This window comes from Gouania willdenowi, chromosome 20, assembly GCF_900634775.1.
Source record: "Gouania willdenowi chromosome 20, fGouWil2.1, whole genome shotgun sequence".
In the NCBI taxonomy this organism is placed as follows: Eukaryota; Metazoa; Chordata; class Actinopteri; order Blenniiformes; family Gobiesocidae; genus Gouania; species Gouania willdenowi.
Genome location: NC_041063.1, coordinates 13,864,912 through 13,920,541, shown reverse-complemented (window position 1 = coordinate 13,920,541; position 55,630 = coordinate 13,864,912). Strand labels below are relative to the sequence as shown.

The following is a 55,630-nucleotide window of genomic DNA, read 5'->3' as shown; positions in this document are numbered from 1 at the left end:
GTGTTGTATGTTTATCAAGGAGATAAAGAGCAGAACAGGTGCATGTAACCATGCTGATGTTGCATCGCTCATCTCGTCAACACAACACCTCCAAATTCATAACGGATGCCATACCCAAGAGAGGAGGCAGGTTAGCCAGTTCCAAACTTGGCATGTTTTACTTTTGACAAAAACAAAAGATATATAATTATTATTATTTTGTTTTAAATCAAATAATGAAGGAAAGGACCGCATGTTCTTGACAGCACAGAGGCCGATTGAAAGCAGCATCAGCGTGACGCTTAACTGAAACCTCTGTGAAAAACAAGATAAACCCACCGTAGCGCATTAGAAGTTGTTCTTTCATTAAAGCCCAGGAACACTTTGAAATTCAGCTCAAACGAGCATCACCTAAATAAAAATAGAAATTCTTTGATCATTTCAGGATGCGTGTTGTGCCAAGAATGCTCAAAAAGCATCAAAACGTCTTGTTTATCATCCAATCAAAAAGTGGAAATTTGTGCTTAAAACACTTGCACAGAAAAACACTTATCTATAAGCGTGTGTTCTTATATTAAAAATTAACGCCAACCAAAATGAGAAATGAAAAGTACACATTTAAAAACATGGTAAATGTTTATTCTTTATTATACATACATATAAATATATAAAAAAAGAGTAAAATACTGACAGCACATGGTGATAAAGTTCAGTCATTGACACGGAGTGAGCAGTTATTTGTAAGCGTGCCCTCTTTTGAAATGTCTGCTTGTTCTTCTAAAGGTGTCAGAGTGAAAAAGCTTGTGTGCTGAAACTTGAGCACCTCGTTGCCCCAGCTCGTCCAACCCGGCTGAAGATTGCGTGAAAAAAGCTCAAGGCATTTGGCTTCACCTCCAACGTATGGCTTCAAGACCTCTGAAAACACACAAAGACACCTCTAATATTACAATTTATTGAACACTTATTGGACCAACTGACAGCACTGCAAGTGAAAATGAATTTTATTAATGAGCACTTAACACATTTGTGTCAAACTCAAGGCCGGGGGAAAATTCTGGCCCTTTAGAGCATCCAAATATTAATTATTGTGTAAATTACCAAATAATTCAGTTGTAGATATCGCAAATTCACTATTTTAGTGAAACTCCACAATATTTTTAGGGGCTTGCAGTTTTTCCATGCTCATGTCACAGGAATGCAGTCGTTTTTAATTGCACATTGTGAAAAGAACTCTAAAGCTTTCCATAAATCTTGCAATTTCTCAATAACAATTCCACAAAATTCCTCTAAATTAGACAAAAATTGGTTACAAAATTAAGAAGTTCTGAAGTGAATATTCTGCAGGACACAAAAATGATGTAAAAATTGCTCTTTCTTCCCCCCACCTAAAATCTGCAGCCCACTTGAGATCAAACTGGTCCATATTTGGTCCCTGAACTAATATTAGTTTGACACTCCGGACTAGGGCTAAACTAATTGCGATTTTTGTTTCAAATCTGTTTCATAATAAACAATTTCAGATTATTTAAACTTTAAATAAATATAAAATATACATTTTAAAACACAGATTACAACAATAAAGCAAACAAGTCTGTGGCTTTACCTCTTCAACATATCTAACTAACTTCACATTTCATGAAACATGTGGACTGCACTTCTTATACACTCTCTGAACTTAACAGGACAATACAAGACAGGACAAGAAAAACAATAAAAAATTAAAAAAAAAAAAAAAGCAGCCTTTGCGATTAAAAAAAATCACGTTTTATGATATCAAGATAATATCGCAAATGCAATTAATCATTCAACCTTACACCTGACTTAACAGAACAAAACTCAAACCTTTTGTTGTCGTTTTTAAAAAAAATCTTCCTTCATTTGTTTTGGTGTAATAAATACTTGATCTCATAAGTGAATTTTTGTGGCACTTTTTCAAAGAGAATTATAGCCATTGTAAATACGCGAGTGCTTAGGAATGAAAGCTCTGATGCACTAAGTGCGTGTTACTCTGTCAGCAGACAGTGCTTGGCAGCTGCCCAGCTCTTTCACACCATGCAGAGATCTTTCAGTGTGGATGCTGGAAGTGACCTTGACACTGTAAGTGATGATATTCCATGAGAGACACACCTACTCTGTCTCTTCCCTCCATGCGTGCCCAAGTCCCCCTGGCACAGGCCTCAGCTAACACTCATGGAGTTAATGAGCCCGATTCCTCAAAGCGCTCCAACATGTTCTCTCTCTTTCCACATTTTCTCTCCTCCGATGAGCGTCACACAGACAGTGTCGACATGTGGAAAGGCCAAACATGCATCCCTTGACTAATTTGGTCCTGAATGGTGACTCAGCCCTCAAAGTTCAATACAGAATAAAAAGGTCTAGTTGTCTTTTTAACTTTGAAATGGGACAGCGTATAAAACTCTTGCCAGGAAAACCCAAAGAGCTGCTTAAGTGCTCTGTCAACAAGACATCTATTAAGACCCTCTGCCCAACCGGCTGCTTCCAAACCAAGCAAGAACTAACTAAGTATACTTCATCATTTAGAACACATTACAAGCCCTTTAGTGGACTAACAGTGCTGAGAAAAGTGTTAGTTATCCATTGTACTAGAGGGTAAAAGATCTGGAAACACATTTCGCACCAAAACATTGTACTTAAAGTGGTGTGTTTATGGACTGGCAGAGAGTGGATGGAGCCAAATCACCACAGCAGACACTTTTAAGGCCAAATACTTCATAAAATAATCAATAATTTTGTATTAATTAGTGATAAAGTTTAGCATCCTCACTGTTGTTTTCTATGGACAGTGTTAGGACTACTAGAGTATAACATTTCCATCTCTGATAACTCGTCCCCCAGAATTTCAGTCATATTTTACTGACCTGGGTACCCAGACGTACACAATACTAAGGACAAACCTGCTTTCTTTTGGTGGTTTTTTGTAAGTTTATCAGTTATGATTAATTGGCAAAACTAAATAAAAATGTTCCTGTTTAAATCTATTGCAACAGTGAACTCAGAGCCCCATGTTGTTAGTCACTATAATACAGTTTACTGTATTCATAATACTGACTCTGAGGGGTTCAGCTTATGCATCTTCACTTGCATTTTCTCTGGGAAATGCAGTTTGTCTAGTTTATGATTTGAAACAATTACTTTTTTTTGATTAAAAACATTGTTATGTGGTAAAACCTGCAGCAAGCCTCTTACTGTACAATATATTTATAATAAAGAATCTTCAAAGGGCATATTATGAGATATGTGCAATATCAGCTGTAAAATTCTATAATGTGTTGGCACAATGAAAGACAAATTAGTGTTTATTCTATTCTGTATTTAAGACAGCAACTCTGCTTACTTGTACCTTTTTGCACGATAATAATAGAACCACAGTAAGATGGTTCCTCATTAGCTTCCATTTCAGCAAGGTAGTGACCCCGATGCTGTTTAGTTCAATCTGGTAACAGACTTCACTCTGTTGAAGAGTTCAAATAAATGAAAACCTCTCTTGTTTTGGCTCAATTTTAATTTTTGCACACTTCCCATTGACATTCTGTGAATATGTAACTCTTCATGGGAAAATGTGCAAACTACTGTCAAACGTATGTGTGTGTTGTGTAGCAGGTTTAAATGACAGAACTGCTTTCATTTTTTGCTTTATTTTTTTATATATACAGGATTGGGATATTGTTATACTAATAAGCTCCCAGAAATTTAAATTATGAGGGTTTCCTGTTTATTAAAAGGAGGATTCTAGGGGATAAATAAGCTTTGATGGGCCAATGTAACCAAGTGCATATTGTCCATTTCTGAACTACACTTAATAATCAACACTTAATTTACTCAAAAAATGTGATTAATATTCAAAAATGGTTTAAATTTGTTTTTGAAAGCAATAAATCAGAAATTTGAATAATTAGTCACACTAGCAGGAGGATGTGAGGGAAAATTGAGTTGCTCGTTATCACTTTGCAAAAAATAAAATAAAACAATACATGCAAATATTGCTCTGTAAGGTACAGAACAGCAGCAAAAATGTAAAGATTTCTTAAGATACGATACTGCATTTAAAAAAAATCTCAATCTTTCCTATTCCTCATTATAACTAGATGTTATAAGCATCTGCTGGTGTCATTTTGCTCAGTCTACTCAACAGCACAAAGTAAAAAAGATATAAAAACCTTGATAAAACTTCAATAAAACGCTTGTAGGTCTTTGTTAAAGCACGTTTCTTGTTCTTCTCTGCATGATTTTCCTTTTTGCAAACATTTTCTGTCCCCGATATATGGTGCTTTTTTTCTTTTGATCTCCAAAGCAAAAATAAAAAAGTGACAGGAGGACATGAGCCCTTTCTGAGACATGGGAATGAGAGGGTTCAGATTTCACGACGAGCTCCAGGACTGTCGCTTCACGCTGTTGTGGCTGCCCACTGGCTTGAGAACACCTGACATGTTCTGTGCAAAAATAAAAAAAGGGAAAACATGCAACACACTGGAGATGATGGCTTCATGTGAGAGATAGGAGAGCAGGGTGGAGCATTGGAGACCGTTAGAAAATGTTGGAACAAGAAATTTCCATCTACTGCATAATGCATCAATTACCCAACCTGCAGCAGGAAAAGCTCTTTTTAATTTGAAACTAAGAAAAAAATGTGCCCTCTTATTACAAATAATATGTTGTATCTTGTGTTCTGTCAAAAGCGTCAAATATTTTACACCGACAGATCAGAGACACACCCATTTAGTACGCAGAGTTACTCTCTATTGCTGCCTGTGTAATTGTCTTGGCTTTTGCCGTGAAAACTACATATGTGAAAATAAGCAGTCCAACTAATATACCCTGAACAACAGACCACACAATAAGGATCCTAATCCGCTTCTTAATCTCTACGGTATCACACCTCCACAATAGCATTATTATAGGTTTCTGAGCTCCTGAACGGGCACCATCAAACACTGGCTATGTTTTCTCCACTCCATACTGCACAATAAATCACACACCCCTGAGGGAGTGAAATGACGTCAAGCCTGGCTTTTGCTCAGTCGCTGCATATTCATTGTCAAGGTCTTACTTTGGTTTTAAGTGGCAGAGTGGATGTTGTAGCAAAGGATAGCTGAAGTGTAATTACAGCAAACAAAGTGAGTTTGACAACTGGATAGGTTGATTTACTAAGTTTAACTTGACTTCTAGTTATGTGTAGTAACTGTTAGGAATAATGAAGACAATGCATACAGTAGTTATTTGAACATTTGCATGTTATTAAAATGTTTGATTAACGATGGAAAATAAGCTTAAAGGCCATTTAAATGTGTACATGAAAACTGACAGTTTGAATGAAATCAGGAAGTTATGCCTCAGAAATCCTAAAGATGTGATTGAAAAAAATAATAATAATAATCACCTGGAACCAGGCTTTTTACGGCCGTGATGGCTGGAAATAATACTGTGGATTCATCACATGAGCACTATCACAGCTATTGCAGCACTGCTCTCTAGTGGCCCCAATAAAACCATGTGCTACCTGACAGTGAAGGCTTCTGCGAGTGCAGGGACGGGACGCTGACGATCAGACGCTGATCTTCCACTAATACCTCAGACATCTCTGGAGCTCTGGGCGGAGACAAATAGAAACATTGATGGAAGGTTTATGATTATAGTTGCTGTGAACAATTGAAACTCACTCTGATGTGACGTTAGCTGGACGATATCGACCCAACACCAGGACTTCATATGGTTTCTTATGCTGTGAATCTAAAGGAAACACAAACTCCCCAGATGTGGTGACCTGACAGAAGCAAAGAAAAACCTTTTTAAAAAAAAGGTCATTACATGACGTGCGGTGAGGTAGGGGGGGGGCACACATTTATGAACCCAATAGAAGCTTATATGCATTATTTATTTTTTTAGTATACTTTCATATTTGTAAATGGGGAGCGGTTATTTCATTGTACTGTTACTATTATTCTACTTTATTCTGATTTTCTGATATTCTTGCATGTATTGTATGTTCTTGCACTGAAAGGGTACAAGGTTGAATATAATTTACAATAAAAAATCTGATTACATTTCAATTTTTAACCTTAATTTAAAAAAAAAAAAAAAAAACACTTTAAAATCTTTTGATTAACCCTCTTTTAATAAATAAAAATGGAAGCCATTAATGATCTCAACTTGAAGTTTAGGGTTAAGGGTCTTGTTTAAGGACTAATGGTGAGGAATATGAATAAAACAAAATGTATGTATTTTAGAAATGGACCAAATAATGCTGAAATTATAATCTTGGCGGACGGTATAGGCATTACACGAGTAAATTCAATTAGATTTTAAGGTGTTATTATGGACAATCAAATTAATTGGAAATGTTAAGTACAAGCAAAAAAAAATGTTTTTAAAAGTGTTGCAGTCCTCAGTAGAACAAAACTGGTTTTAGATCAAAGATCACTTTACTGTTCCCTGTTACTGCCATATCTCACATATTAAGCAGAAATTTGGGGAAATAATTATAAAACAAATTTACAATAAATAGTTACACTTCAAAAGAGAGCAATACGCTATATACATAACGCCAGATATTTGGATCATTTACCAACCCATTGATCCACAAGTCAAAGTTAATCAAATTTGCAGATTCAGTTGTTTTTTGAGCTATTCAAGTTATATTTAAGGCCAAGAATAAATTATTAACAGAAAACATTCAAAAGCTCTTAATTGAAAGGAAAGGAGCTCATACAAACTGAGAAATAAAAAGTATTTTAGGTCTGTGAGTGTGCGGACAACAAGGAAAAGCTTTTGTGTATCAGTATGTGGAATGAGATTCTGGAACAGTTTAAATTAAATTAAAGAGCGTACAAATATCAAGGAATTTAATAGAAAATATATTTATGTTGTATAACAATTTTTAAAGTGTGTAATATGTTTCTTTGTGTGTGCATTTTAATCAAAATAATTTAAAGATGAGACAAAATTAATTTAACTGCAGCAATGGTTGTAAAACAGGATGCTGAAAATGTATTCTTTGTTATTGTAATGTAGGAAAAGGGGTGGGATTAATAAGTTTATACTTCTACCCACAATCCCTTTCATCAAATATTTTGTTTATTGTAATATCTTGTATTATTGCATTTGTTTTAAAGAAAACAGTATACAATTTCACTGAGCATTTATAGACGACACAGTCGACCAAAAAGACTCAAATATGTCACACGAAATTAGGAATGTAACGATTCACTCAACTCCCGATACGATTTGATTCCCGATACGATTCTCTCACAATTTATTTTACAAAATGGGACTGTCGACAAATGATGATTGAAAAATAATACTTTATTTTTTGGGGGAAAAAAACTAGAAAATACTGTATTATTTTCCTTTTATTTTTCATTGTCAAAAGAATCCGTTGATAAACTATTCAAAACAATGCAATTTAACTAAAAATAAATCTTGAATGAAATAAATAAAGGAATAATACAAATGAAGAAGAAGCCTATTAATTTAAATTCTGGTTCTATAGTAAACGTAATAGTTCTTTTTCTTTTTAAAAGTGCAACTGAAAATGTATTTTGTGCCTTAACAATTGGACTTTAAAAAAAAAAAAAAAAAAAAAACAGTCTGCATTGTATTTACATCAGATATTTGTTTGGACCAGTTGAGGGCGCTGGTAACCGTTTGGGATGCAGCTATTCTGTGCAGTGAAGAAGAAATGCTACGCTAGCAGACAGAGCTAATAGAAAAACGTGACTTTTACAGATATTCACGTAATATTACAGATATTCTTTCCGTGCTAAAGGGGTAAGGAATCATTTATGAACATGTTTAAGAGTAGAAGGTGGCCAGAAACAAAGTAGTAGCAGGTTCTGCCCGTGGCCTTAGCATTTGGACAAGGGAAGTATAAATATATGTTTAAAAAAAGTACTGCGATTCAATTTTCAGAGAATCGATGTGAAACGTGATACCTATTAATCGATTTTTAACTGCCTTACGATTAATCTTTACATCCCTACACGCAATCATTAACTATATTAGACAGACTGTGGAATATTAGCATGTGCAGTAAATGAGTAATCAAACATGTATTTGGGAGTATAAAGAGAGCAGAGTGGAGAACGTTAGAACATGTTGGAACAAGAAATTAATCTTTACATCCCTACACGCAATCACTAAATATATTAGACAGACTGTTGAATATTAGCATGTGCAGTAAATGAGTAATCAAACATGTATTTGGGAGTATAAAGAGAGCAGAGTGGAGAACGTTAGAACATGCTGGAACAAGAAATTTCCATTTGTTGCATAATGCATCAATTACCCAACCTGCAGCAGGAAAAGCTTTTTATAATTTTAAACAACAAAAAAAGGTGTGCCCTCTTATTGCAAATAATAAAACTGTTCTTAAACGTAAACTGTGTTCTGTCAAAAGTTTCAAATATTTTAGTGACAGATTGGAGACACACCCAAACATGCAATTTAGGACATCGAGTCACTGCTGCTCTCCCTCTTTTTCAATAGATTTGAAAAGGGAAATGCATTAATTCACCGATTTTGACTATATAAATGTTGAGATCATAAAAATATATATAGAGCAGTCAAATGTACAAATTAATAAATTATCATTGTTAGTATTTTACATGCCATCTGCACATCACTATTCAAGTCATTTACCTTCACCCAGAACCACTCTGCCAAAACTTGGACCCCCCAATGAGGATATAACTCGTTGCGGACGAAGCGCAGGTGACTCGGCCTGTTTGTCACCCAGGTGACCACTAAACAGTTAAAGGATGCCAGGAGCGGCACAGGGAGCAGCTTCAGCTGAGACGAGGGCAAAGAACTGTATCTGCAATGGAAAAATGTATTTCTTAATAACTACGTCAGCACTATTTCTCTTAATAAATGTCCATTAACAACTAATGTGATATTTCTAACTGATATGAACTTTTAAGTTGTAACTGTTGGGACCAGAAAGGCACGAGGCAGCTTTCAGACTAACAGTACATATAACAATCCCTAAAAAAGGTACCAGAAATTAATCATGGCAATAAAACAACAAGAGATAATCAGGATTTATCACAGTAATGTATTATTTTTTCGCAGTTGTAACAATCAGTCAAGTATGCCAATCATACAACAGCTGTAGTTCCATTTTTTCATCGTCATATTCTCTCTACCAATTTCTGTAGTGCTTGAATTGAGAATTACCTGCGACTTCTTTTCACAGACCGGTTTTCCCAAGGAGGATCCAAAACTATCAGGTCATATTTTGCTCCATCTGGTTGGAAAACAAGCAGTTTAATAGGAAAACTATGATTTTCTTCAAGACTTTTGGAAGATAATGCCACTACTAGAATGGGGTAATGAAATCCATTTCTCCTCTACTCCCTGAAAACGTGTTTTAACACGACGTCATTCACTCACATTGGACCAGTGGCTGCATTCTTGTGAAATCAGACAGCAAGAAAGTGGCATGAGGAGGTATTATATAATCCTCTCCCATCAGTTGAACCACTGTGGCCCAATCTGCTCTGCTCTCTGCCACCTGCGAGAACAGATCAACGTGTGATGTCCAGCCTTCTTCATCAACAAGCAGCTGAGCACCAGCGTCCACTAGAGGAAGCTCTTTGGCCATTTCACAAAGAGCTGCAAGTCTGCACTCATGTGAAGGAAGAGGCGCTTTGTCAGCATTTCTTAATCCGTTCAGGTATCCAAGAGACCTCGCTGAATCCACCAAAGCCCTGGTCCCTTCAAATATAACAGGCCTGATCTGAATGACACAATAGAGGAGTACGTGTAGGCTTGTTAGAGAGTCCATTATTATTGATTTAAAAAAAAGGAAAAAGAGAGAGAGAAATTGATCAAAGTTGACAAGTAAAAAATTAAACCCACCTTCTCATGAAATATCAGTGAATCTATTTCTCCCTGGTTGAGTTCACTGCGTTTCCGTTTTCTTTTCTGAAAAAATAACATTAAAAATTTAAATGAGGATTTGTAACTTTATTTCCCCAAGTATAAAGTAAAGTCACAAAGTTTGTTCTATGCACAAGTTTTGTGTTTGTTTTTGGTTATTTTTCTTCTATTGAGAGTGAGTGAGTGAGTGAGTGAGTGAGTGAATTTCAGCAAAACACAACCTAAAAATTAAAAAGAAAAAGTACAATGCATGAGTTAAAAAGACTAGTTGGTAATTAATTTAACCACTAATCAAAAATGATTTTTCATTTTCACACATGCACGTTTTTATTTTATTTATTTGTTTATTTATTTATGAAAATTACAATCATTTATCATCTACTGGAGCCTGTAAAGGTCATATTTCCATGTGTGCAATGGAACCAAGAGATTAGGCAAGGTAAACTAACCACACAGTGGTATTACAGATATTGATGCATTTGATACTAACAAACTGTTTAAAAAACTGTTTGGAACAATAAAACATGGATTTAGTAAGGTTAAAAGTATTAGAGATTTTATTCAGAGTAAGAAATAAATGCCTTCCTTTGGGTATTATATCACTTTTTAAACAAAACAAAGGAAAATATAATTTAAGAGGGCTCATATTTTTGAACAAAGTAAATTTAGAACAAATGGTAAAAAAAAGATGCATTTGTTTACAGTGTTAAAGTTTGGAATGATCTTGAGGATCACTTTAAGTTTATCAGTTCACTGTCTATGTTCAAAAAATATTTAAAAAACAAAATGTTTTGCACCTATTGAAACATAAGTTGATGGAATGTTATTGAGTTGTTTCTACTGTTTTTTTTTTTATAATGTTTGGGGATGGGCTCCGATAAGCAGTTACTGCTTCAGCCCATTCCATTTTTGGTTTTAAAATGAATGTTTATTCTTTGTATTGCATTATTGTATATGTTGGAAAACAGTCAAGAACAAAAAATAAATAAAATAATAAAAATGCTGCCAAATAGGCACATTTATGAATAGTGTAAATTGTAGAATGAGTTCAAATAATGTAATATTGTAAACACAGAGACAGAAAATTACAATTACGCTCTTATAGGTATTTTGGACTGTGGATTTAAATTAAAATGCCTGGAGAAAATCCCTTTGACAGGGTTTATTTATGAGGATGAATGATAGACAGACTAGTAGTTAAGTAACTGGTCCAATTCCTGGGGGTGAAATTCCCTTGGTTAGTCCGTAACGTAGTTAAGGGTTAGATTCTACGTATTAATAGCACACAGAAGAGTACTTGCCAATGAGGGGTGCTCACATGACCTAAACTAGCCAATGAGAGGCGCTCACATGACCTAAACTAGCCAATGAGAGGCGCTACGTACGGATAGCCACTAACTTCAGTAATAGACAGCCTCACACAGAGTACAGCTACTGTTAGCAGTGTTTACCTTACAACCTGTGTGTGTTGTCTTCGTGTCCGTGTGTCCTGCGTTCACAGAAGCAGTGTCGCTCACACCGTGATGACTCGTTGAAACCTGAAAACACTCTTTCTTGAAGTGACATTTGAAGTGAGACGTTTCATTTCCCGTGTAGCACGAGCATCGTGTGTATCCTCGGTCAGTGAGCTGGAATGCGTCCACAACCCAGCCACGACTGTCCCCAAATATAACAGACATGTCGGTGCGGGGTTTAGGGACTGTTTCAATTCTTGAACGAGCAAGTTACGACATTCTCACGGATGGGGTAACCCGGGGGTTCATGACTACGTACGCAGGGATCGCTCTCGTGCTCAGCGGGGCAAGGCGGAAGCAGATGACGTAGTTCTTGCGTCAAAGCTTCAGCAGCTGTACGCGCACTAACAAACGGCATTTGTAGCGTCTCGGCCCGTTGAACGCCGAATAAACTATTGGCTTTACTCCATGAACCACAATGCAGAGGCAAAGTTTTAGCTCTGGGAGCCCAGGTGCTCTTCAAGCCTCCGGACTGCGAGTTGCAAACAGCCGGACGGTCCGCGTCTACGACTGCCTCCACGAAGGAGAAGTACCGCCTAAACTGCTGGAAACCAAGGGCTTGGACATCAATGACTTTCTCCAACTCCTCCGCAAGGCAATGTCTACTTTACATACTTTTCTACATGAATCACAACGTGTGTTTACAGCTGCAGTCTTTCATAATGCTTGTTTGAAACCTTAAGGACATGCACAATATTATGACTAGTAGTATCGCTTTTTTTTTTTCCCCCTCCTTCGACATAGTTTGAAATAAGTCTTGTGTGTTATCGCCACAATGTACGTCCTTGCCAGTTACAACTTCCTCCTCAAACGTACTTCATCATAGACTGTGATTGAGCCATTGTATCATAGCTGACACAGGTGAAGTAAATATTACTAATTAGTTCTATAAAGCTTAATAGGTGGGGCATAATATGCAGTTTCACAACATAAAATGACTTCTTATCTTATCTTTTTTTATTATGTTGTTAAAGCTATTGTGTGAGGATAATTATAATGGGAACACTTAAGGTCATACTCAAAAATGAAACCATGAAGGAACCTAAAAGCAAGAGAAAATAATGTATTGCGGGGCTATTTTTTTTTTTTTAACAGTTTGTTAATCTGGTATGTTTTTTTTCCTTAGGCTTCTAATAAATGTATTCTCATAATACAAGATTCATTTTTGTACAACAATGTAGTTTTAGTTTAGTCAGTCTCCAAGTCAATTTTTTGTGCCATGTAAACTACTTTACTTCCCTTACACATGTATTTTTTCAGTATGATGCTTTGGGAATATTGTTTCCTGCAAGGCGTGGTCAATATATCTCGATTGAAGATATATCAAGTTTTCTATTTTTGAGATATAGAAAATTACAATATCGCCTATATCAATATATTTTTATTTTATAGCTTATTTTGTATTAAAATAGTGGTTTTTAAATTGCCAAATTTATTCCAGAATTATCTTTCTGATAAGACTTTATAAATTTCAAAGCATATCAACATTTTGAGAAGAAATATTGAGATATGAGTTTCAGTCCATATCGCGCAGCCCTATTTCCTGCAATACAATAGATGTAGGCATTGATGCAAATCACATATTTTATTGCAACTCACATTCCATGATGGCAGATAGCAATTATCCCTGTCGTAAATCACTTTGTCGGGATAGGGTTTGAAGAACACTAGTAGAATGTGTTAGACATTTCTCATTAGTGACCGCCATAAAAAAGCAGTGTTTTTGTTAGGGCTGAACGATTTTGGAATGTAATCTATTGGCATTTTGTTCCCCCTCAATATTTCGAATGCGATTATTTTTTCAAGGGCCTCTTGTCATGTATTTTTCAATGAACACAAGCAATAAATCAATCTGTTTCATAATAAACGATTTCAGATTTATTTAAACTTTAAATAAATATAAAATATACATTTTAAAACACAGATTGCGACAATAAAGCAAACAGCAAAAAATAAATAAAAACGATGAATGAATGAGGAGGTGCAGAGGAGGACGAGGAGAAAGAAAATGAGAGACAAATATTTTGTTTTGGCGTTTTGTGGTGCCGATTTGCTTTTAAACACAGACCATTTATGATATAAACCTTATTCAAGCTTTGACCAGAATCCGACAAAGCAAAAGTGAAACCTACAGGTCCGACAGACATTAGGTATTTGTATCCGTACCCAACCTGAAACTGACAAATAAAACCTGTTTTTCCTCATACAAATGACATATTTACATTTGTATTGGTGGTAAGCCTGCTTTTATATAAACAATGTCAACATCAGATCAGCGCACAGGGAAACGAATGCACTTCAAACACGGATGTACAGTCTCCCCCGCGGCGCCAGACGGCAGTGGATCTATTTACATGCTTGTTTTATGCCTGTATTAATTTGTTCCCGCTCTGATCTGGTCTGCTCTGAGGACAGTACACTGACAGCTGAAGTGCAGCACGCACTTACACAGAGCTGTTACTGGACATAAAATCATGTTTCGGCATTAAATACATTATATATTGATATTTAATCCTTATCACCTATATAAGTGCATTGCATTTTTTTTTAATGGTATTGAAACTGATAACATTGCTGGTCGACCAATGAAAATCTTGGTCAATCATGACGGCATCGACCAATTGGTCGACTAAACAACCAAAGTTGGCAGTTCTACTTTTTAAACACTCTTTGAACTTAACAAGACAGGACAAGAAAAGAAAAAAAAAAATTACAGCCTCAGCGATTAGAAAATTGAATTTGATATTGCGATAATATCGCAAATGCAATTAATCGTTCAGCTCTAAATATTGTGTCAATAGAGGATGACCTGCAAAATTAATGTCATTCCACCCAAACTGGAAAAAAGTGAACTGCCACACTTGTAACATCTCAACTGCAGTAAATACCAGTTTATTTATTTATTTATTTTTTTGAGACATTTTCTGAGTTGCAAATGCTGTTTTAGAAGTTATCATAAATTCCATAATACCTAGTAGGCCTTTATTAGTTTTATTGTTGTTAGTGTTGTGTACAAGTTTTCCCTAGTTTGCATTATAATTGTCTCCTGTCCAAAAAGCAGTCATAGATGGCCTTGAAAACAGACTAAAATTTAGATTTCGATTGACCCCATATGATCCCACTGGTTGTTTCAGGCTAAAACCATGAACCATGAGTGTAACATAATTTAAGATGGAATAATAAATGCAACTTTCCATAATCACTAACTTTTTTTTTCTTCTTACCAACAGGAATTTAAGTGCCTTCCAAAAGAGACATTTGTGTTGGTCACAACTGACAGAGTAACCCTTGATTTTGATAAATTTAGTGAGTAAACTTGTTCCTTAAATTTCTCAATGAATCATTTGTCAGATGTCCCTGCACTTTGAAAGGTATTCCATTAATTAAAATGTAAAAACACTAACTTTTTTCCTGTCCTTTTGTAGGGGAATTAAAAGATGGCAGCACACTCTACATGCTGCAACACGAGCGCCAGAATCTGCCAACTGCAACAGAGGAGAACATCACATACACCCCTCATTTTCATACACTCACTGAGAGTGGCACGTATGAGTACCATGCCAGCAAGGGCCAAGAACCTTTACGTAAGCTTTCAACCAAATTTTTGGTGCACTATAGATTTATATTAATTTAAACCCCATTTGTAAACTACTTTTTTCCTTTCGGCAGCCTACGTACTTGCTGAGCTGATTGACAATGCTCTTGCAGCCACAGTTAAAAATACATCAGAAAGGCGTATAGAGATACAGATGGTTGGCTTTGCTTTTTTTTCTGATTGATTTTAAAATTATCAATGTGACATTCAAATAAGCCAGTGACTCGCTGCTCTGTGTTTTGACTAGATCTTGGATGAATCTCTTGGGAAACCTGCCATCATTGTTCTTGATAATGGTTGTGGCATGACATCGAAGCAACTCAAGAACTGGGCTGTTTATAAACTCTCTAAATTTCTAAGGGGTGACAAGTCATTTCAAAGGTTTTTGCATTGTGATCTTTGTTTGCAAATGTAACTTTTTTGCATTGAATGTTTAACCAATACGAGTGAATTCAAATTTTCCAATTGCTTTGCATTTTTTTTGTTGCCAACAGTCAAACTGAAAGTTATGTGCGGCCTGATCCTGTGACCCGCAGTCTTAATAGTGATTTGTCCTACTTTGGGGTCGGAGGAAAACAGGCCATTTTTTTCATTGGAGACTCGGCTAGAGTAAGAATTTCCACTAAAAAAGCTGCACGTTTTTCCCAAAACTGCAACACATCGTAAGATACATTCTCGTTTCTAGCTTTGGTGAAATTTTTAATGAAAAATGTGTCTGCAACTTTGTGCACACGTGCGTACAGGTTGGTTTTTAGACTGCACTGAAATTAAATGTGTAAAAAATGTTGTTTGAATATGAAAAAAAGACAGACGTTTGCGTTTTTTTTCTAATTATTGTTTTTCTTCATTACTAGATGATCACAAAAACAGAAAGCTCTCCAGATGTTCATGAGCTGGTTATATCCGAAGAAGACTTTATGAGTAAGGAGTCAAAAAATGAAGATGTTTTCAGCGGGACAATCAAAAACAGAAGGGTAAATATAATCTCTCTGCTCACATTGGCCCTCATTTATTGCATGAAAACGGGTGCACATTTTGTCATATTTGACCAATCCCAGCGTACAAATGATCGGGTGTTGATAAATCTGGTGGCTGTATTTGATCATCATTAACTCACTGTGAATATAAGGCTTCTCTGTTGATGTAGTGACCAACTGGTGCAGCACCGCACCTTTGGATGATAGATTAGCCACTGATGCTACCATTAGCTAAGGAGGGAGAAGCAGGGACGAGGGAGATTATGGCGCCATGAAGTAACATTGTGAAGTATCCAGCTGCTCACAGCACCACATACTGACACAGAACATGTGTGGACCTGAGTGGATTATCGATATGAGCCAGATAGCAAAATAATAATAATTTTGCCATCAAAAGCCTTGTCTCAGTGTTGTTGTTTTTTTGTTTTTTTTTAGAAGGAAACCAATGTTCAGATGTTATATTTGTCAATAAAGCAAAAAAAAAAAATGCTTCAAAGTCACTGACATTTTTTTTTTGCTTTTGCTCTGAAACTAGCGATTTGTGTAAAACTTGCTCTATTCAACTGCTGATTACAGAAGAACGAAACAAGCTACAACCCAGCCCCCCCACTGAGCTCAACAAGTTTTTCCAAGATGAAAATCAGCATCCTCACATCTGAGGTGGAGCGAAACAAAGATATGCTTTTTGAATGTGTGAAAACTGGAATTTAAGAAGCCCATTCAAAAGCTCTGTGGAAAATGATCAGTTACCAAGCAGGTGATGTCTGCCTCCCTGTGTGCGCTGCGAAAGAACAACTTCACAACAGAGATCCTGGAGAGACACGGATATGACGTTTATATCAGCCTCAGTCCTTTATGTAATCACATTTAAATAAATTAACGATCAATGATCCTTTTTGATCCGTTCTGAATGTGTCTGCTTATGCTTAAATGACGGCTGAGGCTGGTTTAATAATTTATTTTCAGTCTTAGTCAGATTTTGCTGTGCTGAACCACACATCCACATGCTCAGATTTGCGTACGCGAGCTCAGACCTGACGTAAGATCTGATTGTAGCGTACGCTCACATCAGAATTGATAGATACTGAAGCTTGCGTGAGTGTGGTTGAACGCACTTCATACGCTCAGATCTAAACGTATGAACAGTTGATAAATGAGGGCCATTAGTTGTTACAATTTCATCAGCAACAATGTACAAGTGTAATAGCATCTTTATTTTTCTCTGTTTTGTCTTTTTTCTCCGGGAATGTTTCATTTCTGGATGCAGCCTGGTGACTCCACACACATCACTAAAAATGATGAAAACTTCCTCCATTCCATCATTGCAGCGGAACAAGGAAAGAAAAGCTTTACAGCCGTCGTCATTACAGGGATCAAGCCTAAAAACATTACATTCATGAAAGAGGAATTTGATGTGTTGACAAGGCAGTTATCGTGAGTTCACCCTATATATCTATAACGTATGCCAGCAATACATAACTTGATGTTGAACATTGTTTCATGTGTATTTTAGGCACATTTATCACTACTACATCCACGGAGTGAATGGAAGAAATCTGACTATTCCATCTACAAACTCCAAACCTGACATTGACATTGTGGTACAGATGTCTCCTTGGATCCAACTGATGTTGCTTTGTGAATCCAAATTAAATTTTCTGTCTAACATTTTTGTTCTTTTCAGCTCATGATGCGGAAGAAACCTCCTCAACTTCCCAGAGAGGTAAATCTCAGAGATATAGAAGATGACATGCAGTCACTTTACATTAACTCTGCTGCAGACACATTTGAGTTCAAGGCCGTCACAAGACCAGATGGCACAGTTGAAGGAATCATTCGGTACCATCCCTTCCTCTATGACAAGGAAACTTACCCCAAGGAACCCAATGCTGCACAAGGTTTACAACTGTTAACATTTTGATTAGAGCCATCGGAGAAAACCTTGGAAATCAAAAATTGAGGATTGTGATGATTTTGTTGTTAAATCAGATTCACCCTCTCATGATAAAGACTATGATGATGATTTCCAAGCCCTAAGTCGAGCTCGAGGGAAGAGGCCAATCTTTGATTGTTTCTGGAACGGGCGTCTCATCCCTTCCACTACAGTGTCTGAGTAAGTATGCACACTTGTTTTTAGAGCTACATGTAGACACCTTTCCCAGATAACTTGAAACCAGGTTTTTTATGAATTTAGAGAATATTTCAGATATCAGGATTCATTATCATGTCTGGATGTCAACTCGTTGCAGGTTTAAATGGTGCTCTTGTCCTGTTAGAGATGCACCTGTGCCTGCAGAATGTTATAGTAGGATTTCAGGTGTGCTTTTCACTGATGATGCATTCAAAGTGACCCAGAACAAGCTCACCTTCATGGACCTGGACCTGCAATTAAAGAACAAGGACACAATCTTCACCACTGCTGTTAATGGACAGAATGTAAGGCAAATACAGATGATCACCTGTCACTATAAACATATGAATTTTTTATGATTAGCTAATTGAGGTCATTTTTCAGTGTATTATTTTTCTTGTGAAATAAAACTGTTTTCATTAAGTATTTGTGTATAATCAGCTTAGCTCACCTCTTAACCAAACAGTAAGATTAAACAGACAAACAGATGGTGGTTCATTTATTAGACTTTAAACTGTCTGTAAAAATCTGCATTATGTTTTAAAAAAAAAGTCTATACACAGTGCTTCAAAACTCTCTTTATCTCTAAAAAAAAATATGTATATTTCATAAATATTAGCTCTATCTGTGTTTGTGCTCTAAAGTGCACAAATTATGAAAATATTTTGGAATTTTTTATTTTTTTAAAAAACCCAAGGAGGAGCTTTCAAAAGCGCTAATACATAAATTGGCAAGTTTTTTTTTTACTAATCAAGATTTAAAATCCAGTCGTTTACGCACTGACTTTTTTGCACTGTTTGGAGATTTAATTTTATATTTTTATTTTGTAAAATGTATTTTGTTGACTGAACTTTTTTCATTGTATTTGACCAGAAAACCTACAAAAGAGGAAGCATTGAGCGAGAGTTTACACAGTGGCTCACAAAGTGTCATCAGAATTTTGACAAGCAAGTGAAGTTTCAAGGCTACATAGAAACAATAACGCGAACAGATCTTAAATCGAGGCAGCATCCCTGGGCAACCTTTTCTGCTATTGAATGGGATGGAAAAGTATACAAAGCAGGCCAACTTGTGAGTTTTTTCTATTTCTAATCAAACAATAATGAATATGTATCAAGTGCACTTGACTTTTGTTCACTAAAGCAGTCCCTTTTCACGTAGGTGAAGTCTCTGAAAACACAGCCCATTTACTACGGTACTGTGTGTCGGTTTTTACTCTATGGAAGTCACGATGGCGATACCTTTGGCCCAGGGGGGCATGTGGAAATTATTCGTGTAAGACAATACAAATTTATTGACAATACATGATTAACTTACTGTCTAATTATCTTTACTTTTTGTAAGTTTTGTTATAAATGTTGACAAAATTCATATTTTAAAAGTAACTGCAAGAAAAGGCATATATTTAATTTGTACAAAAGTAGTTTCTTTAAAATTCGTTATGCGGTACACAGCTGTCAGTTTTCTGACTATGAGGGCTGTACTATAATTTATTTATTTTTATTCATTATTTCTATAATGAGTTTTAGTTTGTTTAGCTAATTGATTTTTAAAAAACTATATTGCAGGATAGAGCATCAGAAATCCAGAAGAGGTGACACAGGATAAAATACACATGTTCTGTGTGTTGCTGCAGTTTCTGTTGTGATATGCTGTATTTGGCAATGTAGAAAAATGGCCAAGAAAGATTTATTCCAAATGTTGTCCACAGGAACCCAGAGATCTCTACAACATGCAAAAGGCCTTTGCCATTTCTAAGATCGACAGAGCTGCCACTGATGAAATTATCAAGAAGAATATTGACATTAACAACAGCAAGTGAGCGAGCAGTGGAGCTAAGATCCACACTAGTCCACTCTAACATTGTGTTTTGACTATGTGGTTTCCTTTTATTTGTTAATTTGTTGAATGTGTTTTTGTATTGGTTTCAGGCTTCCAGAGAAGCTGAAAGTGGAATGGCCAGACGGAAATCAGTGGCCTCCAGATGCTGTTCGTCCTGCTGGAAGTTCTTTGGGTAATTTGGTTTAAACCCCACATCTGCTCACAGATCTGATGTCTTCAGTATGAAAATATGATTATATTTTCTTCATGGGTCTGTTTTTTTACTCTTTGTTAATGTTTCAGGACCCATCAAGGTAACAATCCTGAACAGTAAAGGAGATTCTATGTCTTGTATGCCGAAGGGGGCTCAGGGGTCTGCGCCAAGACTTTCTGTCAGGATCACTGTGACTTACCATGGTAAGTTGATGCAAAAGGAACAATGTGCTTGTGTAAACTTATTCTATATTGTCTTTTTTATAAGATATTTTGAAGTAGGCATGTTTGTTGTCCTGTGTACCCTATTAGCCTTTTACCTATGTCACACACACCCCCTCCCCATATCATAACCTAATAGTTGCTATTATAAGGGTGTAACGATTCGTTTTAACAACGATACAAGTCGTATCATGATCTGTTGAGTCAAAGATGATATTGGGTAATTTAAAAGGTTTAGATTAATAGATAAGTAATGTTTTTATTAGTCGACTAAACGACCAAAGCAGCCCTAGTTCGGACCATCATAGTATTTTTTGTGTATAATCAGGGAGGCTAGAACCATTTTTTTTTTAAAACTTATATGCTGGTATATAATGTTTTTTAATGTTGTGAATTTTGGCTGACTTCTTCTTTGATTAACTCATTCCTGTTCCTCTGTAAAATAAATTGATTTAAATGTTGTTACTTTCCATAGGTTCTGATGGGAACACACAAGAGTTTAGTTTTGATGCCAAGTATTACTCAAAATTCAATTACTGGTTTCACAAATATGGTACATTTATTTCTTTTATCTTTCCTAGAATAAAGTTATTTTTTCCGTTTATCTTAAACGTATATGATATTCATCTACAGAAAACCTCACAAAGATTGGAAAATATACAGTCACTCTGGAGGCAATTTTAAATGAAAGCAGCTCCTCTGTCTCCAGACAACGACCGCTGCCAAGCTTTACTTTCCAGTTCACCATCACTGGTAAGAAGAAGGGATAAAAACAGTGTTATACTTTCTGAACCCTGACATAAATCACCGCTTCTGTGTGTGTGTGTGTTTTTTTTTTTTATTTATTTATTCAGCTGGTGAAGCAGACAGCTTTGTTTTAGAAGAAATCTGCCAGACTGTTCGTGTTGGTGTGCCGTTTGAAATCCCTCTGCAGATAAAAGATGCCTATGGACATTTAACTGTGCCGCCTCCTAAACTCATACCTCTACTCAAATGCAGGTAAGCCTTTGACCTGGGCCTATATCCAACGTTTGGTTTCCTCACTGGTAAAGGATGAGAACTTTTCCTTCATAACATATTTGTTTTCTTTTTTAACTGCCACAAAATGAGTTGCCCACAGTCCTTTTACCCCTTTTTTGGGTGGTTTAAGTTTAGGTTCAACACCAGAAACAATGCTGTTTATTTTGATCATGGATTTTTGATGTTTAGTGGTCTGGAGCTGACCTACGCATCTGTCGACAACAATTCCACATTTACGATAAAGGGTGTCACAGCCAGTGGGAAAGTCCAGAATTATCAGCAGTCTAAGGTATATAAAATATATATATATATATGTGTATATATATATATATATATATATATATGTATATATCATGTAGCACGCCATGAACTTCCAGAAACTATTTTTGGGGGCCATAATTTCTTATGAAAATTTATTTTTCTTCAATGCACATTTGTTTTCCAGAACTATGACCTTAAAGTGTCTCTGGTCGGACTAAAAAATGACACCCAGATTTTAAAGATCAATCTTCTTCCTGGTAGGGTGTGTGTGTGTTGTGGGAAATCAATATGTCATTAAATATTCAATAATAAGTTGGTTGCTGTGGGTCTGAACATTTTTTTTGTTTTAAATGTTCTTATTTGAATATCACTCTTAGGTTTACCACGTTCTCTCCATGTGACACTGAAAGAAAACTCATTAAGAATAGAGAACGGAAACCAGGTCGACTTTAACATTGAAGTTCACGATGTAGCTGGAAACATCACAGCTAACCCCAAACAGATGGTTGGATGTCAGGTATGGAGAAAAATGAAGTGTGTTTATGGTGTCAAGGTTAATTAATGCTCATATTATCTCAGTCTTGATTTCAGATTTGTGTTAAACAATCTCATGACAAAGTTAGAAGAGTAACCCTCTTTAACACCTCTAGAACACTTTATTAAATTCATTATATTAAAGTCAAGATTGTTGTTTATTGTGCTTTAAATAAACTAGTACAGTGCCCATCGGAGGTATGTATTCATATAGTGGGAGGAGCTTTAGTAGAGTTGTCAAATATGGCCAAATGAGTGTGTGTTTGAAGGTTGGATACAAAGAGGTGTACATACTCTGTAGCATTAAAGTGTTCCTCCTGCTGCTGAGATGTTTCTGCTGCATGCCGTCTTACCTCACGCGCAGCGTTGCTGGCCAGGCACGCATTTTGGACTTCAGATGACTCAGCATCACGTGTTTGGCGCATTGCTTCACGTTTCCGCTCTTTCTCTGCACGTCGATTTGAACCCTAACCCCACACCCCACCCATTTTGGAACATTGGTATTTTAGAACATTAGAACGTTGGTTCTACCCCTCCAGCGATGATGTCATCAGACCTACCTCTACAGTGATGATGTCATCCCTTTGTTCCAATGTTGTTATCCGATCACTGGAGAGCCCACCCCCCACGTCCTCTCAGCTCTGTCCGAAATACTCCAAAATAACGGATGCACACTCTCGGGGTATTTGGAAGTCGTTGACAAAGTTTCAGGTCTATCAGATATCGCATTGGGGAGATATTTGCTCCACACACATCCAGACGTTCCTTGAATTATAATGAGTTAACCAGTCACTTTTTGCAGATTATTTGTATTATAGTCAGATTACACATGTTGAATTTCTTTTTTTTTAAACAGAATATGTGTTGTATGTCATCTGAATTGGTTAACATATTCCCACATTTTTGTGTTTAACACAATTGTGTGTTTTTAGATTCAAGGTTGTCCACCGAAAACCGTTGACTGCAGCAAAACTGGAACCGGCCAATTTGGGATGCCCATAAACTTGAAAATTATAAAGGGAGAATCACAGATACTCAAAGTTAATTTTGAATTAATTGTAAGTTTGAAATCACATCTTTTGTTAAGCCAATTCATATTTGGTTCTGAATATTTGATAATCTTGTTAATTCTGCATTTTTTTTTCTCTAGATTGCTGGAAACGTACTGCTGGCGAGCAAAGAGCTAACGGTGCTGCCCAGCACTCGAGTTGTGAGGATGGATCTCTACAGCCATGAGGATGACCTGGTGTTCAAAAACAATGACAAGATTGAATGGCCAGCTGGAGGAGTGCTGGAAAACCTGTTCTATAAACTGTACGATGAGGGTGGAAGAGAAGTGGCACTCAATGCTAAAATAGCATCTCAGATCAAGGTGTGAGATACTTTCTATTCCATTGATTTTGACAAGAACTTTAGTCCAAAAATGTTTTGGTATTTCAATGAAGCAACAAAACTGTCAGTCTGTGAACTTCTTCACTCTGTAATTAAGGTTACCTGGACAAATGATGTAAATCTGAAGTCTTTGATGAAAGGCAAGCTTCCAGATCTGCATGTGCCAACAAAAGTGTCTGATAGGCACTTCCACCAAGTGACTTACCAGGACCAGTTTGTTTCCAGCTCCTTCGCTATAATGTAAGGCTAAAATGGTTAATGTCTTATCTTTCTGTATACTGTAGGCCAATAAATGGAGGTACTGGTACCCCTCGGCGTACGTGATGGCACTACAGGGGTTACTTGAGATAGTTGAAAATTAACAAAGGAAAGCATTAAAATATGGGGTTTTGTTATGTTTATTTTTAGTTAAATGATCTTTATACTAAATATTACCAGCAGCTCACAAAACAACAACAAAAACACTCAAAATAAGAGAAAAATACGCTGAATAATGAAAAGAACAAACAACAAAATACACAAAATGACACCAAAATTACACACAATAAGAGAGAGAAATACTATTACCAGCAAAATACAAAATGACAACAAAGACACACTAAATAAGAGAAAAATACACAAGAGCACTATAAAATACACAAAAATAAGAAACTGCCAAATGACACCAAAGACACACATACTGAAAGACAATAATTGAATGAATACCAACAAAATGTTGTAGTCAGACAAAGAGGGATACTTGGATTCCAAAATAAGAGAAAGGGGCCAAAAACATTTGAGAATCACTGCTGTAGGCCATAGAGCTCTGTCGAATAATTTTGGCATATTACTATTTCAGACAATATGGGAGTTTGTGCACACTGTCCTCACTGCCATCACCATTTCTTCATGTTCCTGTTGAGTGATAATCCAAGTTATTTTTTTACTATAGTGGAAAATTATTGTCATCAGTCAGCGAGAGCCTTATTGTTCAACTTTGAAGGCTCTTAAATACCAAATCTTGTCTTATTGAATAAGACATTGTTTATATGCGTACATTTTGTTTGATAAATGAAAAGTTTGTTACACCCCAGCCTAGGAGTACTGGAGGGTAAGATGAAGGTGTGCCACCTTCTCTGGTCTCAAGCAGACATACGGACACCAACCTACAATTTGCAATTATTTATTTACAATTACATACGCTAGAATAAGGATCAACTGAAGGAGGGAGCTGTAGGCTAAACAAAAATACGGCCGCTTCTTACGAACGAATTGTCCCACAATTTTCTAACTGCTGAGACAAAGGATGGCACCGGTAAACGCCTCTCTCTGCCCCGCCGCACCACGGGCAGCGTCATCTCTCTTTCTTTTCAGTGGTCAACGTGCAGACGCTCGACCAAACCTGGAGGGACCTGTCTCCTTGTAATTCCCAGCTCAGCAGGAATGCAATCCAAGATGACACACACACACACACACAGACACACACCTGGACGACACACAGCACTGACGGATACCAAAAACTCACACTCATACAACCTCAGTCATAACAACTTTCTTCTTTTTCTTTTTACACTTTGCATTGCAATATATATATTTTAGTCATGCCATTTGCTAATGTGTGAAATGACATTGGGCATATGTCAAAACTACTTCAGTTTATAGGGCTGCTCTGTGGGTTCACTTCAAACATTGTTTGTGCAATTTTCCCGTGCCGTTGTTCCCTCCTACAGTTTGTTCATTGGAGTGTCTGAATTGACATGATGAGTTGATGTTTGTTATTCTTTGTCTCCAACTCACAAACCTCTTTGCAATCCTGATGATTAACTCACTGAACCAGTTTTCATCCATGTAACATGAGAACTATCCTACAGGTGCAAATATATTTTCTTTCTAAAATGTTTCACTTAAGAACACACTTCAATGTTACAATTCAAAATTGTCTTTCTTCTTTCCTTTTTTCTATGTTGTAGTGATTTTTACTGAGCAGGAAAACATAGTGTGATTATTTTCCACCAAATTTTTATCTCTTTTTATAAATTAATTGAAATTTTTCTATTGTAGTCCTCATCCAGGTGAACCTACGCGGTTAAAAGCAACTGTACCTGAGAACGTTGTGAAGCTTGGTGAAACATTGTCTAAAAACATCAGTAAGTTGTGAACTGATCACTGATTTATTTATTTTTTAATTAGTATTTGATTCACATTGCTTAACAAGGGAATTTTTTAATGCAGTATTGGAGCTTGTGGACCAGTATGACAACTTGACTGTGAATCTCACCCCGCCCTGTGTAAACATGATGTCAGTGGAAGCTGAGGGTTTGGAAAAATCCAATGTCGCTTTTTTATGGCAGGTGGGAACAGATCTGAATGAAATGTTCATAAAATGTTAGCATTTTTCTTGATTGCCACAAGGCAAATTTTGTGTTTGCTTTTGTGTGAGGTCCCCCCCCCCCCCCCCCCCCATCAAACAGCTTCATTATTAAACTAAATACGTTTTTTTTTCAACAGTTAAACTTGTTTGAACACAGTTTTCTGTGTTGTTAATTTATTGTTTTTTTGAGCAAGGATTCAAGTGACGGAGAGGAACCAACCAGTTAAATTAACTAAGTTTGTTAACATTACTCACACACTGTTAAAACATTTGAGTAGTGCAAACATAACAGAATTTTAAAAGGTCAGATTTTTTAAATAAATATTTAATTTTTTATCATAACCAGAATGAGTGCAGTAAACTCAACATTTTTTAAGTATAAAGCTAAACATTTTTTTTGATTATGTCATACAGCCATTTATTTATTAGACCTCTTTATCCAGTTCAGCATCACCGCTTCTTTTTTTAAGTGTGTACACCTTGTGTTTATGTTGTGTGTAACAGGAGGAAAACAGTTCTGTTGCAGTGACAGGAGTGCGTTTCATGTCGGGCACTCCTGGCTCCAGAGAGATGTGCTTCGCTTACAGTGATTATGTGGCGCATGTCACTGTTAAAGTGACCCCTGGCATCCCTGCAGAACTGAAACTAGTGAGCGGACCTGCTCAGGTAAACATTTTAGTTTTTATATAGTTTTTTTCTTCACAAACTGCTCACCAGGACAAACAGATTTCATCTGGTTAGTTTTTGTGTTTCAAGCCTTTGCAGGTCTTAAATAATCAGGGAATCTCCACCCCATTCGTGGTCCAGCTGTGTGATAAATGGGGGAACCCTTCTCCAGATCAGAGAGTTTTTGTTGAAATAAACACATCTCCCCAGGGACTGCAGGTAAACCTATTATGGAACTAAAAACAACTGTCCGGTTGAATGTAAAAAAAAAAAACGAATGTTTTTACATTTCAGGACCAGTTTAGACACCATTTGTCTGAGAAAAAGATATAGTTACATGATGTTTGTGTTTTAGGTGTTGTCGACTGTGTCTTCACCACCTTTTGATGGAGAAGGAAAAGCCTGCTTTAATGTTGATCAATTAAGCGGACCTAAGTAAGTGGTTACTTTGTAATGAAGGTTGTTGTTCTGACATGTCCATGCACATTACCAACTAACTCTGTCTTTAATTTATTTGTTTAGGTTGACTTTTGTCACAACCTGATTTTCAAAAAGTAAACGTCTCTAAGGGCCTATGCTACAAATCTAGATAAATATATCCTGAAATAATCTCAGTTAGTGGGCTTCAACTAACCAAACATTCCCTGTCAGAGAGAAGCTGTCTTACAATGGTCGATCACAACACGCTAATTTAAGCAAAGTGTTTTCAGCCTTGGTACATGCTTATAAAAGGGGTGGAGCTTGCAGTGTCCGACCAATCATTACAATGGAGAAAACTGGCTGAGCGAGCTTCTCTACAATGGAGGAACAGCTATAATATAACAAATATAATGAATTTAAATCCATGATGACAGCAAAGAGCAACAATGTTAGTGCTGCACGCATCAGGAGGCAGAGCTTTTCTACTCGCTCAGATCTGATCTACTTCATAACCTGGTCCCGATCTGGTTAGGTGTTGATTAAGTTTAAAATGATATATAATTAAAATCCATAGTTCAGACCAAAAACCACACTGTTGTTACGGAAAAGACAGGAATGAAAGAACCCAGGCAGGAAGTTACTGACACTGTTAATACGTAAAAGCGTGAGATTATCATATTAATCTACTGGATGATAAACGGACAGCGTGATTAGTTTACCTTTATTACGGCACCCACATTTTTCTATTCAAGTAGATCTATTTTTCACACACTGGGATGAGAGCACATTGTTTCACAGTCTAGTATGTTCCTGCTGATGTGGTCTGCCTCACTATATATATATGGAATGAAAGAATTCATTAATTAATGACTTCATCCATCATCGCATTAGAAGACACAGGCTTCATCAGCTGACTGTAGATCAGTCCATCAGATATAAATCTATATCTTTCCTAAAGGGTGTCATTGGTAAATGAAAGGATTCTATAGATGTCTGAATATTCTCTGTCCTGTCAGATCAGATCCACAGAGTGACGTGTTCACGCATCATCTTTTATTAGAAAGCTCGCTTTCTAAGAGAACTGATTGGTCAAGAGGCGGGACTTTAGCACTCGCTAAGATCCTAGCCTGAGCAAAACCTACTCGCGACCAGGCTAGTTGTTCAGTGTAAGTTACCATGGAGATTTAGCTCCTTAAGACGTTACCGCGCTTCCGCACAGACTGATTAAATCCTGGAAGTTAGCGCGATAAGAGGTAGGTTCTCGCTTTGTTGCATAAGCCCTAAATGGCATTTACAAAATTTTTTTTTTTTAAATATTAATCCCACAAAATTGATTATCTACAAGTATTTACTACTTTTTTGTTGTTTTTGTGTGTGTAAATAACAGCTTTTGTGGGTTTTCTCCTGCATTCCATAAACATGTGCAATAGGCTCATATGCTGTAGAACTGTTGGAGTTAATGATTGCATTATTTTTTTAGTTAATTCTGGTCTTTCCTTTGTTTATCCTGCTTTCTATTCAAAGTTTTGACCGACTTCAGTGCTCCATGAATTATGGTTTTTGGTTGTACTCAAACCAGAAAAAAATTTTCTGCCCCCTGCTTGGTATTTGATATTAGTGTGGTTATGTTCTAAAGCATGCATTGTTGAAAGGTTTCACAAGCTGACTATTGTTATTTTGTATCAAGTTCAACCACTCATACTCGTTTAGGCCTTAGCTGCTTAATCCCTGTCATGATAGGGTGATAAGTAATAATATGTTCATCCACCAGGGGGAACTACGAGCTGAAGTTTCAAGGTTCCTTGAACAACATGTACATTGATGGTCCGTCAGTAAACCTCACTGTCCTCCGAGATCCCAAAAAACCTGTCAATTTATCAGTTCAATACGATGCGCCGGCCAAGTTTTCTGCGGGAGGTGTCTTTCCAGGTCTGCATTTATTTCTTTATTTGTTTATTTGTTTATTAGGGGATCCCCATTAGCTAGTGCCATGGCAACCAGCTAGTCTTCCTGGGGTCCAAATAGCAAACATGCAACAGAAACCATTTACAAATATAAAATTTGATTAAAATGGCAAAAAAAAAAAAATTGATTGAAATGGCATTACTCACTCACAAAATCATACATATTACAATACATTACATTTGCAAGGATAAAACATAGCTAATAATACAAAGCATCTCACAGTATCAAATGGAGTTTTAGATTCTTTTGAAAAGTAAATTTACTGTCAATGCAGCAGAGGCTTGGAGGCAGGTTATTCCAAAGTGACAATGACCTGTAAATAAAAGATCTCTTTAAAGCATTGGTTTTTTGGCAAGGTAAAGCAAGCTGCCCATTACTGGACCGTCTAGTGTTGTGTTCATGAACAGTATTACTAAAAACTATTTGTGTATGTATAGAAACCGGAGATTTACTGCTCATGACTGACTTGAACCGCGTAAGTGTATTAAAAGACAACCTATTGGCAACAGTAAGCCATGAGAGGCAGGCATGCATATGGATCACATTAGATCTTAGTGGGCAACCCAGTACTAACCGTGCTGCCCTGTTCTGGACAACCTGGAGCTTCCTGAGTTCACCACTGACAGCAGATGACCACACCGTAGAGCAATAGTCCAGATGACATAAGACTAAGCTTTGAGCTATCTGACCTAAAAGGGGACGAGCCACAAAAGAGCAACATTTCCTCGCAATACCAATTGCTCTTCCCATTTTCAAAACAATATAATTAATGTGGTTACACCAAGACAGAGAGAAGTCTACCATTACGCCAAGGAGTTTAGTACTTTCAACTTGTTGAACTTCCGAATTGCACAAGTTTAACTCAAGCTTTGGGCTTGTGGATAACCTGCGCCTTGTACCAAGCACCATGCATTTAGTCTTGGAAAATGTTGAGAGCAAGTCTATTACATAAAACCAAGTCATGCACAATTTTTAGTTCTCTGCTCAAGACCTCATTCACATACATTGCATGACGGTGCAGCATAATACAATGTCGAATCATCTGCATAAAGAACAGTTTTAGCCACTTTTGTAGCCCAAGATAGATCATTCATAAAGATTGAGAAGAGTAAGGGTCCTAAGCAGCTACCCTGTGGAACTCCACAGTCCAGACCTCTGCTACTGGACAGGCTGCCATTCAAATACACCTTCTGTGATCTGGAGGACAGGTAGCTTTTGATCCACTTTAATGCTGAATAATTAAAACCATAACATTTAAGTTTCTCAACCAGTAAAGAATGGTCAAGAACATCAAAAGCAGCACTAAAATCCAAAAACACAGCACCCACCATCATAGAATTATCAATGGCTTTTAGCCAATCATCAGTCATTTGTATAATTTATCATTTAGATGTCATTTTGCTGTTTAGCTTGGTTTTTATTTAAGTCTATTAGGGTAACTCTTCTTATGCGTGTGTTCAGTCTTTACAGTTACAGTGGTGTCTGATGAAGGAAGTCCGGTTCAAAATTTGAGCCCAGCTTTCTTGTCCATGTTCTTGTGGAAAGGACCGTCAACAGGAAATCTACCCCCGCAAAAAGTTGAGTGACTAAGCAACAGTAAGAGTTGCTCGACCCAAATGTTAGAAAACATGAAACAAATTGATCCTCTTCTTTGTTTCCACTCAGGCCAGTCAAATGAAATGTAGCCAACCCCTTCAGAATGACAGAAATGATCGTTTCTACTTCAGGTAAGATGCTTTACATTAATCTCTTCTGCTCATTTAAATAATGGTAGATATGGTTAAAATTACTGTAAGGATTTACTGTATCCTTCAATACTCTGCTTAAACACCTATGTCTTACATGTTGCATGATTGAAATGTTATTTCAACTGAAATAAATGTATGTTGTCCACATATATTATCATATTTGATGTACATTGGTCGGATTTGAGGGGCTGTGTGGGACCCTAGAGTATCTTTTTAAAAATCTAAAAAAAAAAAATTACATGCTTTTTTGACTAATCTGTATCTTCCTCCAAAATATGATCTCAATGTATTCACATTGAAAGGAGTTAAGTGCATCATTACATCCCAATTTTTGATTGGAGTGTATCTTTACACTCCAAGTTAAAATGATAACAAAATCCCAGAGAAATTGAACTTGCTCTATCAATAGGAGCACATGTCTTTCTAGATGCAGCTCTATGAAATGATGTAGATATTTTTTGCGTTTCTCCGCAGAGATAAAAAAATCCCAGAGCTTGTTGGAAATTACTTCATACAGTTTTCTCTGCAAGTCTGCAAAGATGAGCCACTCTACAGTGTTCAGGTTGGGTTGACAACACAGCACCTTCATGGAGGCTGTTACCAGGATTAAAGTGTTATTGATGCAGGATAGTCTTATCTTAGTGCTTATTTTTCACCTTTTTCCTAGATCCCTGTGAATGTTGTGGCCAATCAGCCTGTCAGATTGAGCCCGGAATGTCAGATCTCAAGCCCTTCTGTTTCCTACAGTAAAGATATTTCTCACCGTATTTTGGTGACTGATATGACTCTGTGTATAGTGGTAAGTCTACAGTATATACCGATTTAGAAGAAAAGGAAGGAGTACCTTTATTTTTGCACATTTGTCTATTCTTTATATTTGTATAAAGATTTAGTTGCTTTTAATAATTACAGGATATGCACGGAAACCCAGCAGGACAGGGCCTGGACGGAAGAGTGTCTGTTTCTATTGGCTGTCCTGAAGGTGATGGTACTAAAACGATTCCCCTGTTTGAATATAAACACAGCAGATGCCAGATCAACTTGGTAGATGGGAAGGCCCGCATCACAGTGAGCAGTCATTCCTCAATGCTTTGTTTGAACTTTAAATTGTTGTACAAATAATAATGTGTGTAATTAAAACCCCTGTAGAACCTGGCTATCATGGAGAACAGTCCTGGTGAGAATGGTAGTAGCTACACCCTCCTCTTCCAACCGGAATTAAATATGCCCTTCACACCTCTGGAACCCTATAAGCTCCCCTTCAATTTTTATAATGGTACAGTATATCACTGCTCCCATGTTTAATGCTTGAATGCTTAATCGGGGTTTCCTGATCCACCCATTCATGCTTAGCTGGACTGCAAACTTCTGACTTTCCATGTACAAGTGCTCTACTCTGACCACTAGGCCACCACTTTCCAAGGCTAACACACTCAGTCAATCATACAGGCAGATTTCACCCACACAGTAGTTTTTTGTTTTGAACTTTGGCCTCGTAACAAGATGTCCTGGGTTTGATTACAAGGTTAGGCCTCTTTCTGTGTCTACTTTACATGTTCTCCCAGTGCTTGCATGGGATTGCTTCACCATCCCAAGCATATGTTTTTTGAGTGTGAAGAAAAAAATTATCTTTAAAAATGTACTTAAATTCAGGGAAAACTAACTCGTCTACAGAGGATCTTTGGGTGTCACCTTTACAAAGAATGTGTAAGCTCAAAAACATGGCTTGTGTCTTTCACTGCAATGTTCAGATGTACCAAGTGTGAAATAACCGTGCAAATTAGTGGTGCTTCATTCATGCAAACTTCATGGCTTGTCTGCAGCTATTGATGCTTTGAGAACATGTAGAGATGATGCTGTTAAACTGTTGATAATATCAAAACAATTAGCGGTAGACCTCAGAGTGATGTTTACAGGGACTGTTTTTTAAACAATAGATTGAGTACTTAAACAGTAATGTTTTTCATATCCTCTTTCATATACACATATATGCATTTCCATAAATTGGCAACACTGGGGAGAGCTCCTTCCCCCCTGTCCCCCCACCTGTTCACCACACTCTGGTATCTGGAACCAAAGTGTTCCAAAGAACGTATAATGTACATATTACTTCCTGATGTAAAGCAGCAATCATCTCTGAGCTTTTGGTATAACTTACTTTTGATGTGGTCTTGATTTCTCAGAGCAAATCTGCAGACATCATAATGACTGTATTGCCACCTCAATACATGTCAGGGTTGGTGTCAATTACATTTCTCAATTACAATTACGTCTATAGTTATCCATGTTCAATTACAAGTCAATTATAATTACTGTGACCAGCTTTTTTCCAATTACAATTAAATTAAAATTCTTATTTTTCCCCTGAAAGTCAATTACAATTTTGTTCTCAATTACTAAATTTCAAATTAATTTAATCACAATTAATGAGCATTTATTAAATATCAAGGTTAACCTTCCTCTTGTTTTAGCTAACTGTTAGCTTCTCTAATGGGTCAGTTTTAACCAATATTTTAAATCAACTGTAAAATACACTGTTTCTCATCTCTCTCTTGGTTACCTTGTTAGGCTTCCTAATCAATGAAAATATTGGTATTAATATTTTTTGTGTTGGTATCTGAGCCTTTTTTCTGTCAGTATAGCCCTAGATTTGTATTACACGATTACAATTATAATTGACCCCCAACCCTGATACATGTACGGCCTGAATTTTCCCACTAGATTCTGACTACCAACGAAAAATGTCTGAAATGACCAAGAAGAAAGATGAGCTCACCAATGGAATCAAAGCCTATAAAGACATGTTTGATACATATCGAGGACTTCTTAAAATGCTGACAGGTAAGAATAGGTTTTTGATCAAATCTAATATCTCAGCGAATATATTTTACCCATTAGTGTCTCTTTCACATGCCTAATATATCTTTTTTACCAGATCGATACAATGATGCACGTCACATTGAGACTGTGTTTCAAGAAAGGCTGAGCAGTATGAATATAACTATTTCACCAGCTGTAACTGTAAGATACTTTGATGTGTTCAGCTTTTTTTTTTATCTCTAGAAACTCAAATATTCCCTTCAATAATTTTGTTTATCTTTTTAGATACAAAATATCACCAGAATGATACAGGAGAAAACTGATGAAGCAGAAAGGATTTGCGTGCCCAGACGAGTTTGCAACGAACCTGACCCTTTCAAGGCACAGCCAGATGTTCTAGGAAAGGTAATAACATCTTCTACATGAACGAGGTACAACACATGTAGTATGGGATATCACGCCCCTGCGTGGCCTACTGAAGTCGTCCTTCAGTTCAGTAGCCGCTCTTCACCGACCCCAGCTGTGTAGTGGGGCAAAGAAGTGTTGTACCTTGTTCCTTTCCTTCAGGGAACAGAAGTTATAGACATAACATTTCGTTCCCTTTCAGTCGATTCACTCGGTTCAACACATATAGTATGGGACATGTATACACGCCCCGCAGAGCAGCTATGAACCGGAAACCAACCTCCAGCACCTCTAGTGCATGCTAGACCCAGTGGAAAGAACCGAATGGGCCACCGAAGGGGCCGTTACATCCAGACGGTAAAACCAAACAAAAATGTGTGGTAATGACCAACTGGCAGCATGACAGATGTCACTTAAAGATACCCCCCTAAACAAAGCCCACGATGGACATACGCCCCTGGTCGAATGTGCTCTCACACCCTGAGGTACCTGAAGACCCCGGCTGTTGTAGGCCAGGGAGATAGCCTCCACAATCCAGTGAGATAGCCGCTGTTTAGACAGGGCTTTACCCTTAGATGGATTAGCAAAACAAACAAACAGCTGGTCATCCAAATGCACGCTCCTAGTGCGGTTTATGTATTCACGTAGAGCACGTACAGGACACAAGGAATGTAACCCCCTTTGCTCCTCAGATGCAAAAGGAGGAGGGCAAAAATTAATTAGCTCAAAAATCATGGCGCTATGACCTGAAGGGATGATCTTAGGCACATACGCCATATTCGGGCGTAATGTGACCTTGGAACCATCTGAAGTGAACTGGATACAAGAAGGATGCACTGATAAAGCATGAAGGTTGCCCACTCGCTTAGCGAAGGTCAAAGCGAGAAGTAGTGCAGTCTTATATGAAATAAATTTTCATATCTGCTGACTCCATAGGCTCAAAAGGGGGGGCCACAGAGATCATCCAGTATTACAGTTAAATCCCATGAGGGCATGATGGATTTCACCACAGGCCTCTGCTGGAAAATTCCCTTTAAAAAAACGCATGGCCAGCGGATGCGCACCCGGCATCACTCCATTGAAACCAACATGGTTGGCAGATATAGCCGCCAAATAAACTTTAATAGTGGAAAAGGACAGACCTTTATCCAGCAATTCCTAAAGAAAAGTCAAAACTTCCACAAATGAACACATTGAAATGGGAGTACATCTCAGTCCTGACACCATTGCTCGAATGCTCGCCATTTATGAGCATATAAGCCACGAGTGGATGATGCACTAGCACTCTGGATCGTTGCTACCACACTTGGAGGCAGACTCTATGCTTTAGCCTTTATGCTCAATTTGAAACACTGAAGCTTGTTAATAGAATTAGCGCTCCGCGGGCAGCCGCAGCAGCTGCTAACACCAACAGGGGCAGTTAAACTAATTTTAGGTAGGCAGTAGCCACGGCAGAGATAGAGCTAACTAGCAGCAGCTTGTTAGCTCCACTCGGTAGAGGTGTTCTTAGCGAGGTGAAGAGCGTAAGAACTGAAGGATGACTGTGATGACGGCGTATTTATGAGGCAGGCGGAGCCTCGCTTACGTCATCACAGATCATCTGCCTTAAAAGGCGTGATTAGAGGTTTTCTTCAGTAGGCCACACGGGGGCGTCATATCCCATACTACATGTGTTGTACCGAGTGAATCAACTGAAAGGGTACAGGTTTTTTTTTTTTTTTTTTTTTTTTTAAATCATTCTATTGTAATTTGAAGATAATGGAGGTACAAGGAATACTACACAGGGCTGCAATATCATCCTAGTGCCAACTTTTCAGAATTTAATTTGCTAATTTAAAACAACTACCTATAAAAAACGGTCAAAATGTTAATTTTATAATTACGGCTCCCTCGGTAAGAGCGCAGGGTTGAGCGCGCTACTTCCGGTTCCAGGTTCATGACGTCACCGGGTCGCCGTATTTTTTTGGGTTAATAAAGAAAAATAAAAGGTCAATATTAAAAACGTTTTTGTACCGTTGAAAGTCATTTAAGTTAATATTTCATGGTTATTTAATATTATTCCCGTGATTCCAAACTTACTTTAAATGACGGGTCATGAACTCACTTCCTCCTTCGTCTCCATGACTGTGGACGGAGGCTGTGCTGAGTGCTTAGTCAACCTTATCACAAACTATATACTAAATGAGTAAAATAAAACTAAAAACTAAACAATATTTATACAAAAAGTACACAAAATGAAAACAGAAATGCATACAAATATTCCTAAAAGGCTCCAAAAACACCCAAAATTACTCCAAAATACATACGTTACAGAAAAATACACCAAACAACAACAAAAATATGAAAAATATTTATACAAAAGTTCACAAAATGACAACAGAAATGCATTAAAATATACAAAAAAATCCTCCAAAAACACACAAAATTACTCCAAAAAACATACATTACAGAAAAATACAACAAACATATGAAAATGACTCAAAATACACAAAACTAAATATTTATACAAAAATACACAAAATAACAGAAATGCACAAAACTACACTAAAAAAGATACAAAAATACACAAAAAGATTCCAGAATCACACTACAATGGCAACAAAAAACAATAATTATACAAAAAATGCACAAAAACACAACAGAAAGATACAAAAATACGCAATTATACCCCATATGCTCCCACATGAATGCATACTTCCGACGGGCACTGTACTAGTTTGTTTAAAAACTTTAGACTTTTGATTGAGAACCGTCTCATATTAAAGTTGTCATTTTTTAATAATGAAGTTCAAAGGCCAAATTACAAAATTACACAGTGGGATAGCGGAGTGCCAGAAACAGACTCATTTTTTTCATTTATTTATTTAGGGGCCTATTCTCCTGTCTGGACTTAAGCGCTTTTTTGAGTGCCTGCAGTTACGCACCTCTCTCCTACGCGTATTCAGGCTACTGCCACGCCCACCACGCGTAAGTAGGGCAAAACCGTGTAGTCTGTGAATGAAGGCGGGCTGAAGGAAAGGAGCCGGTGATGTAATTTTTCGGCCTGGAACATGGAGTTTTTCATTCATACATTTTCTCTTTTTTTTCTATCTAATTCTAATGTGTGCACTTTGTGAAAGCGTAATCTCTATAACTATTAATTTTTCCATATTTTGTTGTTCTGTCTCTGTGTTTTAAAATGCAGGTTTGCCACCTGGCGACTGTGCACGACGATGCTGCTGCATGGGTCATCTCTTGGCACATCGGTAACAAGATGAAATGTGTGGTCGGCAAGACGACTGAAGCTGCACAGAGGATCTACAAAGACACAAAGGGTGTGCAGATGGTCCTGGCCTTGGACAGTGTCTATGTTTCGCCAGATAGAAGGTGATGATTTAAAAGGAATAATCCCGAATCAAAAACCTTTGTCTTTCTTAGGTTTAAAACACAATTTAACGGCAAGGTCATTAGGAACCTTTTGTTTGTTGGTTCAAGGTTTTTTATTGTCATTTTCATCTTACCATAAAAAACTAAGTTTGTTTCTCGGGACCAGCAGCATACAAGATAAGAAATATTAACGGAAACATAATGTGAACACAATACAACAGAAATAAATAATGAAGAAAGTACAAACAATACACACAAATACAGTAAGGTACCAAGGTGGATGTTTTGCAGCATCAGAGCTTAGATTCCAGAACTAACTTTTATTCCATCTCCTACTCCAGTTTCACACATAGTTATTTATTTAAAGTTGTTATGGATGCACCACCTAAAGCAAATGAAAGGAACTGGTACGATTTGAACAGAGATGGCAAAGGACGATCTGTAAAAGTGCTTTTTAAATTCTAAAGGGTAGTTGGGATATTTTTTATTATATACACACTTCTGTTTCAACTATGCATTTATTACACACCATTAACTTCATTCTGGCTTATTGTATAAGCACTGGTGACTGTAATTATTGCCACATTGAGAGAAAGCTTCCTTCCTTCATTTGTTCATGTGCTAACAATGCTGCCTGGAGGAACCATATTGTTTCTGTTACATTAATTATTTTGGTGGTAAATTTACCTCTATTGTTTTTTAAGATCTATTTTTTCCCCATAAAGGTTTTACCTACAATAATAAGCTAGCATTTTAGGAATTTGTTTCAGTAGAATAATGTTTGTTCAGTTTCAGTTCAAAAGTCTACTTTACAACAGCCTTTTTTACTGTAATGTCCTTGTTCTGTTGTGCGAATGAGAAGAGGCTAAAACTTAAGTTTTCTGTCTGCTGTTGATGGTTTTTTTATTACTGTAATTTCCAGACTATAAGCCGCTACTTTTTTCTCGCGCTTTGAACCCTGCGGCTTAAACACTGACGGGGCTAAATTGTGGATTTTTCCCGGTTTTATAAGCTTCATGTCACTTCATTTCTGTGAAACCTTACTCGAGTACAGCAGCCCGCCTCATTAGCCAATAGGGTGCGGCCTATGTTAGGCTGCAGCATGCGGCGTTTGGTAGGATTTCTCTTATTGCTAAATTATTGTAATGCGGCCAATAAAACTGTGCGCTTTATAGTCCGGAAATTACGGTATTGTTGCTGTTTTTTTGGCAGAAGTTTGACTGGAGTGGCTAATTATTACGGTTATTTCACTGGATGTCCCAAATGTCAAAACCTCAAATGTCAGCCTATTATTTTTAGGTTTACATCACAGGACACCAAAAAAAATTGTAATTTCTCTTCCTAAATTGTCACAAAATGAGATGTTTTTTCAAAGTTTTTCCCAAACGGTGATGATCATTGATGGTGACGATTAATTTCTTGATTGCTAAACAATGATGAATAACAATAAGAAATCCTATTTGTTTATGCACATGTTTTGCTCATAAAACTTTAAATGAATCATTCCAATACACTGGTGCAGGGAATGTCTTACTGTATATGGTAAATGCAGCCAGACATATCCAGATACAGTATATGCATGCTTTGTATACATCACTTTGGCATTGTGGTCAGAACTTAACTATTTATTTATTTTTGCTTATAGATTCATTTTGATTAAAGCTGCTTGAGATGAAAATCTGTTATCAGAGAAACCCGTAGTTTATGCCTCATCGATCAATGATTCGATGGTCATTTTCTCAAAAAAAGATGTAAAAGGTTGAAATTGCCGCTATAAACACTTTTATTGATATTTTCAAAAAAGTTTTGCGCATTGTATTGTGGGATGTAATGTCTCGTAAATGGACAGATACATACTTCATTCTTACCGTGATTTTTTGTGTTTCTTTTCCATATAAAAGGACATTGATTTGCTTGACACTATTTTTTTCCCGATAGTTTGTTCCTGGTTTTCCCCTTGATATCACCTCACTCCGCAAGACATTGAATATCAGCCAGATTGTGATCTTTCTTTATAAACCCCAAAAAAACATACGCCATTTTTTTACCACGACTTTCAGAAATGTGTTGGGGAGTCACTTTGGCAGAGTTTTTGGGGTCAAATACATGAAATCAATCTAAGAATGAAGTAAAAACACTTTTAAGCATCCATCTATGGGACTCCACTTCCCACAACGCAATGCGTGAGACTCCCGATGATGAAGTGGACAGTGGAAATGAAAACAAACTTTTAAACAGAAGACTCAACCTTTGACATTTTTTTCCAAGCAATTGATCTTCGATCTATTGATTTATGACGCCTACAGTATGGATTTATCTATACCAATGTTACATGGAATTCACAGATCTGGTCTGAGTAATTTAAACATCATGTTTTAGGTCAAGTTACTAGTCTGTATATTTTTGTATGTGGTAGACTCTTCATTTGAAAAAAAAAGTGTTTTAAATTATTCCTTGAGTATTCCTTGTTACTTGCCAGGTCACTGCCACATGAGCGAAATGGACGAATGCTTTTTGATCCCCCCGGGAACCTGGTGAGCGCCAGAAGCCTACTGGTTTACTCTGAGGACCAGGAGAGCTGTGGAAAAGGTAAACCGTTTGAATGGATTTTCTCCTGGCCTTGCTGGGTTATAGCAAACGTCCATGTTTTCAGGATTTCTGTCGTTTATATAAATCAAGGTTTGGATTGGTAATTTAATGTTCATATATATTACAAAAAATATAGATGAAATTTACCAATAGGAAATTTAATCTGATTTACCATTTTTTTAATGTGCAAGTTATGATAAACTTTGCTAGATTTAAAGCACATATCTGTGTTTGCTTCCTAGTGTTCAAAACTCTCCTTGGAGACACCATTGTGATTGATGACTTGCACTCTGCAAACACTTACAGACGAGAGGTAAGTGATGCTGATGGTCATAGCTGTAGATGCTCCATGCTTCTGATTGTGCTATGTTCTTATACTCCTACAGTATAAGAATATATATATCTATGTTCTTCATACTTATTTATTTTATCTTTTTATCTATAGCCTCTATTATTGTATCGTATTTTATCTCCATTGCACTATTTTTTTCGGTGTTTATAAGGTTTTTCTGTGTTGCCTTTTGTTGTTTTTTTTCTTGCACTTTATCTGAGATGTAATGACAGAAAATGTCCCCACTGCAGAATCAATAAAGTTTACTAAACAAGCTGTCACTTCCAGGTTGTAAGGAGGAAGATTCCATGTCCCACTTTACTGACCAGGGATGGGGAGAGGGTCAGCTCTCAAGGCATTTTTGGAGGATTACAAAACAAAGCTCCACCAATGGGCACCCTAGAATATGTCTTTGGAGCGCCGCTACCACCACAATACATCAAGGTGACAGAGGAAAAAAGTGAGTATTTGCACAATCTGGTTGAAAAACAATGATGTTCTGGCTCATTTATTTTGCTAAGTTTAATTTTATTCAATTTCTTTCATCAGAGATGCTTGTTGAGTATAAAACACTTGTGGAAAACACAATGAAGGCCGAGCACGACAAAGAGCAACACTTCATTGCCATGACATCGCCGGAAAATGAGGCACACAAACAAGAAATGCTGGCGAAACAGGAGCAGCTATCGAAGCTTGAAAGAGAACTTGGTTTGTTTATTGAATTAGATATACATTATCTACATACACATAAAGGTGTGCTGGGTTTTTTTTTTTTTTTTTTAATTTCCTACATTTTCTTTTACAGAATCGATGCAAACCAAACCAGTCAAACGGCAACTAGAAAGCGATGCCAGCACTTCAGGCATCTCTGCAAAAAGACAGAAAATTTAACCTGGAGCTTTTTTTTTATTTTTTCCAAACTACTGTATCAAATGTCTTGTTTTCAGATTGTTTTTATATGTTTTCTACCTTGTTAACCTTAAAACTGCTCATGAGTTTATTTCAGAAGATGTGCCTTAATTACACTTTACATTACTCAGGTTCATGTGACTTTATTAGTACCAGTAGGTAGATTTGTTTTGCAATGAAAAAGAAACAGAGGATGGTATGAACAGTACATTGACATTAACAACAACAGCTGGAACTCTGCCGACAGAGGGTGGCAGGAATCTGCCGTAATGGAGCGGGTGATCCGCTGTAACAGGGACTCCACGGTCAGCTGAGGCTAGCCAATGAGTCGACTGGACCATTTTAACTGGCCCAGTTTGTTTTTGTCTTTCAGAGGTAATCCTCCAAACCATGACACCAGACAAAAAGATAAAACCAATTCAATAAAAGCAGGGTCATCATAGTTTTGTCCAGGTGGAAGTAGGACAGCTTCCTTAAGCAGTGAAGACACTGGTGGCCCCTTTTAAGCACAGCTTCACAGTTCTCCTCAAAGTTCAGAGTGTTGTCAATGATGGTCCCAAGTTATTTGTAGAATTGAACACTTTCAACATTGACTCCCTTGATGGTCGTGTTGTCATGGTTGTTCCTCGTCAGTCTTCTAAAATCAATAATCATGTCTTTGGTTTTAACAATGTTAACTTCCAGATATGATTCATCGCACCATTTCATTAAATCATCAGTTATAGGGCCATGGCTGCTCTCGTTGCCCTGGAGAAGACTAATGACCACTGTATCATCTGCATACTTTAAAATAGACCAATTTTTAAAAGTACTCTGACACATGTTTGTGTAGAGAATAAAGAGCAGAGGTGACAGCACACACCCCTATGGAAGAGCACACTGATAAAAACCCATTCACTCTGACTCTGTGTCCTGTTTGTTAAAAAGTCTAAAATCCTGCTCACAAGATTTTTACTTAAGTTAAAATGATCAAACAGCCGGCGGATTAAAATGTGGGATTGAATCGTGTTAAAAGGCATCCAATTCCCTCCAGGTGTTTATGGAGCAGATTAAACAGAGTTAGTGGCATCGTCCAGTCCTCTGTTGGGCCTATAAGCAAACTGTAGTGGGTCAAGAGCAAGTTCAGTTTTATATAAAAGTTCTGATCCCACCTGCCTCTCAAGGGCCTTCATTGGGAGCGAGGTCAGGGCTATGGGTCTAAAATCGTTTAAAATGTGGGGACGGTTTGATTTAGGGATCGGGACAATAACAGTATCCTTCCAGACTTTGGGGACATGCTGTGTTTCTACAGATTTATTAAAAATATAATAAAAAGTGAGCTCAGTTTTTGCACAGAACTTAAGTAAATGACCACAGATTTTGTCTCTACCAAGACTCCTGTTTACTTTTGAAAGCTTTCACAACATCCCTCTGGATTATGGGAAAATGTTGATTGTCCTGAAGTTTAAGGCTCAGTTCCCACGTTTCTTTAATAAAATCAAACATATCAAAACGATTATAAAAACAGTTCAGGGCAGTAGCAAATTCAGTGTCTGAAATAAAGCTGTTAAAACGGTGACCGAGCAAAAAGAACCAATCAGAGCCAGGATTGAGTTTGATGGGCTGTCTGACAGCTGTTGCTCACAGTCCCTACCCCCTTCCCGGGGTTGAAGCACCGTCTTTTTTACAGTGTATGGTCTGGAAGAGTAGAAGATGGAATTAGCAACTTTTTTTGCTTGTAAGGTAATTACTGCTGCTTAATTTACATTATGTTTGATTTGTTATTGTTACCCTAGAACTATGTGGTGCATGTGTTTGTTCATGTGCGCGCAGCAGCGTCCGTGTGGGCTGCTATAAGTGACACTGTGTTGTTGCTGCTGCTGAGGTGTGTGCACATTGAGAGAGAGAATCGCTGTAGTAATATGCTTTTAACAGCGCATGTTACTGTGATGTTGCTGTCGGGCTAACGTTAGCTTGTTAGCTCCTCTGAGGGAAGAACTCTGTAAAGTTTGGAGGCTGGGCAAGAGAGCAGCGGGGAGGGAGGGGGAAAGAGGGATCTGAAAGTCCTGGACTGCACCTTTAAGACAATAAAATATATGGAATTTTCTGGTTTAAAACCCTGTTTCATGATTGAAGAGACAATTGTTTTACATTTGTATTAAGTACAGTTTTTTTTTTGTTTGTTTTTTTTTAACTTTTACTAGGGAGCAACTTCAATACTTGTACCAGAGTCACTTTTTTAAATTCAAGTATATACTTTTACTTGAGTACTGAATACTGTTACTTTTGCCACATTTGAAGAGCTGTAGAGCATTGGTATTGTTGGGAAATGGTGACTTGGATTTATGGCACAGTGCATGTCAGAGAGGGTTTGGAAACATGTGGAGGGACTCCATCAGTGGTGGAGGGGAGGCTGAGACGTCACAATTGAGCTGAATGTGCGCTGTTCAGACTGGGACCAACCAGTGCAGCACTCACTGGTGTCTGAAAGCTTCCTGAGCAGCAACAGTAGACGCACGATGCGTGGACTTCCATTTCTCCACTGGTTATTAACTTTACCACTCATCAGTGGAACACCATTCCAGTACAACATGTTTCAGGGAAACCCGTACTCTGGGGCTGAGACACGACCGAGAAACAAGTGAGTTAAACCAACTCCTCATTCTTTACGCAGTTTGGTTTTCCGTGCGTTATTACGCACTAACTCTGTCATCTGAGCGCGTTGTCCACCTTTGATTTAAACGTGAATAATAAACTAAAGTCGCACCTTCCTACAGGAACTGGTGCGCCTACGTAGTACACAGGAATGTGAGCTGTGCTGTGGTTGGAGGGACGGAGAGTTTCGCTCAGCCTGAGGTTCTGCCATGTCCACCGGAGCAGCCGCACTGCGCGCACCAAGTAATGTGCGTAACGCTGATTGAGTATTTTCCTCTTTTCCTTTTGCAACGCGAGGAAGCACAAACACTTGGGTTTATGGATTGAATAGCTTACAATTGATTCGAAATGTGCACAATTGAACAGCCTTCAAATATTTCAAACAAACATTAGAAAAATAGCAAGAGTAGTTTATAGTAAGTAACATTTCAGGGCTCTACATGAGATTAATACATCTCTCTCTCTCTCTCTCTCTCTCTCTCTCTCTCTCTCTCTCTCTCTCTCTCTTTATTTTTAAATCAACCGAGCAAGTATTTATCATAAAGTGAAAATCTTTAAAATTAAAACCAAAAATAGGAAGTTGTTAAATATTATTTTAACTTGATTTAAACAAGTTAAAATGTGTTTTTACATGAGTTAAATAGACAGACATGTGTGAGTGACACGCTGCAAAACAATTGGAGACCATGTGTAACTTGGCTGGGTATGAGATTTTTCCTCATGCAATGCATCTAAAGCCTTATCAATACTAGTGTTGATACCCGTACATAAATTAATAAACTCCATATGGTTTATTAACAGTAAAATCTGTACTCTAGAATATTTATGTCTTTATAAAATAAATACTTAGGTAACAAGCTTTATACATAAGGCTGACATTATGCTGTCATTATCAGTCATCAGCATGAATAAGGTGTCATAAAGGCTGTCATTAAGTGTTGTTTGCTAAATTATGACACCTTTGGAGCTATGTTGGCATTTTTTGGGTTGGGTGGAGGGATCTAGTAGGGTTAAGGTTAGGGTTTAGGGTGACAAAGGGTTAGGGTTAGAGTATTGAACAACACTTAATGACAGCCTTCACGACACCATATTCATGCTAATGACAGGTGTCATGTCATAATAATGACAACATAACGTCAGCCTTACGTATAACACTTCAAGTAAAGTGTTAATAATACGTATTTAATAACATTGACACTTACTTTTTCAAATAGTGTAAGGCCTGAGACATTTCCTAAAACTCTGTTTGTTCTCATTTTTAAAATTTTTAAAATCAAGTACATCAAGTACCACTTTACCAAAGACAACATCAGCTTTAGTGGACCAGATGAGGAATGAATGTACATATTAAAGCTTTATCTAGTGTTTTAATTGAGCTTGGTTATACTCCCATGTCAAATCTGGATCTGTTGATTTGTTTTTTTTTTTAAACAGATGATGCATTTCTGTGTTAAACGCTGAGGAAAGGGTTGTTCATTATTGGTAGGACCCTGGAGACCTTCAGCTGTCATGAGTCAAAGCATTGCACATATGACTGGTTGACTAATTCTTTAGTGTGATGCTATGAATGTTAAATTGTTTTCCACCCATCATCGTTCTAAGAGTATGTCTAGCCCGATGGCTTGTATAAGAAAAACTAAGGTTTTTAAATGGCCTTAAGTGATGGCTATTCTTATCTGTATGTGTTTGAGAATGTTAATTGTATGAATTTATGCTACTTAATGTGCTATGTTTCTAGATACCACACACACTTTAGACCGACATACAAGATTGCCTTTAAAACAGTGACCGAGCTGGAGTGGAGGTGTTGCCCAGGGTACCAGGGCAACGACTGCAGGGAGCTGAAAGACGTTAAATTTCTCCAAGCAGAGCAATGGCCTCATTCTCCTCCTGCAAATGTTCCAGTTCCACAAGGTAGAAGATACCAGTACAGTATAAACAAAAACATTACACAAATGGCATCAGACAAGCACCAGTTTGAAAACAGTAAACATTACCTTTCCCTGCATGTGTTGTTATCATCCAGCTCCAGAACTGCAAACAGACGGACAGAGAAACCAACCGTGGGGAGAGGCTGGGCCGTTTATAAGTCAGACAGGTCACAGGACATTAGAGGGTCACGGAGGGTCTTTAGGTTCACAACATCTAGAGCAGGAGGTGCAGAAACTGTCCCAGATGGTCCTTGACATGCAGGCAAGAATGACTGATATGACCTCAAATCTGAGGCTGGACTTTCAAGAAGATGCCAGTAAAATGCTGGTATCGCTGCTAAATGAGCACAAACAGCCTGCCAGCGCCCGTGGCCCGGAGATGGAGACCATTCAGGTGGAAGGCTTCTCTCTGGGTCCAGGGACAGCATCGATGGAAGAAGTTTTGACCAGAATTAGTCAGGTTACAGATGAGCTGGAGTCTAAAAGCAACACCCTGGATGACCTTGAAGGTCGTGTCAACTACCATGATGGACAAATTCGACTGTTAATGGAAGCAACACACACCATGCTACCAACCAGTCCTCCTGCCAATGACGCAGACCTGCGTGCGTATCTGGATGTTAAGATCCGTGCTCTAAGAGATGAGATCATGGAAGGCATTGAAATTAAAATGGCAGACCTGAAAAACTCGTGTGATTATAAAATCACATCAGTTCAAGAGCAGTGTGAAGAGAAGGAAAATAACTACCTCAGTTTGGCTGAGCTCATGGACTCCAAGGAAACCGACCTCCGCAGTGAGATTCAGGAACTTAGGAACAAGCTGTCTCATCAATGCAAGAATGACACTCAGGTTTCCGTTGCTGTTCTGGCACGAGTGGAAAACCTTGAAAACCGGCTGAACTCATCTGAGAAGGCGGTGGTTGGTGATTCTGTAGAGGAGATTTTGAGGAAAGGACAAGCAGAGGCCATTCAGGACCTGAAAGATGCTTTTGATGACAAGCTGGCCTTCATTGAAGATAGACTTGATATTCTATTGGTAGATACCGACTCTATCTCTCCAAATCAAGGATCAACAGGGAGATCAGCTTCTTTTGAGAGGGACATAAACTCTATGAAAGACTCTGTTCAAAATCTGCAAGAGAGACTCAACACTTTAGACCAGCTGTGCTCAGCAGAGTGCAGAAATAATCAATCTGTTGTGGAAGAGCTTCAGCAGGACTACCAGAGGTGTAAAGCAGCTGTTGATGCTCATACATGCAACGCCACAGCAATAGAGAAGCAGCTCAACAGCAGTAAAATACTTGGACATATACTAGGCGAGTTAAGCCACCTTAAAGGTTTTATAGGGAAACTGGAGGACGCACGATCAGATGTAATCCATCACCCGGCTCAGACAGTCAAGTCCCTCAACTCTACTTGGGATCAGGTTCAAACAGGGCCTGAACATAAGGTCAAGGAACTTTTGGAAGCACACCAAGAAAAAAATGCACAGCTGGGACAGCTAGTGAATGAGCTGAGCATGGAGGTAAAAACCGAGGTCGACCACTGCAAAGAAAAAACCAAGTCTGTGAAGGAGGAGATGGCCCACATGGACAGCCGCGTTGCCAATGTGGAGACATTCTGCAGCAAGCTGGATCCAATCGCTGGAACCCTCCAGCGGATCAAGGAGGGCTTGAATAGGCACGTCACTGCGCTGTGGTCCTGTGTGAATCAGCTAAATGGAACAGTTGGTTCTCATGCTCGTGACATTGGAGGGCTGAATGGAACAACTCAAATCCTCCACAACCAATTTCAAAATGTGGCCAAAGACCTAGAGGTGTTAATGAAAAGCTCTCCTAGTACGGAAGGTAAGACAAGTGGGCTGTAATTCCAACTAAAACATCTCTTACGGTTGGCAAGCGTGAAAAAGTTATTACAAAGCAAAATTTGTTACAGCAGCTAAAAAAAATTCTAGTTCAAATAAATGTTCAAAACTACAATCTCCTGATGTGAATTGGAGTGTGGAAGATTTTTTAATGAAGTTTCCACTCCTTTAGCCAACAACTAACAACATTTCCAACAGCTCTATCTTTGGTGTGTTTGGATCACCATGTGACACCAGCTCACCTCTCACAGGCATGTGGTCTGTCATTTTTTACTCAGTGAAAAAAATGTTGTAAACGTTTCAAAAAGATTAATAGCGGCAACACTGGAACATTCCTAATTACCTTTTGAATGACTCATATCTGATTAGTAACAAAGGTTATTTATAGATGTCCTAGTTTGGGAGAGACTTCTTCTCCACCAATGCCCTGTAAGTGACGAAACCTCGTTCCTTCTATCGTTTTAGCCAATTTTTGACTCATGTTCATCAGGCTGGGTTGAACTCACTCATCCAGTATGTCTCACTGCTCCAAACTCAACTTAGCAACCAAACAGCTGTGATGCTTCCCATCCCTTAGATCATGGGCTGGGCTACAGCTCAAAGGTTCCTCACAGATTTCCACTGTATGAGTAGCTGAAACTATTGTGGGGTTTGAGTGAGAGGAAGTTGGATTTTCACCTAATCGTGTTCTCAACTACACCAGGCTGCACTGATTGAAGACAGATGCTTGGCCTATTAGTGCCTATTTGCTTTGAGCAATGTCTTGGCTTGATGAAATATTGCTCAGCAGGCCTGCTTATGCATCCAAACAATGGAGAAAAGGGGTGTGCGTTTGTTCAAAAGCTGCATACTTGTGCATATAGGTCGTTGTACTCAAAAATGTAACATCACAGCCAATAGAAACAGGTACCAATAGAAACAACTATTGGTTATTAACAGAAAATGTAATTGAGACACTTGGTTTTGTTGCTGGTAACATGAGAGTATATATTTTCCTTTAACATTGCTAATGCTCTATCTCTCTCTGGTCTGAATTTGCTCTTTAATGGCACCCACAGGACAGAGCTGGACTCTCACTGTTGTAAAAGTAAACCTAGAAGCACACCCATAACGTTTACGAGCCAAACCTCTTCCTCTGGGACAGCCAGTTACGACTTTATGGTGCAGCTGATGCAGCGTCGCAGCTTGTAACACGCTGTTGTCTGAGCTGGGATTAAAATGTTGCTTGTTCTAAAGCCAAAGATGTGTTTTTAAGATTTTATATTTCTCATGTTTGGCTAACTAATCTCAGAAATACCGACTCACGCTCCTCTAGCCCATAATTCTCATCCCCAAATGACCTTTTACAGTTTTAATGTAGTTTCCCAGTGATGATTTCTAAACCCTTAGATAATCAAAGTCACTTTTTTTCTATATTTGCTTTACTTGATCCCGTATTTAAATATTTATCCCCCTTTAGGAGACTATATAATGCTGCTCAGAGGAGACAATCACAGGAAGCTTATCAAGGATTTCTTGACAATGACCACTCCCAATTTTAGAACTAAGAGCCTCTTGAGTTTTCAATCAGGTGCTACTGAATCTGTCTCATTGCTCTTCATTCAGTGTATTTTATTTTATTTTTTTATACTGCATCACTTGTGTTCCCATTGTCTTGATCCACATCTGCTAGTTTGAGATCAGGCAGTTCCCAATGTCTCATCATCAATATATGTACCATGATGTCAGCCCAGTTGTTGACTTGGGGGGGGAAAAGGAGGTCAGGAGCAGAAGAGCAGTAAATTACAGTTTTCTCAAAGGTTTTGTCGGAAATCCTTAGTTTTTTTCTTGGATTACCATAAAACACAGTTGGAGAAACGGATGAAAATCACTTTATTTTGAGTCTCAAATACAAAACATTTATTATTAACCCCACGTTGTTCATAACTAAAGACTTTGCACAGGAATGAAGTGCTAACATAAGAAGAACTTAGAGTTAGGGCTGGGCGATATGGACCATAACTCATATCTCGATATTTTTTCACAAAATGGCGATATACAATATTAATCTCAATATTTTTAACTCAATGGAGTCATAACAGAGAGACAATTCAGGGTTAAATTTGCTTATGAAAAATGCCACACAAGCACATTTATTAACAAACAGATGCACAATATGTGCCACTTTTGGCTTTTTCTCCTATAAGGGACAGCACGTGTGAGTGAGTTCTGGATTGTGGCTTGTTTTGAGGAAGATCTGGGTTAGAACACATTTAGAAGTCCATCTGACTGTGCTGTTCTGAGAAGTAACGAAAACAGCGACTCAAAAAACAATTATTTTAATACAAAATAAACTATAGAATATGACTAAGAAATATTTATAAAGAAGCACACCGCTTCACTACTCTAAGTATAAAATAAATACTTGTATGATGTTATTTGTAGTGTGATTATATAAATAAAAACAAGTTAAAGAAAAAAAAGAAGGTATATCTCGATATATTCTATATTGTAATTTTTTATATAGCTAAAATAGAAAGCTCAGTGTATCCTGAATCTCGATATATCACCCAGCCCTACCTAGAGTTATAAGTAAATTACAGATGTGAACTCTCCTAATGTATATACATGCATGTTTATATATCTTTGTGAGAGTGCTTCCTTCGTGGTTTGTTTGACAGTTAGTGTCTGATGTTACTTTGTGCAGCTTTGTGTGGCTCTGTTATGGAAACCTCTCCAGATAATAGTGCATGTTCTGCATGGTGAGGCTTGTTGGCTAATGACCAGTGGGAGATAAGGCCGTCACTTTCTGGTCAGTGGTCAAACACGATAACTGGATCAAGCAAAAAACAAGATGACACCTGACCCCGAGCGTTTTGCCAGCTCTCTCTTAGGGCTGGGCAAGATATCGAGATCCAAGATATGTCGAGTTTTTTATTTTAGTGATATAGAAAATGTCAATATCGAGATAAAACTTTTTTTTTTACTTGTTTTTATTTATGCAATTACAAAGTATGAATAACATCATACAATTATTTAATATTAATCTTAGAGTACAGTCAAACATTGTGCTTCTATAAAATGTTTCCATATTTCTGAGATATATTTTTTATAGCTTATTTTGTATTAAAATAATTGTTTCAGGAGTCAGTGTTTTTGTTACTTCTCAGAACAGCATGAAAAGCACAGTTAGATGGACCTTTAAATGCGTCCTAACCCAGACCTTCCCCTAAACAAGCCACACTACAGAACTCACTCACACGTGCTGTCCCTTAGAGGAGAAAAAGCCAAAAGTGGTACATATTGTGCAGCTGTTTGTTAATAAATGAGCCTGTGTGGCATTTTTGAGAAAAGATATGAGTTTTGGTCCATATTGCCCAGCCCTAACTCTCACTGATGCTGCTATCTGTGGTGGTGGCATAAGTGGTTCTTCTTCAGTGAGTGATGTAAGACATTTAAAACATTTCTGAAGCCATAGTGTGGATTAGGTTTTAGTGACTCATTTGGTCAATATGCAGTAATTTAGTGTGTGGACATGAGGATGGACCGGAGTGGGTAATGCTGAAAATGGAAGTTGGACTGACTGTTGAGCAAAAGACGGAGGATTTAGAATAATGCGTCAGTGTCCGGTTTGCTGATGATGTTTGACAGCAGCTGTATTTACAGTATGCACTGTTCACCTCTTTCATCAGGACACCAAAGAATCCCTCACATTCACACATGAAATATGAGTTTTAATCTTTACTCCTAGTATCACGTGGAGGTGCTCTTTAGCCATTGAAACACGTGTGTTCTCGCAGACTTTCCAGCTGTGCTGTTTATTAGCTAGACACCACCAGTCTCACTGCACGACTGACTGGGCGAGGGGACTCTGGTATGCCTTTTAAGTGCCTCGTTTTGTTGTTGTAAACCAACTATAGTGGCAAAAAAAATCCCCCCAGGCAGAGACTGTGATAAGGTGATAAACTCCCATGTTTGGGAGCTGTTTTCCAGGAATGTGGTAATTTAGAGCTAATCACTTTATGCTGCTCGATGAGTCCATGCTTGTCATTTGCTCTGTTTACGTCCTCAAAACCTGGAAGTCATAAAAACACACTGCAAGGGTATTAATAAGCCCCAACAGTAGTCCTGTCATAAATTTAAACTCAACAGGAAGTTTCTGGGAAAAGAGAAAGTGGATAAACAAACTGAACAAAACCACATAAAGTATTAAAATAAGTTATTCCTGTGGGTCCTTTAAAACTCAGCTCTTGCAAACAAGTCATTTTAAAATCTAAAGAATATTAGGTAAACATTTTCTACCATAATATATCTATAGGTGCTTGTTGTGAGTTTTTAAATGTGCGTGATTGTCACTTCTGTAATGTACTGGCAACCTGTCAATCGTTCACTCAACCCTCCATCTTTAGTCACTCTGTGTTTCAGGATCAACCCTATTTATATAAATGCTAAACAAAATGTCTAAATGACCGTTTAAAAAGGTAAAAGTCAACTGTTTTTCCAGTATTTACTTCTAAACATAAATCAGTCCTCCTGAGGGCTGCTGCTCTGAACCTGCTTTGTCATTGCTGTTCAGTACTGTACCTGATACACACACACACACACACACACACACACACACACACACACACACAGAAACATAGATAGGATTTTAAATGCTGCAGATTTGGTGTCTGGGGTGTTGTATGTTGTATATAGAACGTGAACATTTATCTTTTAAGAAGTGCTTTCCTAACTAGTCTCCTTTAGATTATACAGTACCTACAAAGTAGCTCAGAGTTTTAGAAAGGTTGGTGACCCCTGGGTTGGGCTAACAAAGGGTTAGGGTAACCAACGAAACTTAATGACAGCCTTCATGACACGTAATTCATGCTAATGACAGGTCTCATGGCATTTGAATGACAGCGTAATGTCAGCCTTTATGTATAAAACTTCAAGTGAAGTGTTACCAAACATTGTTGGTGAGATGAATAGAGAACTTCCGACAGTTGGGCTCATTTCAGTGGAACGTAACTATAAGATAATCTGTCAAACAAGTGTCCAACGTGTCAGGAATGAAGATTGACAGCAGAGTGCAGTATGTAGGAATAACGTAACTGCTCCCGTTTGAGTGATGTTTGCATGTGAGAGTGAACTCTAAAGACACAATCTGTAACCAGCTGTTTGTGAACATATTTGACCTCTCTCCCATCCCTCACCTATTATCCACTATGTTCAGGTGTTCACCTTCAGGAGGAGCAGAGACATCCCCAAACAACCAGTAAGAGTATGACAATGTCTGGTGGCTCTGAGGGCGTCCCCATCCCACAGCCCCCTGTGATGGAGACGGGAGAAGCAGGGCCTCCTGGGAAAATAATGTCATCCAATCTGCCCCGGGGCACTGACGGCAGCATGGTGGCTGTTCAAGGTTTTGCAGGAGCACCGGGTGAGACACGTGGAAAACGTTCCCCTTCTGCCTGGCCTCCATCGTTCTCCTAAACATCTCACTGTTGTGTTTAATTTGTAGCTTCTCCTCACAAATCCTCCGACCCCCTAAAGTCTAACATTCCTGCGATCCTGGGTAAGCGTTACCTCAGCTTGTCTGTGCTGCATTACCACCGATATTTTAAAGCATGAGTTCAACTCTCTTTGATCCACAGATGCAAACATACCCCACAGATCTCCTCAGAAAGTGGGCGTGGCTGACGGTCAGACTGTTTAACAGAGGCAGAACCTGAATAATGAGTTTCTCTGTTTGATATTTGAGTGTTTTTGCTTCCAGAGGGAAGGGTGAGCTTCTCAGCCGGTCTGACTCTGCTGCCGTTTCAAGGCAATATTGGAATCATTCGATTCAACAAAGTGCTGATCAATGATGGAGGACATTATGATCCTCATACAGGTAACTGCTTTACAATGCACAACTTGTGTTTCTCAAATGGTCGTACACAATAACACTACAGGGGGTACTTGAGAGAGAGGAATTAACTTTTTTAATGAAAGCATTAAAAAAATATGGGGTCTTATAATGTTTATTTTTAGTTAAAAATTATAATCACACTGAATATTACCAGCAACACACAAAATGACAACAAAAACACACAAAATAAGAGAAAAATATACTGAATAATTAAAAAAGAAAACAGACAACAAAAAAATACACAAAATGACACCAGAAACACACGCACTAAGAGAGAAAAATACTTAAAATTACCAGCAACACACAAAACTACAACAAAGACGCAATAAATGAGAAAAATACACAAGATCACTACAGAATAGACAAAAATTACAAAGAAACATACAGAACAACATAAGAAACAACCAAAAACACACACACTGAGATAGAATAATTTAAATAATACCAATAATACACAAAAACAACAACAAAAACACACAAAATAAGAGAAAAAATTTACTGAATAATAAACATAACAAACAACAACAAAATATAGAAAATGATGATCGAAAGAACATGAACTGAAAACACAAGAAACGGTCTTTGTCCCACATCAGAAGGAAGATGATTGATACCTCTCAGAACATCATTTCTCACACATGCTCTCCCTTACTGGAGAAAAAGCCAAAAGTGGCACATTTTCTGCAACAGTTTGTTAATAAATGTGGCTTTGTGGCATTTTGCATCAGCAAATTTAACCCTGTATCGTCTTTCTGGTCACACCTAATTTTAATTAAAATTATCAAGATTTAAATTGTATATTGCCATTTTGATGATTTTTGGTCCATATCACCCAGCCCTATTGCCAATGTACATCCCAGATAAACAGAAAATGAAAATTGAGTTGAAGCTTTTTGAAAAATGTTATTTCAATCCAAAAACTAAACTGTTGCATTGTAGCTACTTTTATTGGTTTGGGACTTTTGTGTGTGGAGTTTGCCTGTTCTCCTCGTGCTCGCATAAGCTTCTTCCAACAGTCCAAAAATATGTTTAATTTAAGCTGTGGAGCAGGTAATGCCTCCCGGTGGCAATGGTTATGGTCGTGGTGTTGTACAGCGTCAAACAAATCTTTCTACTTGTTGACACTGTTTAAATCAGCACAGATGTGATTATTTTTAGCTAAATTCTCTAAGCTAATCCCTGTGTGTTCTCAGGTATTTTCACCATCCCCGCTGATGGCCGCTACCTAATAACGGCTGTTCTAGCAGCACAGAGGGATGAGAAGGTGGAGGCGGTTCTCTCTGTGTCCAACCGCAGCATCCAGAGACTGAACTCTGCAGGTTTTCTGTCTGAAGCTCCAGCGTCGCTCTCCAACGATCAACGAACCTGCAGCTGTCCGACCACGCTCAGCCTCGTGCTCCCACTCAAACGAGGAGACCGAGCAGGAATCGTTATGACGGCTGGAAAACTGGCCATCTCAGCGTCTCCTGAGATTCTGTCATCGTTCAGCGCCGTTCTTCTTTACCCCAGTGCATCAAAACGGTAGCAGAACACTGACGTAGTATGAATGGAGAAAAGATCCCTGAACAATAATATAAATTTCATATTTCTATTTCTGTGCCTGAGCTTTTACATGTATTCATGTCAATGTACAATTGTTTACAGCTGCATGTTGAAGCTAATTTATTATATTTCATTTTTAAAAGTAGGGACACACATAGTCGACCACGTCTCCACTGACAAATGTGTTTTATTAAAACATCCTGAAAGACATTTTTTCAGTCTCATACATACATGCATATCAAGCTTATTTACACTATTTATTTTACTGTAAATACAAAAAACAGATTTTGTCATAAAAGTTACATTTTGTGGTTGATCACAGACGTGACGCAGCATTAGCTTCTTTATACACAAAGGCTGTAAATCAGTGAAAACACAGTGAGCTCTACTCACACAGAGGTCATTGCTTTCATAGAAAGGAGGACGTAAACTTAAAAACTTTAAAGAAGTCAAACATCAGACGGTTTCTATTACGGAAAATAGCTTTAAACACCTGTTTATTTTGTAAGAATAATTTAACATCAGCAGAATCTGAATAAGATGTAATAATCCAGGTGTTAAACTTTAAGTGCAAACCTTTGCTCTGGAGTAACAGACATTAAATAAGACAAATATAGATTAATAAGGCTTTCACATGCTCAGCATGTGTTTACTGGATT

General features: G+C 37.7%; 3 protein-coding genes across 5 annotated transcripts; 2 read left to right on the top strand and 1 right to left on the bottom strand.

Moving 5' to 3' along the window:
- Nucleotides 1-596: 596 nt before the first annotated feature.
- Nucleotides 597-11,937, bottom strand: mettl4 (methyltransferase 4, N6-adenosine). The gene is made up of 8 exons (XM_028434071.1): nt 11,328-11,937; nt 9,856-9,921; nt 9,388-9,733; nt 9,172-9,241; nt 8,635-8,809; nt 5,658-5,761; nt 5,498-5,586; nt 597-894 (listed from the first exon to the last, which is right to left on the bottom strand). Exons 1-8 carry the CDS (start codon nt 11,553-11,555, stop codon nt 689-691), a joined length of 1,284 nt encoding a protein of 427 aa, XP_028289872.1. The 5' UTR covers nt 11,556-11,937; the 3' UTR covers nt 597-688.
- Nucleotides 11,448-42,443, top strand: smchd1 (structural maintenance of chromosomes flexible hinge domain containing 1). Of its 2 annotated transcripts, XM_028434069.1 has the most exons (47): nt 11,448-11,985; nt 14,621-14,696; nt 14,816-14,974; nt 15,060-15,142; nt 15,233-15,366; nt 15,480-15,594; nt 15,840-15,959; nt 17,230-17,396; nt 17,476-17,563; nt 17,647-17,860; nt 17,952-18,075; nt 18,212-18,398; nt 18,967-19,164; nt 19,255-19,368; nt 19,805-19,911; nt 20,025-20,107; nt 20,218-20,331; nt 20,825-20,902; nt 20,983-21,102; nt 21,204-21,348; nt 21,559-21,658; nt 21,815-21,887; nt 22,008-22,147; nt 23,097-23,222; nt 23,315-23,536; nt 23,654-23,796; nt 25,597-25,682; nt 25,768-25,886; nt 26,411-26,572; nt 26,663-26,791; nt 26,928-27,007; nt 28,764-28,921; nt 30,419-30,534; nt 30,623-30,684; nt 31,180-31,267; nt 31,373-31,504; nt 31,618-31,773; nt 31,855-31,981; nt 33,427-33,546; nt 33,641-33,726; nt 33,811-33,930; nt 37,115-37,296; nt 39,776-39,885; nt 40,128-40,198; nt 40,505-40,676; nt 40,766-40,924; nt 41,022-42,443. In XM_028434069.1, the coding sequence occupies exons 1-47, from the start codon at nt 11,809-11,811 to the stop codon at nt 41,105-41,107; spliced, it is 5,928 nt and encodes a 1,975-aa protein (XP_028289870.1). In that variant the 5' UTR covers nt 11,448-11,808; the 3' UTR covers nt 41,108-42,443. The 2 variants fall into 2 exon arrangements, with proteins under 2 accessions (XP_028289870.1, XP_028289871.1); XM_028434070.1 differs by lacking the exons at nt 11,448-11,985; nt 14,621-14,696; nt 15,060-15,142; nt 15,233-15,366; nt 15,480-15,594 and having other exon boundaries at nt 14,933-14,974.
- Nucleotides 42,444-43,336: 893 nt separating this feature from the next.
- On the top strand, nt 43,337-55,179 carry emilin2b (elastin microfibril interfacer 2b). Of its 2 annotated transcripts, none has more exons than XM_028434687.1 (9): nt 43,337-43,745; nt 43,882-44,007; nt 45,498-45,673; nt 45,786-47,537; nt 52,752-52,958; nt 53,040-53,093; nt 53,173-53,220; nt 53,298-53,411; nt 54,623-55,179. In XM_028434687.1, the coding sequence occupies exons 1-9, from the start codon at nt 43,624-43,626 to the stop codon at nt 54,952-54,954; spliced, it is 2,931 nt and encodes a 976-aa protein (XP_028290488.1). In that variant the 5' UTR covers nt 43,337-43,623; the 3' UTR covers nt 54,955-55,179. The 2 variants fall into 2 exon arrangements, with proteins under 2 accessions (XP_028290488.1, XP_028290487.1); XM_028434686.1 differs by having other exon boundaries at nt 53,295-53,411.
- The last annotated feature ends 451 nt before the right edge of the window (nt 55,180-55,630 follow it).

What these genes read in the sequence shown, in the direction of transcription:
- smchd1 (XM_028434069.1), top strand. Translation starts at nt 11,809, where the DNA reads ATGCAGAGGCAAAGTTTTAGCTCTGGGAGCCCAGGTGCTCTTCAAGCC. An exon ending in TCCAGCTCCTTCGCTATAAT is followed by an intron (nt 23,797 to 25,596) that starts GTAAGGCTAAAA and finishes TTTCTATTGTAG; the next exon opens with TCCTCATCCAGGTGAACCTA. An exon ending in AGCCACTCTACAGTGTTCAG is followed by an intron (nt 31,268 to 31,372) that starts GTTGGGTTGACA and finishes CCTTTTTCCTAG; the next exon opens with ATCCCTGTGAATGTTGTGGC.
- emilin2b (XM_028434686.1), top strand. Translation starts at nt 43,624, where the DNA reads ATGCGTGGACTTCCATTTCTCCACTGGTTATTAACTTTACCACTCATC. An exon ending in GAGACACGACCGAGAAACAA is followed by an intron (nt 43,746 to 43,881) that starts GTGAGTTAAACC and finishes ACCTTCCTACAG; the next exon opens with GAACTGGTGCGCCTACGTAG. An exon ending in AAGCTCTCCTAGTACGGAAG is followed by an intron (nt 47,538 to 52,751) that starts GTAAGACAAGTG and finishes CACTATGTTCAG; the next exon opens with GTGTTCACCTTCAGGAGGAG.
- mettl4 (XM_028434071.1), bottom strand. Translation starts at nt 11,555, where the DNA reads ATGTCTGTTATATTTGGGGACAGTCGTGGCTGGGTTGTGGACGCATTC. An exon ending in CAGAGTGGTTCTGGGTGAAG is followed by an intron (nt 5,762 to 8,634) that starts GTAAATGACTTG and finishes TGCTTCTGTCAG; the next exon opens with GTCACCACATCTGGGGAGTT. An exon ending in CCAGCTAACGTCACATCAGA is followed by an intron (nt 5,587 to 5,657) that starts GTGAGTTTCAAT and finishes GTCTCCGCCCAG; the next exon opens with AGCTCCAGAGATGTCTGAGG.